We start from the raw sequence: 72,089 nt of genomic DNA, 5'->3' as shown, positions 1-72,089 counted from the left end.
AATGACTCCAAAATGACCCACGGACCTCCAAATTCACTTCCAATTGCGCTCCCAACAACAGAATCACTATACGGAGCTATTCCCAGACTCGGAATCCCAAACGAACATTGATAACACTAAAATGCACCTCAACCAAACTTATGGAACTCTTCCAAAAATGCTAACTTCCACAATAGGTGTCGAAACATTCCCGGGTCTTCCAAAACCCATTCCGGACATATGCCCAAGTTCGAAATCATCATACAGACCTTCTGGAACCTTCAAATCCCGATTCTGAGGTCGTTTACTCAAAAATCCAACCTTAGTCAATTTTTTCAACTTAAAAGCTTCCGAAATGAGAATTCTCTTTCCAAATCAACTCCGAACTTCCCGAAATTCAATTCCGACTGTGCGCACAAGTCATAATACCTGAAGTGAAGCTGCTCATGGCCTCAAACTGTTGAATGGCGTGCTAGAGCTCAAAACGACCGGTCGGATCGTTACATTCTCTCTCACTTAAACATACGTTCGTCCTCGAACGTGCTGAGAATTACGCTGGAGTTGTCCTAAATCACTGTTTAACACCTCGAGCACCTAACCGTGCTACCACAACTCATCTGGGCACCTTAGATTGATCAACCTGAAGATATCCTTTCACTTAAGCGAATAAGTCTTAGAGCCCAATTCCAACATCCGGAATTCTCTGCCAGGCCTGTTTCCAACATACGAACACCGTATCAATCATCACACGATGTACCAAAACATGACTGCATACCTTTGCTAAATTCACACCTTGCACCACTTTATTCACAGGACCACAATAACATCCTCTGATAACAATAGCCTGAATTTTCACAATTTTGTTGCTCCTATTGCACTTCATGACATACATAGGTCTTGCTCTAAATCTTACAATACCTCCACGACGGAAGAGACGTGTAGAAATTCATAACCAACTGCCGAATCAACAAATCATTAGGTCTATACAACTGACAAGAACCATCACCTCATTCCGGACCAAATAATGGTCTTTGCTCTTTAATATTCTTCATATAATCCGATCGCACCGATCCTAGATCCAATAATCCTGTCTCACCCAGTACGAACTGCTCAGGCAATAAGCCACCCCAGACATGATCAAAAGTCTCAGATGATGCCACAATGCCAATAGGCTACCAACTCGAACATAATACAAAAGGGAAACGAACTCTGGAAGGGACTACTCAACTCACGCACTAATATGAACTTTCCTCAGAAAATGGGAAACAAGACACACAAAAATAGGATATAAAAAGTTGTACTCAACATCACACTGTTGCGGCATGCAACCCGATCCAAATAACATACCCGTGGCGACGTGCCACGCGATCCGCTCATAAAATTCGCATAAGGAGATGCACATCGAGCTAAATTGCTCATTATAACAAAATACTAAATATCGGTCACAAGCACGCTAAGTGCATAATACCATCTCTGGGAAGACATATAGAGCCATAAGCTAATAAACTCAAGCACAACTGAGGTGCAATACATGTTCTGAAACTAAAGAGCCATCCTGCTCACATAACACCATCACTACGCGGGACCTCAACTCATAAGGAATTTATCGAGCCGTTCACAACTCACATGGCACAATATAGCATTACATGAAATGGCCGACAACGAAATAGCATCCAACATCCGAATACTCCTTCATAAGGAGTGGTATGCTGAAATGAACACATTTGGCCTGATATAGAGCCCATATTCATATTTAAATCCATTCACAGACCTCAAGCCGATTCTGATCGTACCGAACTAGGTCCATAATCTTTCCCGGGTCCATAATAACCCCCTTTTTCCCATAACACACAAGAACAACCATCATAACCGGAGCAGTCCTCCATAGTCCGCAACTCAATAAACCGAGTGCCCTCCAGGCATAAATTCTCAAATTAATGACAACACCACCATCTTCATATTTGGTTTAATTCTTCAATCAATATAGTGACTACATGCCACACTTATACAATCTTCCCGAGGGACACCCTCCCACGACCTTCCGCACCAGATAACAAGTCTGCACATCCTCACCACCAGCCATACCATGCTATAAAGCAAATCAAGAATCCGCAAATCAATACACGAAGCCTCTTGTACAAAGCACCGATCTCAGGTGACGCTGAAGACAATACCAACTTACTTTGAACTTCCAAAAACTCCTTTCCTGCTCATCCGAGCTCGCGACATCCTTGTCAACACCGAACCGCAACCTTGATCCTCACTTTCAAATTCCATACCACTCACCGCATCTACCACGCCAATATGCGATAGCACCAAAATTTCATCATAACTCATGGACCACTAATAGATTAATACTTCATCATATAAAAACTTTTCACTTAATTCATTTCAGGAGAACCATATTATCACGTGAGTGAATCCTCAAAACTATAGAACATGCAAATCCTCAAGTAGTGGTCTAAGCCATCATAGCTCTTCCGAGATCTGCCTACACATAACATGCCATATTAGATGAATACTTCCAAATATAATCAATTACGGCAGCCGTCGAGCCTCGCGCACACCGCCACCACTATGACAATTCAATCGTGGGTGGCCAATCTAACTTCCTCTAATTCATCCTTAACTTGCCTTAGAGATAATATTAGCTCCATTCCTTACATCACCAATCTAAATCTGCACTCATCTTGAGTGACCCCATTCCATGAGACCACATTGTCTCCAAACCCATGAACCACTTCATACCCTCCTTACACGCACATTCACATCTTCAATTGATGCGCCCATTTTGTTAATCCCTCTATGAATCTGAAGTCTTTTGGCCTTTTTCCTCCTGATGCTACACTGTAAGTCGAAAACATCATTGATCACTCTGAGCCTCTTATCATAATCTGCTACAAAATCTCAATTCTTAACCATACTACGAGCTTAAATCCTTAGGCACCACATTTTTAAATCCTTTAAATTCACTAGCACTGTTGTTGAGAGCCACCCGCTCTGACTTGGTCCTGAATATAAACTCCATGAATATTCTAGCACATGAACACCCTCTCGACGAAGCACCCAGCCGAATCACTTTCCTCGAAACTCGCATCTATACAAAACATTAATCCTGAACCTTCCCCCAAGTCTAAACATGGGTCAATAAGGCCAATCATAGCACACCTTTAACAATTCCTTTACTCAAATTTCCACCTATACTCTCTTCCCTTAGCTGAAATAGCCTACCAATATGCTAAAATCAAGAAATCTCACTAATAGACGACCATGCAATCCAATCGTAGGTGGTGGGACTCTCCCGCTTAGCTTGAAGCCACTATTACACAACTTCGGAACCTACCAAGATTCTTTATCTCTTATTGGCATGACTTTGCGCAATCAAACCGCCAGATTCCTTGAAATCCTTCCGTTAGCACTTCATGAACACTCTGAATCCCCATCAATAACCACATATTCGACCTCTTACCGGATGGTCAGTAAAATCCTTCGCAGAAGCTTCGCCAACCACGTGACCACTAACCTGCTTACAGGGGATAACCCACCTGTGGAAATTACCTACTACGACATGAATAACCCATCCTGAGCCCTTGCTCATTCACCAGCTGCACAAGTCCATTCACTCCTCGTGGACATCAATTAAATGTGCGACAATATCCTTCCATCCCAAGTAATGTTGTATCCTTCTTCATATCAAGCAACTCCCTTCGGTCATATCCAACCTTCCTCCGCATAATAGCCAATGCTTCAAATAAAATCCGTAGACCTAACCACTATCCACTAACATTCCCAAATCATTCCAAAATTTCCTCAAGGGTGCGTAGTCATCCTACCACAAAACCCACATGCAACTCCGCCACTCTCCCACTTTGGCAAAACTCACTCCTTTAATCAGCTACTCGACCTTCGCTTCTTATACCTGGCCTTCTAGAAATTTAACCACCGTCTGACGCTTCCTACATGTCCTTCCTCATTCTTTGCTGCTCGGTTGTTGCTCGAATTCAATCTCTAGCTCCGAAACATTTGAACCAACAAATTGTCACTAACTTGAACTTTTTGAAGATCGTCTTTCTTGAGTCGTCAACATTAGAAATACCGATTTAATCTTACACCGCCACACCCTGTGATCTCAGACAATCACTTCTCCAATACCATTTCACAATACCCTGCCCCAAGGGCGAATTGAATAGAACCATAACACCGGCGATCTTAACATATTCAATCGAGGATGACGATACCACGTCGCAGATGAAAATCCCATCACACTTGAAAACACCAAGTCTTGTTACTCCATCACTCCAAATCTGGACATTCATAGGCCAATTGTTTTTCCTCCACCGGAAATGAAATATCAGATCTCTGAATCGTGCACTGAGTAGACTTCCTTTCAAATTATTCACTACCTTAACACATACGCAAGTATCCTACCATCATGTCAATACCATGCGATAACTAATCATGAACAATCATAGCAATTTGTGCATAGCCTCAAAGCTCTCAGGAGTGCAGCTACCGAGCTAAAATGACAAAATATCCTTCTGCCAGGTGACGACAATAGCCCAATTACTATGCAGGGTGTATCATCCTGCACCACATCTATAGTATCATTACAATTCCTCAGTTCCCAATTGATAACAAGCGTTTACCGTCGCATAAGATTGAATAGGAAGGAAACAAGGGCATAAGCCTCAAAGGAATCAAATCACACGATGAGGAATCAATAAGGGAAGTACTCCTAACAGCCATGTAGCCTCTCGAAGATAAGTACAGACATCTCCGTACCGATCCGCAAGACTCTACTAGACTTTCTCATGACTCGTGAGACCTAAGGGAACCTAGTGCTCTGATACCATGTTGTCACGACCCAAAATCCACTAAGGGTTGTGATGGCACCGGACACCGCTGTCAGGCAAGCCAACAATAAATACTAAATTTAATTCCTGTTTTAATAATTTTGAAAACTATGATTTTTCCTTCAATTCAACTAGTAAACGATAATTTTTACAAAGTAAATAAAAGAATATTTAGAAGTAAATACAAAATTCCCCATAATCATCCAAGAACCCAGTGTCACAAGTGCATGAGCATTTACTAGGAAATGAAATAAAATACAATAACTGTCCGGAATACAATTGGACCGGAATGAAATAATACAGTACAATACTCTGAAGGAGACTCTGCTGGCTGCGAATCATCTCGCAAGATGCAACTCACCTGAGTCCCCGCATCGACCATGTCGCTATGCTACTAAGCCCCTAGCCACACTTGAACCAGTGCAACAAAAATGCACAGCAAGTGTAGTATGAGTACGAAAACAATGTATACCCAATGAGTATCTCATCTAATCTCGAAGAAGTAAAGACGAGAGGTCGACTTCGACACTTACTAGTGGTCCAATAATAATATACCAATAATATAGCAATCGAGGATTTTCATAAAGATGGTTGTAACTCAATAGCATGAAGCAAGTAAGCAATTCTTTTATTAACAGAAAATTTCCAAATTCATTTTCATCATTTATAAATTTATCTCAAGCCAGGGAGAACAAGTATCAACATCTATAAATCTCAAGGAAAGCAATACAAGCATGCACAAATCATACCGAGGTCGTACGACCCGATCCAACAAATATTTAAATTGTGCACTGCCAGAGGGTCGAATGGCGCAAACCATAGATGCATCTATTTAATCTACCGAGGTGTTTGGCCCATTCCAAAATATATAAACACATTCAAACGATCAATCAAGAACTCATCAAGGGGCAAATTATCCAAGAAAAGGCAATTTCTCTTTTAAAAGTCAAGAAACGGTGACTAGTGTTTTAGAAATCATTTACACGTTCGATATGTTTTAAGCATTTTTAAATTGACAACAAGATTTCAAATATTGCAAGTAAAGCATGCTTTTGGGTCCTAAACTGCCCGGACTTAAGCATAACAGTAGCTACGCACGGACTCTCATCACCTCGTACGTACGTAGCCCCTACACATAGAAGCACATATCCAATTAATTCACCTATAGAGACAATTCCCTCTTACAAGGTTAGAAAGGAGACGCACCTCACTCCGAAGATCCGTAACATGCATTCCACACCCTTCCGAAGACTCGAATCGATGCAAAAATCTCCAAAACTAGCCAATGATTATGCAAATCCATTAATATATGTTCAATTACTCATTACAATCCAATTTATAACAATTCCTAACCCCGATCGAAAAGTTGACAAAATTGCCCTCGGGCCCACGTGCCCGAATTCTGAATTTTTTCGAACATATAGTTTACCCATGAACTCACGAAGTCAAATATATGATTTTCTCCTAATTTCATACCCAAAATCGTGGTCAAAATCCAAGAATATCAATTTTCTATGTTTTTCCTCAACCCCAAGTTTCTACCAATTTTCATGCTCAAATCCGTAACAAAACCATGTATTTAACTCACAAGGGGTGAAATTAACTTACCTCATGTTTGATGATGAAATCTCTCTCTTGAAGCTCTCCAAAAATTGCCCAAACAAGAATAAAATGGTCAAGACCCCCGATTTTAAAGAACCTTACTGCTTCCAGCAATTCCGCACCTGCGGTCACACGACCACTTCTGCGATTCCGTAGCTGCGGCCCCTCTACCTCTCCTGCGGTTTCTCTCTGGGCTCCCCTTTTCCGCTTCTGCGCCTCGACTCCAGTAGGTGCGGTCCCTCTTCTGCGGCGAGATGACCGCATCTGCGCCTCGACTCCAGTAGGTGCGGTCCCGCTTCTGCGACGAGATGACCGCATCTACGGTCCTTACACTTCCAGCCCAAAATCGCATCTGCGGCTCTCCTGGCCACTTCTGCAGCTCTGCACCTGCGGTCCAAGCCTCGCAGGTGCGGTTATACTAGAAGACAGTTGTTGCACTTCCTCTTCCAATTTCCAGAATTGATCCGTTAACCATCCGGAATCCACCCGAGGCCCCCGGAACCCCAACCAATCATACCAACCAGTCCCAAAACACATTACAAACTTAATCGAGGCCTCAAATTATATTAAACAACGATAAAATCATGATCGACCCCCAATCCAAGCTTAAGGATCTTTAGAATTTCAAACTTCTACATTCAATGACGAAACCTATCAAATCACGTCCGATTGACCTGAAATTTTGCACACAAGTCATATTTGACATCACGGACCTACTCCAACTTCCGGAATTGGATTCCGACCCCGATATCAAAAAGTCCACTTCCGGTCAAACTTCTTAAAAACCTTCAAATTTCTATCTTTACCCAAATGATTCCAAAATGACCCACGGACCTCCGAATTCACTTCTGATCGCGCTCCCAACACCAGAATCACTATACGGAGCTATTCCTAGACTCGGAATCCCAAATGAACATTAATAACACTGAAATTCACCTCAACCCAAACTTATGGAATTCTTCTAAAAATGCTAACTTCCACAATAGGTGCCAAAACGTTCCCGGGTTTTCCAAAACCCAGTCCGGACATACGCCTAAGTCCAAAATCATCATACGAACCTACTAGAACCTTCAAATCCCGATTCCGAGGTCGGTTACTCGAAAATCCAACCTTAGTCAATTCTTTCAACTTAAAGCTTCCGAAATGAGAATTCTCTTTCCAAATCAACTCCGAACTTCCCGGAATTTAATTCCGACCGTGCGCTCAAGTCATAATACCTGAAGTGAAGCTGCTCATGGCCTCAAACTGTTGATCGATGCACTAGAGCTCAAAACGATCGGTTGGGTCGTTACACCGGATTTCAAAAAATATTTGTAAATAACTGCTACCCATAACCTCAAGAAAACAAATATATAATTTTTACTCTATTTCATAACCATTTTTGTGGTGTAATCCCATTTTTATCAAAACCTAGATTTTTCGACAAATTACTAAAATTTCTACAATTTCTATGTTATGGTCTACCCATAATCTAGGTATTAAACTCACATTATGTAGAATACACTTACCTCAAGATGCTAGGTGAAAATTCCTCTCTGAAAAACTCCAAAATCGGCCAACAAATGAGAGAATGAACAAAAAGGCCAAATCTCGATTTTTATTAATCACTGCCCAGGTCTACCTTCTTCACGATCGCGTACAAGCCCTCGCTATCTCGAAGGCAAAACTCACGAACCCATGAAAAGTATTCTTCGCTATCGCAAGATAACACTTGTGAACGCGGTGTGCTGAGCCGCCCTCTCATCGCGATCGCGTGCCTCCACTCGCGAACACGAAAGGAAACAGAGTTGCCCAGGCTCAGGTCTTCTACGCGAATACAACGAGTCAACCGTGAACGCAAAGTCCACTGGTCCAAAGCCTCCGCGAACTCGACACCTTCTTCGCGAACACGAAGAACAACAACACTCAGTCCCCAAATCCTTCAACGCGAACGCGAGGGTCCTTCGGCATTCGCGAAGAAGGAAACCAAAATAGAATACCGACAATTTTGGACTTAGTGATGGGTTGTCTAAAATGTACCCAAGCCCCCCGGGACCCCACCTAAATGCATTAATAAGTCTATAACCATAATAAAGACATGTTCAAACTCTCGGAACACGAAAAACAATGATGAAACTAAGAATCGCATCCCAAAACCAAATTGAATCAACTTATGACCTTCAAACTTCTCAACTAGCTCCGAACAAGCCGAATTATACTTAGACTACTCGGAATGACACCAAATTTTGCTAGCAAGTCATAAATCACCATACGGACCTATTCCTAGTCTCAAAATCCCAAACAAAGCTCGATAACACCAAAGTCTACTCCAAACCAAATTTGAAGAACTATAAAATCTTCAATAAACCAACTTTCAATATCAAGCGTCGAAACGCTCCCGCATCACCTGAAACTCTATTTGAACACATGCCCAACTGTAAAATCATCATGTGAACCTATTGGAACCATCAACTAGTCATTTACTCAAAATGTTGGCTACAATAAAACTTGACCATCATAGGCCACTATTAAGGAACTAAGTGTTCCGATTTCAACCAAAACCCTTCCAAACCTAAACAAACCATCCCAGCAAGTCATAAAATAGTAAAAGCACATAAGGGGAGTCTTAGTTGGGGGACTGGGGATCTAGAAAGCAAAACGACCATTCAGGTCGTTAAATTATCCACCTCTTAAACAAACGTTCATCCTCGAACGATCTAGAATCATACCTGAAGTGCTGAATAAATGCGGATATATGCTCTACATGTCCTCATCGGTCTCCCAAGTCACTTCCTCAACTAGTTGATCCCTCCAATAGACCTTTACCGCAAAAATCTTCTTGGACCTCAACTGGCTCCTGCTCATAATCAAAGCTCTCATCTTGATGAGTCATGTTGTAATCTAACACATGCGACTTGTCGGTATGGTACATCCAGAGCATAGACACATGAAAGAATGGATGAATTCCCGATATACTAGAAGGCAAAGCAAGTTCATAAGCAATATCCCCAACTCGACTCAACACGTCAAATGAGCCAATAAACCTTGGGCTCAGCTTCCCCTTCTTCCCGAACCTCATGATACCCTTCATCAGCGAGACTTTAAAGAGAACCTTCTTGCCCACCATAAATGATAAATCACGCGCCTTCTAACCCACGTAACTCTTCTATCTGGATTGTGTTGTGCGAAGCCTCTCCTATATCAACTTTACCTTCTCCAAGACATCCTTCACTATGCCGGTGCCATATAACCTAGAGTCACCACGCTCAACCATCCGTTCGGTGAACGACATAGCCGGCCATATAAAGCCTCAAATGGAGCCATCTCTATGTTGGACTGATAATTGTTGTTATAAGAAAACTCAGCCAAAGGTAGGAATTGGTCCCACTACCCTTCGAAGTCAATCATACACGCTCTGAGCATATCCTCCAGAATTTGAACTATTCGCTCTGACTGCCCGTCGATCTGCAGATGAAAGGATGTGCTAAGCTCTACTCGGGTACCCAAATCGCTCTGTACTGCTCTCTGGAAATGCAACGTGAACTGAGGGCCTCTATTGAAATGATGGAAACAGGTACACCATGCAACTGGACAAATTCCTAAATGTAAATCTGGGCCAATCTCCTTGAAGAGTACGTAGTTAGAACTAGAATAAAGTGTGCCAACTTGGTTAGCCTATCAACAATGACCTAAATGGAATCAAACTTCCTCAATGTCCGCGGTAATCCAACTACAAATTCATTCGCCGCCACCAATAATGCTGCTTTAGGTCGCGATACATCTTTGTAGCACCTGGATGAATAGAATACCGAGAAGTGTATGCCTCCTCTAGAATCTTCTCTCTCAAGCCATCAACATTAGGAACACATATGCGACCCTGGAGTCATAGAATACCATCCTTATCGATAGTAATTTCCTTGGATCCACCCCGTAGTATTGTATGTCTAAGAACCAGAAGGTGCGGATCATCGTACTAACGAGCCTTGATCCGCTCAAATAATGAAGATTGAGCCACAACACATGCAAGAACTTGACTATGCTATGAAATATCAGTCTCACAAGTCTGTTAGATAAGGACTGAATGTCTAAAGCCACTATCCTCTTCTATACTGAAATAAATGACAAACTACCCATACTTTCGGTCTTTCTGCTTAAGGCATTCACAACCACATTCGCCTTGCCCTGATAGTAACGGATGGTAATATCATAGTCCTTCAATAACTCAAGTCACCCGCACTGCCTCAAATTAAGATCCGTAGGCTTAAACAAATGTTGAAAGCTAAGATGATCGGTGTAAACTTCACAAGACACCCCATAAAGATAATGCCTCCAGATCTTGAGAGCATGAACTATCGCGGCCAACTCCAAATCATGTACGGGGTAATTCTTCTAGTGGGGCTTCAGCTGACGTGAAGCATAAGCAATAACTCACCCTCCTGCATCAATATACAACCGGGGCCATCGCGTGAAGCGTCGCAAAACACAGTATACATCTCTCAACCTAAAGGCAACAGTAGCACCGATGATGTAGTCAAAGTTGTTTTGAGCTTTTGAAAGCTCACATCGCAATCATCGGACCATCAAAATGGAGCACCCTTATGGGTCAATCTAGTTAAAAGTGTTGCAATATATGAGAAGCCCTCCATAAATCGACGATAATAACTTGCTAACCCCAACAAACTCCTGATCTCGGTGACTTTGGTAGGACAAGGCCAACTCTGGAACACCTTGATCTTCCTAGGATCCACCTTAATTCCCTCACCTGACACAATATTTCCCAAGAATGCCACAGAATCTAACCAAAACTCGTACTTGGAGAACTTAGCATATAGTTTTTGCTCCCGCAAGGTCTGAAGCACAACTAGCAAATGCTGCTCGTGCTCCTCTATACTGCATGAGTAGATCAATATGTCATTAATGAAGACAATGACAAATGAGTCAAAATAAGTCATGAACACTCAGTTAATAAAATCCATAAGCATCACCGGGGCGTTGGTCAAGCCGAAAGACATCACTAGAAACTCATAGTGGCCATATCTAGTATGGAAAGCCGTTTTCAGAAGAACAAATCTTCAGCTGATGATACCCAGATCTCAAGTCGATTTTATAGAACATCCTGGCATCTCCCAATTGCTCAAAAAAATCATCAATATATGGCAATAGGTACTTGTTCTTAATGGTAACTTTATTCAACTTGCGGTAATCAATGCACATCCTCATACTCCCATCTTTATTTTTCACAAATAACACCAGTGCAACCCAAGGCAACACACTCATCCTAATGAACCCCTTTGCTAGCACCTTCTCAAGCTTCTCCTTCAGGTTTTTCAACTCTTTTGGATCCATGCAGTACAGTGGAATAGAATTAGGCTGGGTACCTGGTTCCAAATTAATACTAAAATCGATATCACGATCAGGTGGCATGCCCAGAATATCAAAATGAAACACATCGGAGAAATATCACACCACGGGCACTGAACTAGGGTCGCACTAGTGCACCTCGAGAAGGCGGTAGTGCTGAATAAGTCGGCCTGCTGGACTAACTTCTCACAAACTGACCTCTGCCCCTAGGCGGGGCACCACTACTTCCTCTAGAATGACGAGGCATCTTCTCCCCCGTCATTTAGAATTGGCCCTGGTTGCGGATACCCTCAATCCACTAGCAATCTTCACAACCTACTCGTAAAAAGTCCCTATCTCCACCTCTCGGGCCATAGTAACCTGAATACCATAACGCAAGCACGCAATAAACCTCTGCACTCTCTCTGTATTAGTTGGGAGTATCATAAGTGCATGGCGGGACAACTAAGAGAACCTCACCTTATAATCGGTCACAGATATCTGACCATGTTAGAGCCGCTCGAACTAACCCCGTATATCTTCCCTTTGAGAGGGTGGAATATATCTCTCCAGAAAGTGATATGTGAACTGATCTTAAGTCAAGGGAGGCGAACCCACTGGTCTGCTAAGAAGGTAGGACTGCCACCATCTACAGTCCCTGTCCTCCAACTGAAATGTGGCGAAGTCCACCCCATTGGACTCCAATACTCTCATGTTGTGTTAGCCTATCTCTGCAACGATCAATAAAATCCTAGGGGTCCTCTTGTTGCTCACCGCCAAAGCTAAGAGGATATAGTCTGGTCCATCTATCCAACAACTTATACGGCTCGACAACCGCATCTTGTCTGGGCTCTGGTACAACCACTGCAACTAACTGGGTTCCACCCATAAGTAATGCACTTAGGGTTTGATAAACAGCAATAACATGCCCTGGAACCTAAGCAGTAGGGTTCTGTACTCCCCCTCCTGCTTGCGATGTGGCTAGGTCCACCAAAAAAAAAACCAGCATACATCATAGAATCATGAACCGCAACATATAGCCCATGACCTCCTGAAGTCCCAGCACGAACATGAAATCTGTCGGGGCCAGCTCAGCTGCGGGCACCTCACCCTGCTTCTCAATGATAGGATCCTCTACTAGATCTACTGGTGGCATGATAAGAGCAACTCTGGGATGCCCTTGTCCTCTAGCTGGAGCTGCAGCTCTCCCTCGGCCTCTACCTCGACCTTTATCAACATGGGGCCAACTCCTCAGCCACCAACATTTTCCATGCGGGTTCTCGCCATCTGTGAGAGAATAAGAGAAAGATACTTAGCACAACATCAACTTCATGATAGGAGATGAAGAAAGAGAAGTTTCCTAACACCATATAGCCTCTCAAAGATAAGTACGTACATCTCCGCACCAATTAGCAAGACTCTATTAGGACCACTCATAACTTGTGAAACCTATGTGAACCTAGAGCTCTAATACCAAGCTCTCATGATCCAATTTCCACTATTGATCGTGATAGTGCCCAACGTCGCTTCTAGGAAAACCAGCGGTGAACTACCCATTTAATTCTCATCTTAATATATTAAGGTCTTTGATTTTCATTTAATAAGAAAATAAATAGTAAGCGAGAGTAGTTGTGATGACTCGATAGGACATTTTGAGTTTTATCCTTCATTTTTATGTCTCGACACCTCGATTAGTTCTTTTTAGCATATCTCAATTCACGTACGCAGTCCGTATCTTATTCTGCAAAATTTTTAAGAAAATGTGAATTTTAATCTTAAAATGATTTGAGTTTACTACGGTCAATATTTTGTGTAAATGGACTGGATTAGTATTTTGATGGTCCTGGTAGGTCCTTATTGTGTTTTGAGACTTGGACGTATACCCGGAATTTAATTGGGAAGTCCCTAACTTGTTTTGACTTATTTTGCCAAAAGCTAGCATTTTTGAAAGTTGAAGAATTTCAAGGTTTGACCGAAAGTTGACTTCTTAGCTAAAGAGTTTAGATTTTGATGTTAAAACATAGAATAGTTCTGTGTTGCTATTTGAAACTTGTCTATAAAATTTGGTCCAATTCAGAATTGATTTGACATAATTCGAACACTTAAATGTGATTCTAGCGTTCTTGAGTTTCACTTTGAAATTCATTCATTTTAAGGATTGATTCATAGATTTATATGTTATTTTGGTGATTTGATAGCGTGAGCAAGTTTGTATGATGTTATTACACTTGTGTGCATGTTTGGTTTGGAGTCCGAGGGGCTCGGGTGAGTTTCGGACAGGCTACAAATTGATTTTGGACTTTCGATAATAGTTGATGCCTTCACTGTTGCCAGTGCTCTACTGCAGGTCTCGCATTTGCGAGCCTTGTTTTTGCGGACAAATGCTCGCAAAGCATTTGCGAGCATGGGCTGGAGGGGGGAGTCTTGTATTTACAAGGAGAAAGTTCTCATTTGCGAACGAGCAGGTGCCGTTTTTGTGAAGACAAAGTCACATTTGCGACTCAGTGTATTCTTGGGTAACCTTTGCATTTGTGAATGATTGATCCGCAATTGCGAAGGCTGGGGTTTCGCATCTGCAAACAAAAATATCGCATTTGCGATAAATTTTCTTCTAAGATAGAGTTCGCATTTGCGACCCCTTTATCGCATTTGCGGTGTTCGTAATTGAAAATAAGACATCGTGACATCCGCAACTGGGTAAAAGAGGGGAAAGCGGGACTAAGCTAATTTCTCACATTTTTTCAACCCTAAACACCCTAGATCCATATTTCCAAGAGATTTTCTTCCTAAATTTATTGGTAAGTGACTTTAATCTATTTCTTTTCAATTACTCATTACATTTCATGAGATTTCAACATCAAATTTAGGAATTTCATGAAAAAAAATTAGGGATTTGGGTAGAATTAGGATTTTTTATAAAATTGGGATTTAGACATCGAATTGAAGTCGGATTTCAAAATAAACTACAAAATCGGGCTAGGGTGTGAATGGGTAATCGGGTTTTGGTCCGAATCTCGATTTTGGCCAAGCAGGCCCAAAGTTAACTTTTGTTGACTTTTTCAAAAATGATCTAAATTGAACCTCTTTCATTTGTGGGTAGTTTCTAAACCTTATTTGAAATCATTTGGTCAATAATTTGTTAGATTTGGTTGGTTTGGAGGTTTGTTCAAAAGACTAGGTCATTGTTGATTGATTGCTTGAGTTGCTGAGTGAGGTAAGTATTGGATCTAACCTTGATTTGAGGAAATTAGGGACCATTGAACTACATGTAGTGTGAATTATGTGTGAAATGGCATATATGCGAGGCGACGAATGTATATGCGCCGTTACATCACTTGCTTACCTATTTTTGTTGCTTCATATTATATCTCGTTTCATGCCTTAGTTGCTATATGCTTATTTGACTTATATGCCATATTTGCTACTTGCCATTTAGTGTCCTTATATTAAATTGTCCATTACTTCCATGATTCCATGCTTATTTGCTAACTGTCTCTATTTGCTTTTCTTGCATATCTAGATCGTCTTATGCCTTGGTTGTCTTATAATTTTGTATCAATTGTGGCCTTTAATAGTGAAGTTTCATTTGTATGAGTTGTTAACTAGTACATAACGTTGAGTTAGTAAAGTTGAACATCCGAGTTGTTCGAGATTCTTTGATTATCATGTTATTCTCCATTGCTCGTACATTTGTTCTCTTGATGTAGAACTTCTTGTAAATCTTGGTTGTTGAATTGCTATTGATGATTGAAGCTGTTTGGGTAGCAGGTTGCACACCGCAACGTAAATTGAAAGGTAATGAATTAAAATGGCGGGATAAGGATGGATTATTGTATTAACAGCTGATGATATAGTGGGATCAGGTTGCACGTCGCAACAGATTGTTTAAAGTTAATATTGTAGGATCGGGTTGCACGCCACAATAGATTGATTTAAATTACATTTGTTCGTGACTATTGGATTGGCCTCAATAATTTAGAAGAGCTTATATGACTGGTTGTTATGGACTCTCCGTTAGGTTGATTTGAGTTCATTGTTATGAATTAACTGCTTTACTTCAATTCATGTCTTTTCTATTATTATTATTATTATTGTGTACAGGTTAATGTAAGTGACCCGCCTTAGCCTCGTCACTATTTCGTCGAGGTTAGGCTCGACACTTATAGAGTACATGAGGTCGGTTGTACTTCATACTACACTCTGTACTTCTTGTGCAGATACCGAAGTTGGTCCCAATGACATTTCGTAGACTTGCTTGGATTCAGCTATTCAGAGGAGACTTGACGTACAGCTACACAACGTCCGCATCTCTGAAGCCCCCTTCTACTTCCTTTACTGTTTATTTTACTTCAATCAATTATGTTTATTTCAGACCATTATTTATAGTATATTAGATGCTTATGTATTCCTGACACCAATTCTAGGGTTTGTATTTGGATTTTGTCACTTATTGGCTTATTTATTTATTGCAGACTATTCAGTTTCATTCTTGTCATTTAATTTGGAAAAATTATTAAAAATGGTTAAGAGATATAACTAACATTGGCTTGCCTAGAAAGTGAAATATTAGTCGTCATCACGTTCCCAAGGGTGGGAATTCCGGGTCATGGCAAGTTGGTATCAAAGTACTAGGTTGCCTAGGTCTCACGAGTCATGAGCAAGCTTAATAGAGTCTGGAGGATCGGTACAGAGACATCTATATTTATCTTACAGGGGCTATGGAGTTTAGGAAAAAATTCACTTCTTTCTTTCTCTATCGTGCGATTTCATTCTATAATTGATGATTGAACCATTCTATTCTTACTCTCTTGCAGATGGAGAGAATACGCACATCATCAGCAGTTGGGCAGGAGCTAGAGCCCCCTGTGACAGCTACTATCAGGGGCAGAGGTCAAGGCCGAGGCAGAGCTCAGCCTAAAGCTCGAGCAGCAGCACCCATAGTGGAGCCTCATATTGATCATAAGGAGAAGGTCCCAGCTCAAAATGTGTGTGTTAGACCAGCTCAGGTCCCGGAAGGGTTCATACCCACTCTAGTGCTTAAAGATGCTCTAGTTTGCTTGGTGGGCCTTATGGAGAGTGTGGCCCAGATCGATGCATTTTCGATGGCACCAACCATCTCTCAGGCTGGGGGAGGGGAACAGACTCCAATACTCACACTCTGGAGTAGGTGGCTCCCCTATATCATACTCCAGTAGCCCAGCCATTTGGGGTGGTTCAGCCGGTTATTTGCGACACAGAACGGTGACAGGCCCACTATGTCTTATGAGGCCTTGTTGAGGATGGATTAGTTTACCAATCTCTTTCATATTCATTTCAATGGTGCATCTTTTGAGGGCCCACAAGATTACTTGGATCGTTGCCACGAGATGTTGCGCAACATGGGTATAGTTGAAACCAATGGGGTTGACTTTGCAGTGTTTGAGATGACCGATTCTGCCAAGAGATGGTGGAGGGATTAAATGTTGACTAGACCAGCTAGTTCGCCTGTACTGACCTGGGATCAGTTTTCACAACTATTTCTAGAGACATTCATTCCTTTCACTTTGAGAGGGAATTACCAGAGGCAGTTTGAGCGTCTTTAGCAGGGCATCATAACCGTCACCCAGTATGAGACTTGATTCATGGACCTAGCTCGCCATGCCATTGTTTTACTTGCTACTAAGAGGGAGAGAGAGGAGATTTATTGATGTACTCGCCTTCAGTATTAGCAAACAAATGGCCAAAGATACTAGGGATGATATTTCTTTTTAAAGGGTCGTAGATATTCCTAGATGGATAATATGGTTTGTGGTTAGGAGAGGGGGTCGGTGTTTGATAAGAGGCCTCGTAATATTTGTGGTTTCTATGGCGCCTCATATGGGGGCAGGGGTTCTTTTGGTAGAGGAAATCCTCCTAGGCCAATCCAGTTAGCTCTTTAGGTAGTCCATAGTGTTTTGGGCGGTTGTGGTTCTTATGGGTCTCGTCCTGAGCAATCAACATTCGGCGCACATTCAGCTCGTATCAGTGCACTACCGCTTCAGATACTACAACTGTTATTCAGACTGTCAGGGTCAATCTTCGTTCCACCAGCCTCAGCAGCCGAGAAAGTGCTTGGAGTATGGGGGCATATGTCACATCAGAAGGTATTTCCCTAGATTGTCAAGCAGCAGATCTCAGCAAGGTTCTCGTGCCATTATACCGGCATCGACTGCTACACAGCCCGCACATCCATCTAGAGGCGGGGGTCAGATCGTTGGAGGTTGAGGTCAGGCCACTAGAAGTGGAGGCCAGCCAGCTAGGGGTCACCTAAGGGGCGGAGGTTAGAGTGGTAGGGCCCAGCCCCGTTTCTATGTATTCCCAGCTAGATCCGATGAAGAGTCATCTAATGCCATCATAATAGGTATTGTTCAAGTTTCCATAGAGATGTTTCAGTTCTATTTGATCCGGGATCTACTTATTCCTACGTGTTATCTGATTTGGCTACATATCTGATTGTGCCTCGTGATTCTTTGAGTGCTCCTATATATGTGTCCATGCCTGTGGGAGATTCTATCATTGTAGATCGTGTGTATCGCTCATGTGTGGTTTCTATTGGGAGTCTTGAGACTAGTGTAGATCTCCTACTTCTTGATATGGTGGATTTTGATGTTATTTTGGGTATGCATTAGCTGTCACCTTATCATGCTATATTGGACTATCAGTCCAAGATGGTGACCTTAGCCATGTTGGGATTGCTCCGATTAGAGTGGAGTGGGGGAATCTCTGCCATTCTTTTAGCAAGGGTATCTCATATATGAAGGCTCGACATATGGTCCAGAAAGGGTGTCTACCATATTTGGCCTATGTTCGTGATTTTTGTGTGGAGGTTCCTTCCATGGATTTAGTACCTGTTGTGCGTGAGTTTCCAAAAGTGTTTCCCACAGATCTGTCAGGGATACCACCTGACAGGGATATTGACTTCTGTATTGGTTTGGCTCCAGGCAATCAGCCCATTTCTATCCCATTATAGTGTATAGTGCCATTTGAGTTGAAAATAATGAAGGAGTAGTTGCAGGATTTACTTGATAAGGGATTCATTAGGCCTAGTGTCTCGCCTTGGGCTGCACCCATATTGTTCGTGAAGAAGAAGAATGGCTCGATGAGGATGTGTATAGGCTATCATCAATTGTACAAAGTCACTATCAAAAACAAGTATCCATTGCCGAGGATTGATGACTTATTTGTTCAACTTCAGGGTGCCAAGGTGTTTTCAAAAATTTATTTGAGGTATGGCTACCATCAGTTAAAGATTAGGGCATCAGATGTCCCTAAGACAGATTTTCGGACTCGATATGGGCATTATGTGTTCCTAGTGATGTCATTTCGGTTGACAAATGCCCAGCAACATTCTTGGATTTGATGAATCGGTTACTCAATCCCTACTTCAATTATTTCGTGATCGTATTCATTGACGATATCTTGATCTACTCCCGCAGTCGAGAGGAGTATGAGCAGTGTCTTAGAGAGGTACTTCAGACTCTGAGAGATAGTTATATGCCAAGTTTTCAAAGTGTGAGTTTTGTTTGGACTTAGTCACCTTTTTGGGGCATGTTGTATATGCAGAGGACATTAAGGTGGATCCTAAGAAGATTAAGGCAATTTAGAATTGGCCTAGACCTACTTTAGCTATAGAGATTCGGAGCTTCCTGGGTTTGGCAGGATATTATCGCCGGTTCGTGGAGGGGTTTTCATCCATAGCAGCTTCATTGACTAGATTTACCCAGAAGGGTGCTCTATTCAGGTGGTCGAATGAGTGTGAGTTGAGTTTTTAGAAGATCAAGACTGCCTTGACTACAACTTCGGTGTTGGTATTGCCCACAGGTGCAGGATCTTACATGGTGTATTGTGATGCATCTCGTATTGGGCTTGGTGTAGTATTGATACATGATGATAGGGTGATTGTATATGCATCACGACAGTTGAAGGTTCATGAGAAGAATTACCTTGTTCATGACCTAGATTTGGCATCCATTGTTCATGTGTTGAGGATATGGAGGCATTACCTCTACGACGTGTTGTGTGAGGTATTCACGGATCATCGGAGTCAATAATATTTTTTTCAAGCAAAAAGATCTCAACTTGAGGCAGAGGGGATGGTTAGAGCTATTGAAGGATTATGATATCACTATTTTTTATCATTCCGGGAAGGCTAATGTCAAGACCCAAATCGGAGGGTCATGATTGGCACCCGATGCCTACTCAACCGAGTGCCATGTACCTTATCTTGTTTAATATAAGACTCATCACGGGCCATGATAGGCCACATCTATATATATAAGTAACAACATTAGAACTTAACTCACATAATTAATTCAAACAGATTTATATAGATACATAGGGGACGACAAGGCCGTTGATATGTCATACCTAAAACTATACACAAGACACTGTCTGTAAAACCTCTAAAAAAGCATGACCATAATATATAAGTAGGGACAGAGTTCTCGACATCCTCATAAAATAAAATAACATATATAGAATGTGACTCGACAATACTCTAGGAAGAAGTGTAGCTCACCAACCAAAAGCTGATATCTGGAGGTAGCCTACAGTGGAGGGTCCTAACCTCACCTATCTACACCTGTGTGGCATGAAACACAACACCCCAGGAAAAGGAACGTCAATACGAAGAATGTACCAAGTATGTAAGGCAGAAATAAAGCATAATAATAAGATACTATCTCGGGGATGGATAAGATCAACTTATAACCTCTAATCGCTAAGGGCCATAACATATAGAATAAGACTCATCTCGTATATATAAATAAAACTACAATATAATAGTTCTAATTACATCATTCACGTGACGCTAACTGCCCAACTGATCAGTGGTAACTGCCCGGTTGGTCGTAGCGCGGTGGTAAATGCATGACTGCCCGATCGACTATAGCTTGATGGTAAATGCATGACTGCCCTACCGGCCGTAACTCGGTGGTAAATGTGTAACTTCTCAACCAACCGTAGCTCGGTGGTAAATGCATGACTGCCCGACCGGCCATAGCTCGGTGGTAAATGATGATGCATATAATACCATTACGAACATTAACATCTTTATTGAATGCCTTAATAGATAGTTAGGAGCATACTTAGGAATGCTTTGAATATCATTTTACATGAATGAACAACGTAGACCTTCTTAGTTACGAAGAGTAGAACCATTTATGAAATAACATTACGTTTACGTATCGTTACTTGGATCATGCCAAAAGAAAGAAGAAATAGACTTAACATACCTGAGCCAGTTCTCTTGACAATCCCTCTAACACACTACAAAACACATGATGGCAAGATCAACGTAGGAAAAAATTCGTATGATATTCTTGAGAAAGATTGCACCGTACTCCCTTAGAATTGCAATTCTCATGTTGATAAGTAGTCTTGTATGAATTTTGTTCAAGAAAATCACGTTGCTATCATATGATCTTATATGAATTGCTGAAGCTTTCCATTATATGGTAGAGATATAGAGTGAATTAGAAAGGTTTTTTATTTTGGATGTGGCCCCCACTTAAGAGATGACTTAGCCACAAATATCTTCTAATTATGCCACCTTTCACATGAATTAAGAATCACATTACCTAAGGTCCTTGGCTGCCACGTGGAGGCTCATTAATCTTATCCAAATATTTTAATTACTTGGTTAATCTCCCACTAAAAATCAATAATTATCCAATTATTTACATAATTAAGAATTATCTCAAATTATCTAAAATACTAATCACTTTTAACACACCTTATACATCTTACTATTATGGTCATGTTGTACCTTGTATGACACTAGTCCATAAATACCGGGTTTTATAGCTCGAACTGTATTTTATCCCAAATTGACAACCTTCAACAAAACTCATTTTCTTTGATTCGTTTACCCTTTAACTTTCACGGCATTTACTTATCGCTTGTTATAAATGGCACAAATGCATATTACCTCAACAATAATCTCATTTCCGAGTCTATATCAATTAACTTACGATGAAACTTTAACGTACGAAAATGCAAAATGTAAAAGCGAAAATGCAAAATGTAACTCACAATGCCTATACTCTATTACTACCATAGTACCGTAGTGAGATTCAACTAAATTCTTCACAAGCTTATGCAACACAACCATATAATACCGCAAATCCTCTGCTAAGCTCACATTCATCCTCGTGACGATCAGGTCAACTTTCTTAACCAACCCAAACTTAAATTGAAACACCTATAACCCACTGGTAGAAAGAAACTCTCCACACAACATCATAAGGATCACCCATTCGTAACGCAGGAGATAACCCACCTACTTAGACTCAATTGGCTTCCCTGTATACCCCTTTATAGCCATGACCACTATGCCATCACTACATTCCCTCGAGTCTGAACTCATTAACAAGACATGAGAATCTACTTCGTTCCACAATTAAATAACATGAAAGATCCTCAACACACTCATAACTCGAGATTGTACGTTACATCAAGACAGAAATCAAGCACTAAATAGATCTTTTTACATCTTAAGAAAACTCTTCTCGTCACATTCAAACCATTTGAACACATCTCTCACTCACAACATACTCATCATTTAGCAATCCAACTACTTACCGAGCCATAAATCTTACTCATAGGGACACTACTTGACATATAAGTCCAAATCACATGCTCAAACAATTGAAACTACCGAGCCTATGCTATGATCTAAACATGGCCTAAAGCCCTCTAGACTAGCCCATCACCAAATGCAGAAAATATATCTCGCACCTCATCCACCAAATCACAAGACGTCAATGTACAACTAATACCGAGCACTCACGTGTGCATATGAGTGAGTGGAAGGAATTCAAAGAGATACGCTTCAAGCTGAATCAATACCACAAGACAACGAGAGAAGGATGGGAAGTTTATCCTAAATGCCTTGTAGCATCTCAAAGATAGGTATGGACGTCATCATACCAATCCGCAAGACTCTACTAGACACTTGCCCATGACTTGTAGAACATATGAACCTAGAATTTTGATACCAACTTGTCACGATCCAAAATTCAACTAGTCGTGATGGCACCTAACCTTAACCCGCTAGGTAAGACAATTAACATTAATCTGATTCAATGAGATTTACTGAGAAATATAATTATACTATAACTGAACTTCTATATAAAGAATTCCCAAGAACTGGTAGTACAAATTATCAGCTTCAATTTAGAGTTTACAAAGCTAGAATGAAATAAATACATCATATATTAGAAATATACATGAACAGATTAATAATTTTAAAGCTACCAAGAACAAGAGGCAGCTATGATCGAAACACGGGTACATCTTCAATGCCAGCTCCCGCCATACACAGCAATAACAACATCCAAAATCTACACGCAAGGTGAAGAAGTGTAGTATGAGTACAACCGATCTCATGTACTCGATAAGAAACAAACCTAACCTTAGGTTGAAAGTAGTGATGAGCTTGGACAAGGTCAGGGTCTAACACCAACATCCAGGAACGACTCATAACAATATAACTAAAATAATACAAGTAATAACTCAAAGATAAATGCTCAGCTCGTTCATAGTTTCGGAAAATAGGCATGCTTTTCAAGTATAACAGTAAAACCCAAATCTTTCACCAAAATTACCAAGATATGAGTAAATTTGAAAACTGTGATTTTTTCCAAAAAAATTCAACAACAGATAAAATATTTCCATCTCAAATTGCATGAGAAAAGTACATCTCTATGCCTACATGTCAATGTGTATGTGAAGTCATAAATGTCATAATACTGTGTAGCATGAGGAAATACATCTCTAAGCATGTATGTCAAGTATACATGTCAATGCAGTGCATCACAATGATGAACTCATGTACTCACACTCTTAGAGTACTCAATCTCACTGTCTCGCACTCCCACTCATCATACTCAATCCCTTAACATACCCAGTAACTCAGCACTGTACGGTACCTGCTGTAACTCGCAACACATCCCATCAATAGTAATAAAGCCTATAAGGCCTAATGCAGTGTGAAACCTGATTCACTATAGACATAAGGCTTATTGCGGCATGCAACCCCATCCATATATAGCCATAAGGCCTATTGCGGCGTGCAATCCGATCCATATATAAGTCACTAATACCCGTTATGACGTGCAACCCGATCCCATCAAGAATCAATAAACATGTTGCGGTGTGCAGCCCGATCCCATCAATACCACTCAAAATCTGGCCCTTAGGCCCTAACTCAGTCATTAATCTCTCCAGACTCTACGGCTCACAAATCTCATGCCAATCAGCACAAACAATGATAACACGATGTGAGAACAAATGATAATAGAGGCTGAAATATGATCTGCATATGAATGACTATGACTGAGTATGTAACTACAAATTTTAAGTAAAAAAGCTCAATAGCAGAAATGACCTCAGCGGGTCTCAACAGAATTAGAATATCGCCTAAACATGATTTCTAACATGGATCACAGCTCAATTATTCTAGCACGTAGGAATTTCATGTTAGAAACAAGTTAGAATACTACACGGTACCACATAATCATCCGAGTCATAATTCACACGGTCACGCCCACACACTCGTCACCTAGCATGTGCGTCACCTCAACCCCAAACACATAACACGTATATTCAGGGGTTCATACTCTCAGCATCAAGTTTAGAAGTGTTACTTACCTCGAACAAGCCATTACTGAGAAAGCCTCAATACTATAGAAACACATTCCCGTGCGTACCAACCTCCTAACGGCTCAAAACTAGCCAAAAGCAACTCAAATACATCAAATAATGCCTAAGAAAACGATTCCAAATGATAAAGGTCGAATCTTTAATCAAAAGCCCAAAGTCAACCAAAAGGTCAAACCTGGGCCTCCACCTCGGAACCCGACAAAACTCAAAATATCTGACAATCCATTCAACTACGAATCCAACCATATTAGTTTCACTCGAATCCGACTCTGAATCGATGCTCAAAACTCGAAAATTCACTTTATGAAATCTTAGACAAAAACCCCCAATTTCTCTTTTGAAATCATCAACCAAATACCAAAAAACGAGGAAAGATTCATGAAATATAATCAAAACTGAGTAGAGAACACTTACCCCAATCCATATGGTAAAAATCGCTCCAAAAATCGTCTCAACCCGAGCTCCATAACTCCAAATATACTAAAGTGGCTCAAATCTACAAAATAGAGTACTTTATAAGCACTGCCCGGGCGAACACTTCGCGAACGCGGAAAAACTATTGCGTTCGCAATGAACAAAATAAACTGCCACCAAAAATACTCTACGCATTCACGGCACTGCCCTCGCGAATGCAATGCACAGCAGCTCCAACCTTACGAGATCGCATCAGCTACATCGCTAACGCGAAGACATTCTCCCCAGTCCCCAGCTTCTCATCTCAACTCGATGTAAACGCGGGCTGACCAATGCGAATGCGATGCTCAAGCCTCCAAAGGTACGCGAATACGGTATAACAGTCGCGATCGCGAAGAAGAAATACTTAGCTCCAGATTTTTCCTCTACGCGATTGCACCTCCAACTTCGTGATCGCGAAGAACACTTGGTGCACCAGAAATCAGCATAAACCAGCAATGCAATTATGAAGAAAAAAAGGCCCGAAATCGATTTGAATCACGCCCGATCCCCCGGGACCCCGTCCAAATATTCCAACAAGTCACATAACCTAACACGGACCTACTCTAGGCCTCAAATCACACATAACAATATCGAAACGACGAATCGTACCTAAAATCAAACATAATGAACTTTGAATCTTTCAACTTTCTAAATTCGTGCCGAAACATATCAAATCATCCTGGAATTAGCTCAATTTTTTCTCACAAGTCCCAAATGACATACGAAGCTATTCCAATTCTTGGAACCACAATCTGAACCCGATATCATCAAAGTCAACTCTCGGTCAAACTTATGAACATTCCAAACCTTCAAATTTCCAACTTTTGTCAATTAGTGCTGAAACCTTCTAGAAATATCCAAATGCAAATCCGGGCATACACCTAAGTCAAAAATCATCATCTGGGCCTAACGAAACCATCAAAACTCCAAACTGAGGTCAAATACTCAAAAGTCAACTTGGCCAACTCTTCCATTTTAAAGCGTCAAACATGAAATTCATTCTTCCAAACAAATTCTGAAACACCTGAAAATCAAAACTGATGATACTCATAAGTCATAATACATCATACGGAGCTACTCATGCCCTCAAACTACCGAGCGAAATGCAAATTCTCAAAACGACTGGTCGGGTCGTTACGATGACTTTGAAAATTTAAAAAATTCAAGCAACAAAATAAAATAAAATATCTATATTATAGAAGTAATATGAGTATTTTAATAATACTAAAAAATATTATTGAAAATTTTAAATAATACCTTAATATAAAATTACAGTGAATAAATTAAATTTTCAGTAGTAGAAAAATCTGTATTATACTTTTTAATAGCAAGGATATTTCATCAAATAGTAAGCTAATAAAACATTATATAAAAATATAAAAATACTAAATAATGAATAATGCAACAATGAGTTGGCCAATTTTTCCCTGGACGAAGAAATTCAACTTTTTGAGGTTAATTATTCTTCTTCTCAAGCAATAATTTTATAGTGAAAATTCGATAAAATTTATTTATTTATTTTCTGGTTTAACTCTTTTAAATGTGGTCGCTAAATTTAGTACATAATATACATCTATTTTAATTAATTCTCTCCGCTCTTTTTTATATTAAAACAATTCATGCACTGTGTGAGTATGTATACTAGTAAAATATAAAAGTAGTGTGATAAATGAAATGTAGTATCTCGCGTATAAAGCCACTTGTTAATTTACATTTTTCGATGTGCACCAGTATTTTATTTATTATTAATAATAAATTACCAAAGAAATTACCTTCAATTTAAACAAACATATGCAAATCAACTATCAAAGAAATGCAAAAGAGGAGGAAAGATACATGATCAACGATGGAAAATGACAAATAAATTAATTATAGTAAAGAAAAAATTAGTCGTGGTAGAAAGATGATAAAGTGAGAATATGAGATAGTAGATAGTGAATTAGTTATGCTGTTTAATAATATTAGAAAAAACATCAAATACCAATTACCATCCATATTTACAAAAGTAAAAGTATACAAATTCAAATATAAGGACAAAAAAACTGCAGCAACATATCTCAACCTAATGAGTTAAAAAGGTGATCGTTCAAACAAACACCTCAATATCTGTTAAATGGCGTCTCATTTATGAATTTTCTGCATTAAAATAATCTTTGCAAGAAGAAGAGATGATAGGGAAAAAATCGAAAACACAAAAAAGGTTTTACCTCCCCAAAGGTCAACTCTAGACAGTCGTGGAATATGAGTAATCGATTTTTCTTTATCTCTCTATATATTTAGGTTGCTAAGACGAATGCGTATATTCTTCTATGCTAAGTCTACTATCTCTTCACTCATCGAATGCAACACCAATCCAATAATATTCTTCTAGGAGGAATAATTAAATACTTATAGCATGAAGAGTAGTAATTAAATTGGAAAATGAATGAGAGAAGGAAGCATAAAAAAAATAATGTAAACGAACGATGTCTTCAAATTTGTGTAAGCACTTCTGTCAAACGATCTAGAAAAACGAAAGGTGTAAATACAAGAAATAAAAAGTAACTTATGCAAAGAGTGAAAAAATAAAAATAAAGCTAAAGTGAGAAGAATGAAGAGGAAATTACAACCCAAAAGAGAAAGTTAAAAGAAAAAAACCTTCAAAAATGTAATAGAACGTCTCTTCAAATTTGTGTAAGTATTTCTCTTAGAAAACGATTACGGTAAACAAAATGGTGTAATTAACCGAATTTAAATGGTGACTTCTGAATATTTGTAGCACAGCACATAAATGAAACTAAAATGAGAATGAAGAGAAAGAACTTCGTTGACTCTCTAGCAATGAAAAGAATAAATAGTTTCTCTGCAACTTTTGAATTAAAATAGAATAAAATAATTATGTGGAAGGTTAAATAGTGGTAATACTGTTTAACCAGAAAATAGGAATTTCAGTCAAAGCTTAATTTTAGAAGAACTCGGGTTACTGATAATCAAATATGGAACAAATATGAAGAGTTTATTTAAACGATAGTTGAGTAAATAAAAGAAAGCAAAGTAAATCAATGTAATCCTATAATATTCTATGTCCTTACAAATGTTTATTCTCTCCTTTTATAGCTATTTCTAAGTAATACATTTTTTTCCTCTCACAACAGAGCCATTATGAACAATTAATGGCATTAATGTAACGTTATAATTAGCAATCGTAACTGTTTCGTGAAGATTCTGTAACATTTTCCATCATTGATGCTCATTAATTACGGATAATACGTATTTGTACTTTTTGCTATCTAGGTTCATTCCTCCGATATCTCTTCAAATAACCAAGAGGTCCGAGTAACCGTTCCTTCCTATTTTCTTGAATCTATGCATGTACCTATTAAGGCTCGTGTCTCTTCGAATACTCTTTGCCTGTTGTCACTCTTTCATTGATCCACGTGTCTTGACATGTCAGCACATTATTAATTCTATATGTTAACTTGATTTTTTCCAATACAGATAGTCCCCCCATTTGCCATTTATTCATCAATTGAATATTTGGGAAATGAATCTCATTAAAGAGGGAATTTTTGCCGCCATTCTACATATCATTATACCTTCTCCAGAACTAACGCTTCACATGTCACTTCCATTTAATGCATATGACACGTGGTGACGTTTGATTGGTTCTGCAACCCTTCAGCGCCTTTTAAGGCTTTTTTATGGCTTACATCAATCACGAAGTGACAGTTTTCATCATGGCGTTCCCATCATTATCTTTTTGTTTGACGGTTGCTTCTGAGTATAAATATAACCTTTGTCTTTTCTTTCTCATAAAAGTTTTCCACCTTTGAATATTCATTCTTGTTTTCTTCCTCGTACAACTATGTCTTCTTCGAACCCTAATCCCCAAAAAGTTCCTATTATTGATGAACTTCCCCTTGCTCCTACTAGAAGCAGAAGAGGGGAAAATTACGCAGTTTAGGATCATCATCTATTCAAGGTGCTTTTTTGCCTCCACCTAGTTCTACTCCTCCTTCTTCTTCTAGAACTAGGGGTTCTCTTCCACATATATCTTCTGCAAGAAGTAGGAACTCTAATGAACCAGTTCGTGAACCCATAGTAGACAAAATTATCCCCTCTGAACTTTCTTTTTATACCGATAGAAAGTCGATTAGGAATCAGGTTTCTTCTATGTCCTCTCTTGATCGTGCTGATGTTTACCCTTCTCAGATTACTGAAGGTTTGATCTCTGTTGTTCGTAGAGATTGGCATTGGAAATTTGATTTCCCAATCATAATTCCTAATACAAATCAAAGGATCACGTCCTTTAAGGTTGGCTTTTATTTCGTGTATACGTATCCCTTTACACTAAATTTTAGACCCCCTATTGATCATGTTATTATCGAGTTCTGTCATTTTTTTTAATGTTTGTTTAGGACAAATTGGCCCCATTGTGTGGAGGGTTGTTGTTTGTCTAAGGTACTTGGCTTAACTTGGCTCAATTGTCTTTTACCTTTTTTCATCTGATCCACCTCTACTCCCCTAAGTTGTTTCGACATGGGATCTTTACTTTGGTGGCGAGGAGTAAGAGGGTTTTAGTTAGCCCTAAGGATGACAAAGACCGTGACTGGTACGCCAGATTTGTTGCTGGTCCTACTGTAAGGTTAGTAGGTGAAAAAAATATACCATTCTCTGAAAAGAGGAATTTTGCACGTAAGTTTTCTTTACAACTTTCTTTTTTCTCTTCCCCCCCTTACTTTTAAAGAAAGGGTTTGTTTTTCCCGTGACCGTTTCACCTCTCTTTTTTCAGCGACCATGGGAACTGTTGAAGAGATTCCCAATTTCCATGATTGGGTAGAGAAATTGTTGACCATCGCTCCGATGGAGGTTAGATCTTGGAAATACCTGTGAGCACCTAATTTTTGCCCTACATGAAAATAACTCCTAAAAAATGGACCAAAAATGATTTTAATTGATTTTTAGTAGTTTTTCTTTTTTTAGTTGCATTTCATGCATTTTTAATATTTTAAAAAAAAAAAGCATAAAAAAATTATTACATTTTAATTTCATGTCATCTTAGGTTTAATTTGCATTTAAGAATTAATTACATTGCTAAGTGCATCATTTAAATAAAAAATAAATAAATTGCATTCTTAAGTTAATTAATTAATTAGTTGTATTAATCCATCATTAGGCAAAATAAATGAATAGGCTAGCCATATAAAAATTAGATTAAATTAAATTAGAGTTTAAAATGGGTAACATTGCGAAAAGAAAGAAAGGGTTTTGATTTGGTCTTGTTTTGAATTTGGGCTAGAATCATTTCTGATGCCCAATTCCCCCAAAATAGCCTAGAACCCCCATCCCAATCCCTCAAATTAACACTACCCTTATAGCTTTCTTGAATAAAAATCCAATCTTGACCCAAGATTTTAGACCAAATTGATGCACTTGATCTTGCCCCTCGTTTGCTTGGCAAGTTCCTTAGGAGAGATGATGTGGTTCTTCAAATAACTGAGGTGAAAGCTTATAGGCCAAATGATTCAGCTTGTCATGGTCGATTTGGCAAGACAGCTAGGACTGCTCGTTCTTGGTCCTGGTGGTCAGCTACAAGCCCAAATAAAAAAAGGATTCAAAACCCAACTCAGAATTTCAAGAAAACCTCCCAATCCCTAACATAAAAGGAGAACCCCCCCCCCCCCCCCAAAAGAAGAGACCGTCGCTGCCCCCTCCACCTTGATTTTCCAGGAACAGACCCTCCCTTTTTTCAGAAAATTATCAGCGCCATTTCCTTCTCCCTCCTTACTTTCTCATCCGCGTACATGCTCACTCACCCCACTCCCCTGTCCTCACAGAATACATACCTATACCCATAGACACATTTTCTGGACCTGAAGTTCATTGTCGAGATCTGGAATCTTAGGCGACGAGGAATACACAAGAGTAGCAGTTAAAAATACTCCAAATAGCCTAAAAATGTTAGTATAGATCAGTAGTTTCAAGAAGCTGTTTGGTTTTCTGTTGATTTGCTCGGAAATTTTTTCTGGTTTTCTAAGAGTGATTAAACTCTCAAATCATGGTTGGTTGCTGCTGATTCACTTCCCTTTTGAGCTCCAGATTTATCTTTTATCACTGTTTCTCTCTATTCTGTTTCCACATCAAGGTACTCTTCTCAATTTTGATCATGTAACTTGATTTGGATGACTCATGTTCTATGAAAATAATTTCGTTAAGCTACATATTCTTCTCTGTTAAGCGAGTGAATCTGAGGTGTTTATTATTATTATCAAATGGTTGTGAATCTGATGTAAAATGGCTAGGTTTTGCTTTTGTTTTCTTCTATAAATCTGTTAAATGCGGGCTGATGTACATGGGTTTAATTTTGATGTAATGGTGTTAAGTTCCTGTTCGTATAATAAGGGATTTTCCATAGTAGATCACTTTATGTTTAGGAGATCTAGGTTTGTTTAGCAAACAATGAAATGACCATTACTGGATGTATTCATTTTAGCAATTATTGTTATTGAACCATTGTTCCCTTGCCAGGATTCTTCTTATAATTTCATTTATTTCCTTGCCATATTATTTGTGATTGTTGTTTGGGTGAGGAAGAGCGTTAAAACACGAAGGGTGATGCCGTATATTGTTTTGGTGAGAGAGTGATAAAGCACGAAGGGTGATGTCGTGTATGATTTTGTGAGGAAGAGTGTAAAGCACGAAGGGTGATACCGTGCCGCACGATGTACCATTATGTGCCGATTATACTGATTTTATAGTGAGGACGAGAGTAAAAGCACGAAGGGTTATGCCGTGCAATTTATATTGATTCTTTTGGTGAGGACGAGAGTAAAAGCACGAAGGGTGATGTCGTGCACTGGTTTGATTCCTGATTTTTGCTGATATTTGAGATATGATGTTTCTTTTATTTACTCCCGGTCTTTCTATTCTTAATTGATGTTTCTCCGCAGCATGTTTCCCCTTCTCATACTTGACTGTATATTACTTTTCTTCTTTTCCGTTGTATATGATTTAATTGCACAGATTTATTTGGTAGTTTGGTCCTAGCCTCGTCACTACTTCGTCGAGGTTAGGCTAGGCACTTACCAGCACATGGGGTCGGTTGTGCTGATACTACACTTTGCACTATGTGCAGATCCCGGAGCAACAGCTTTTGGACCTTAGCTTGGGTGGCGGCCTTCAGTCCATACGGAGATCCAAAGTAGTCCTGCAAGCGTTCGCAGGTCCTGGCGTCCCTCTTCTGTGAAGTTATGACTCCAGTTTTGGGTAGTCTTTTTCAAACAGTTGTATTGGATATACTCAGTATTTTTATTATTTTTCTTCCACTTGTTATAATTTCCGCTGTCTTTAAATTATTGTTCAAAATTGTTAAAGGATTAAAATGGGAAATAGGTAAATTGTTCAAAAGTCGACTTGCCTAACTCACATTAGTAAGCGTCACACAACTCCCGAGGGCGGGAAATCCGGGTCGTGACATAGAAAAAAGCAAATGTACCTTAGAGCAGCAGTTGAGAGTCATGTCATCGGAATTGGCAGTTGAAAAAGCTTCTTCCAACCAGGCGGGCAAGGACAAGAATCTCTTTGAGTCTTCTTTTGCTGAACAACTCTCCAAACTACTGAAGAGATCAGAGGCCTTAAAGCTTTGCTAAATGAGAAAGAAGTTATGCTGGTGAGCTTGTTCAAACACTCATGCAGTCCCAAGAAGATCTCCGAGTGTCTACTGACAAGGTTAAGTTTTTGGAGAGTTCATTTACCCCTTTACAGTTTTCTTACGATGCTGTTTTAGCTGAGAGGGAGGAGCTCAAGAGTGAAATTGACCATTGGAAAGAGACTTCAAGGCTCTTGAGGACAAGGCTGCTGTTGAAGTTATTTGGGCTATTTTGAACATGCGCCATGATACGCTTATGGAGGTAAGTCAGGAAGGTTTTAACTTGGATGCTGAGTTAGCCAAGATTCAGGAAACAATTGAAAAAACTCAGCAAAGCCAAAGCTTTTCTTCACCTATGGATGATACTCTTGAAAATGTTGAAGCTGATCCTAGTGCGGTGGATGTCCCAGCTCCTTCAAACCAAATCGAGCCTTCTGTTGTTGATGATTCCCTGAACTCTTCTTCTGAACCTGCTCCACAGTGAAAGTTTATTTATGAAGTTTGACTCCTTTTTTTTCTTTTTGGTGGAATGTGTGATGGTATTACCCCTGGTCCTATTTGGGGGTTATGTTTTTGGTAACAGTATGTCCCCAGGTCTTTTCGGAGCTTTTAGAATGAGAATCAATTTATGACTAAGTTCATACTTAGCTTAAACTTAATATTACAAAGTTTTCATTTTAACTTAATTCTGTCGAGTTTCTGCTATACTCTTTTAGTAATTCGCCTTGCTTTTTCTTATAAGTCCAAGGTCTTGCTTTTTAATACGTGGGTTTTTGCTTTACCCTTTTGACTTTTTGCACTTTTAGGAATGCTTAATTAACTTCATGGATTTTTGAATCAAACATGAATTATAAAAGATGACCCTTTTATATACGACACTTAATGAAGAAGACGTCTCAACTTCATAATGGTGTAAACATACGAAAGGAAAAATAGGAACAAACATGTATCTTAAAATTACTTTGATAAAGTTTTCATTCGAACTTTGTCAAATTTAGATAACATATTACATGTATTTAAATATCTTCTATTACTCTTCCGTAACTATTTTCTTTACCACAGATTTGCTAAAAAGAAAATCCAAGAGTTTCTTTATGACCCATAGCTAAATATTGCCTTTAAACCTAAACATTCGTAAGATTTTGCAATCTGTATCAACGAGTGTATTCTTCACAGGTTTTGGATTAGGCTTGGGTTTTAGGCTCGTGACTTTGCTCTAAACTTGATATTTATTGAGTAGACTTTAGGTTTGACTTGAAATTTATTTGTTTCAGCCTTCCTTGACTTCCTTATACATATGATATATATATATATATATATATATATATATATATATATATATATATATATATATATATATATATATATATATATATATATTATTAGTCCCCCAAGTGTTTGAGCTTTGAAGTGTGAAATCTCGAGCACTTGATTATTCCTTCCATGCGGTCCTTTTTCTGAAAAGGAAAAAACATACGGGACTCGGAGATATGATTTTAGATGAAGACTGCGTAACCCATTTAAATTTTCATCAGAATAGTTGTAACCCTAGACCCGGAATTATGTTCTTTCCACGTGTCTTTCAGGTCGTAATTCATCATTTAGTACAGGCTAGCTTTCTGCCTATCATCTAAAATCATTAGTAAAATTTTAATAATTCAAAAATAAAAATTGTGAGTGGGGATACCTGCCCGTTGGTATTCCTTTTCTGAGAAGTAGTATCTCTTCAGATGAACAACATTTCAATTTGAAGGTAGAATCTTGCCATCCAATGTTTCAAGCTCGTATGCTCCTTTTCCTGCGATACCATGAATCTTGTAAGGCCCTTCCCAATTTGGACTTAACTTTCCTGTGTTGGCTGCCCTAGTGGATTGAAAAACTTTCTTGAGTACGTAGTTCCTAATCTTGAAGTATCTAAGATGGGCTTTCCGATTGTAATACCGCTCAATAATTTATTTTTGCGCTGACATCCTTATTAATGTAGTTTCCCTCCTTTCTTCAAGTAAATCAAGGTTTATCCGCATCTCTTCTTTGTTCGATTCTTCAGTAGCTTGAGTATATCTTGTACTTGGTTCCCCTATCTCGACTGTAATTAAGGCTCCAGCCCCGTATACAAGTGAAAATGGTATTTCTCCCGTACTTATTTTTGCTGTTGTTCGGTAAGCCCACAAGACTCTATGTAGTACCTCTGGCCAATTGCCTTCAAATTCTTCCAGTTTTTTCTTCAAGTTGCTGATAATGACTATATTTGTTGATTCAGCTTTGTCCATTACCCACCGGATGGTAAGGCATTGAGGTAATCCTTTTAATTCGCCAACTTTGGAAAAATTCAGTGATTTGTGCACCTTGCCTTTGGCTTGTGGTAGTGGACCTACGATATCCACCCCCACTTCAAAGGTCATGGTGCAACGATCGGATGCAATAATTCAGCTGGTCGATGCATGTTGTAACTATATCTTTGGCACTTGTCATATTTTGCCACAAAATTTTCCGCATTTTCCTCCATTTTTGGCCAATAATAGCCGACTCTAATCATGGTTTTTACCAAAGATCTTCCTCCAGCATGATTTTCACATTGTTCCTCGTGTATTTCTCTCATCACATACTCCGTTTGAGAAGGCCCGAGGCATCTTGCAAGAGGACCACCGAACATTTTTCGATAAAGATTGCCCTGATTTAGACAGTAACGAGCGGTTTTTTGCAAAGTGCTTGAGTCTTTTTCTTATCTTCAAGTAATATTCCATACTGTAAAAAATTGACAATCTCGTTCATCCAATCCCAAGTTAGATTATTGTAATTTACCTCGTTTTCGTCTTGATCAAGTACTGGATGAAACAAATGAATCACGGAAGCATTTTCTTCATTTGTTACTTCTACAGCAGATGCAAGATTAGCTAGAGCGTCTGCCTCGACATTTCCTTCCCTTGGTATCTGCATGACTTTCCAAGTTTGAAATTGTCTGACCAAATCTCGTGCCTTTTCTAGGTATTGCTGCATCCTTGCCTTTCTGGCTGTATAAGTCCCCTGCATCTGGTTAACTACAAGCTGTGAGTCGCTTTTGATTACGACCTGCTCTATTCCGAGCTCTCGTTCCAATTTCAAACCTGCAATCACAGCTTCATATTCTGTCTCATTATTAGTGATTGGATGACACTTTATTACTTGTCTTATGGTTTCACCCGTAGGTGGTACCAGGACAATGCCTAGACCTACTCCTTTTACATTTGATGAACTGTCAGTAAATAAGGTCCATGTACCTGGATTAGATCCGTTAAATATCTGTAGTTCCTTTTCTACTTCCGACTGTATCCCTTGGCTAAAATCTGCCACGAAATCTGCTAAAACTTGTGACTTTATTGCAGTTCTATAATGTCATACTCACTTAGTTCTATAGCCCACTTGGCTAATCTACCCGATAGCTCTTGTTTATGCAATATATTACGTAAGGGGTAGGCGATTATCACAGAAATAGGATGACATTGGAAATAAGGTCTTAATTTTCTAGAAGCCATAATCAAAGCTAATGCAAGTTTCTCTAAATGAGGATATCGAGCCTCAGCATCTAGCAAAAATTTGCTAACATAATAAATCGGTGATTGTCTACCTTGGTCTTCTCGAACTAATATGGCACGTACCGCCACTTCTGAAACTGCAAGGTAGACAAACAATTTCTCCCCGTCTTTTGGTTTGGCTAGCAATGGCGGATTTGACAGGTATGCCTTTAAATTTTTAAGCACTTGTTGACATTCTTCAGACCATTCAAATTGGTTTTGCTTTTTTAAAGCCGAAAAGAATTTGAAGTACTTTTCTGATGAATTGGAAATAAACCTGCCCAAGGCTGTTATTCTTCATGTCAGCCTTTATACTTCTTTTTTGCTCGTGAGTATACTGAAATTTCTTCAATAGCTTTAATCTGCACAGGATTTACTTCAATGCCACGGTTAGAAACAAGAAATCCCAAGAACTTACCTGATGAGACGCCAAATGCACACTTCTCAGGATTTAACTTCATGTTAAATTTGCGAAGAATCTGAAATGTATCAGTCAAGTGCTGAATATGGTCCCCTATTTGTTGTGATTTGACCAACATATCATCTATGTACACTTTTATGGTTTTTCCTAAGTGTTCTTGGAACATTTTGGTCACTAGCCTTTGGTATATGGCCCGAACATTCTTTAAACCGAATGGCATGACTTTGTAACAGTAAGTCCCCCTATTGGTTATGAAGGAAGTTTTTTCTTCATCTAGAGGATCCATTTTAATCTGATTATATCCTAAATAGACATCTAAAAAACTTAACAATTCATGCCCTGCAGTAGCATCAATTAGTTGATCTATGTGCGCCAATGGAAAAGAATCTTTAGGGCAAGCTTTATTCCGATCAGTATAATCTACATAAACTCACCATTTACCATTCTTTTTAGGTACTACAACAGTATTAGTCAACCAATCCAGATACTTTACCTCGCGGATAGATCCAATTTTTAAAAGTTTTTGCACCTCATCTTGAATCACCTAGTTTTTGAAGGAGCCTTGCTTCCTTTTCTTTTGTTTGACAGGTGGGTACGATGGATCTTCATTTTATTTGTGGGTTATTACCTCCGGTGGTATACCTATCATATCTGAATGGGACCAAGAAAAACAATCTGCGTTAGCCTTTAAAAATTCAATCAACTTACGTTTCATTTTTGGGCTAAGGTTAGTTCCAATGTAGACTTTTCTATCTGACTAATGTGCAAATAGCACCACAGCTTCCAGTTCTTCGATCATTGTTTTGATATTTTCATTTTCTTCTGGTTCCTGAATAGTATCGGGCCTCGAATCTATATCTGTTTGCCCATCTTTGGTTGAGGTTCGTGTTGATGCGTCCTCAACTACATTCTGTGATTGCTATTTTTCGTCACTTTTTGTGTTAATCTACCACGGAATTAATGCTTCGTGAAGCTTGTTGGTCACCACGGATTTGCCTTATCCCCCATTCTGATGGGAACTTGATAACTTGATGTAAGGTAGACGAAACAACGTCCATTTTATGAATCCATGGTCTGCCGAGAATCATATTGTAAGCCATATCCATTTCTACCACCTGAAATTTCGTATCTTTGACTACTCCTTCTGCGAATGTGGTGAGTATTATCTCCCCTTTTGTTACGACGCTCTAGTTGTCAAAACCAGACAAGGTGTGTGACTTGGGTATCGGCTTATCATCAGCTTGCATCTCGATTACCACTCTTAACAGAATGATATTCACGGAACTACTTTGATCAATCAAAACTCATTTTACATTAGTGTCATGTACAAGTAAAGATATTACCAGTGCATCATTATGCGGGGTTAGCACGCCATCTGCATTTACATCATCAAATGTAATACTATCTTCTTCCAAAACCTATCGAACTCGCTTCCCGTATGTAACTGTAATTTTTGACACTTTCTTTGCTGTTGTATATGTTACGTCATTGATCTCTTCTCCTCCACTTATGACATTAACCGTCGTTTTTGGGGAAGGAGGTTTTGGGGGCTCCTGCCTGTTCTTCATATATGCTTGCTTTCCCTTTTCACTAAACAATTCGGTTAAATATTATTGTTTTAATAAATGTTCAACTTCACCTTGTAACAATCTACAATCTGCCGTTTTGTGACCCTGATCGTTGTGAAATTCGCACCAAAAATCAGGATTTCGCTTGTGCGGGTTTGATCTCATTTCCTTTGGCCACCGTACCTTGTTTCTCATGCTCTTTAAATCAGCCACCAACTCGAATGTGCTAACATTAAAACTCTAACCGCCGATCTTTGCCTTCGAGCTTCTGTCATCATCTCGCGTCTCTCGCATGTTTCGTTCTTTTCCGAACCTTGATGATGAACCTGATTCTCTATCTCTTGATCTATGATCGTACCTTGGGTTTTCCTGTTTTGAACGCGAGTCTCTTCCTGCTGGTCCCATGTAAGACTCATACCTATTTTTACCAGACTGTTTTTCAGTTTCAACTCGTCTTGAACTTACCCTTTCATCTTTTCGAGACTGAATGATGATATCTTCTTCTATCCGTAGCTTCGTGCTGTATCTATTGTAAACATCATTCCAAGTTGTTGCTGGAAATTTTGGTAAACTTTCCTTGAGTCTCCTCGCGGCTTCTAAAATTATTTTATTTAGATTACTGGCAAATGCCATAGCCGCCCAATTATCAGGTATACGTGGCAACATCATTCTCTTACGCTGGAATCTATTTACGAATTCCCTTAGTAGCTCCGTATCTCCTTGTTTTATTTCGAAAATGTCCTCCATTCTTTTTTCAACTTTTTGAGCTCTCGAGTGTGCTTTGATAAATGAATCTGCAAGCTCAGCAAAAGAATCTATAGAATTTTCGGATAAAAGAGAGAACCATGTTAGTGCTCCCTTAGTGAGTGTTTCTCCGAATATTTTGACCAATACTGATTCAATTTCTTGCTTGGTCAAGTCGTTGCCTTTTATGCCGATTGTGAATGCAGTTATGTGATCCCGCGGGTCAGTTGTTCCATCGTATTTCAGAATATCGGGCATCTTGAATTTCTTCGGAATTGGTAGAGGCACTTGGCTTCCAAGGTTGTTGTAAGTATTTGTCTATGTCTATTCCCTTGATTACGGGCGGCACTCCAGATATTTGCTCTATGCGGTCACTCTGCTCCTTGAGCTGTTTCTGCAGGGTCAGTACTAAATTTTGTAAATCAGAATTGACTGGGTTACCTGAGCCTCCATCATGAGATTCACTAGGAGTTCCTCCACTACCTGAGTTAGCGAGTCCTGAGCGAGAATTTTTTACGGTGTTGTTGTTTAGAATAGGTGTTGGTGGTGTAGTACTTGGCAACTGGTTAACAAAAGTTTGAAGAGCATTACTGACCTGTTGGGCGATTAATTTTTTCAAAGCTTCATCAGTAGCTTGGTTATTTTCAAACTAATCATTCGTATTCGATTCAGATCCGTCAAGAGTCCCCTCTCGGGATTGTCGAGGAGAGTTTCATGGCGATGTGACTAGAGTTCTATCACCTTGTTGATTCTCCTGTCGTTGTTGATTTTCTTGGTGTTATAAATCTTGTTGGTTGTTGTCGTTGACATTCGACATGATTATTTTGACAAGAGAGTTGATTTGGAAAGTAAAAGATTATCAGATTCCCGGTAACGGAACCAATTTGTTTAACCAGAAAATAAGAATTTCGGTCAAAGCTTAAATTTAGAAGAAATCGGGTTACTGATAATCAAATATGGAAAAAATAAGAAGAATTAATTTAAACGATAACTGAGTAAATAAAAGAAAGCAAAGTAAATCAGTGTATTCCCATAATATTTCGTGTCTTTACAAATATTTATTCCTTTCCTTTTATAGCTATTTCTAAGTAATACGTTTTTTTCCTCTCACAATAGAGCCATTATGAGCAATTAATGGCATTAATGTAACGTTATAATTAACAATCGTAACTGTTTCGTGAAGATTCTGTAACGTTTTCCATCATTGATGCTCATTAATTACGGATAATACGTATCTATACTTTTTGCTATCTAGGTTCATTCCTCCGATATTTCTTCGAATACTCTTTGCCAATTGTCACTCTTTCATTGATCCACGTGTTTTGACATGTCAGCACATTATTAATTCAATATGTTAATTTGATTTTTCCCAATACAAATACTTAATTCAAAATTGTAATACGTAATTATGCTACATTGAATTTCAATTGAATTGGAAAGTTGTAATACGTAAATATAGGAAAAGTTGCAACTATTGAACAGTTTATTAAATAATAACGTAAATGGAAAAAATAAAGACAAATTAGCTTCGTGGTCATAGAATATGCCATGTCACTTTCAGAAAAATCATGGGGTGTACTGCGTTCTCATGGCACCAGGAAAGTAAAACGAAAAGAGGTCACTTTTTCAATGGCCACTATACATTAACGTGCCATACTCATCATTCCTTTGCCCATTTTGCACCGACTCATTATGACTTCTTTCCATTTGGGCCAGTTCAGCAAGGTGTCAACCAGCAACCATATTAAGAACTTCAATTTATTAGCCAAACAAGGGAGTTAATGGAAGATTTTCTTTTGAAGAAAATGTGCCAGCATTTCAAAGTAGCAAGTATTATATATATTTTTTTCATAATTTTCAGCAGTATTAATTTAGAAAGAAATAAAAATTATTTACCTTTAAAGTAGATAATTAAGTTATCATCTGTCGAGCCATTTAAAGATTGAATTGTAATCGACGAAAAATTTTATTTTGTATCTCATACAACTAGTGACATACAACTGACATTAATTATATGAGGTATTCTTTTTGTCTCACAGTTTTGTGGAATCACATTTTTTGTGGACCCAAAAATATAAAATTGGGGTCCACAAATTTGTGAGACGAAAAAGAGTCTCACACAACTAATATAAGTTGCGTGAAACACACGGTAAAACTTCTCGTAACCAACTCACACAATGTAGTGACTAAAGGGTAGGGTCCACCAGCATTGATAGCTACTCAAATAGTACTAAGAGACTGCCTGTTTTTTAAATTATAATTATACTCCCTCCAATTATAATTATACTCACTCCGTTTCAAATTATATGAGTTATTTTTCTTTTTAATCTGTTCCAAAATAAATAAGATATTTTTAAGTTTAAAAATAATTCAACGTTAAACTCCTTATTTTATCCATTTCATTTTTAATGAGATGCTTTTATAATCACACAAATATTATGATCCCACAAAGCTTTTACCACTTACGAGTCAAACTAATCTAAATTGAAAAGGAGGGAGTAATATTTTGCTCGTCCCTAGTTTGGTAAGTGCGTGCAATGGGGTCCTCAAACCACCTACCTTTCTATTTCTTCCGCATTACTTCTTTTTCTAGTTCATCCACTTCTCTTCTTCATAATTGACATTTCTCCCATTTCTTTGTTGTCTTTGGTAATGGCGGTAGTGTCATTTTACTTTCTTTTGGTAATCCATTATCCTAGTGGGAAAAGAATCTTAAAATAATTCTATTTTTTCAATAAAATTACTCTATCTTATTGGAATCATTTTTGGAGTTTGTTTTTCATGCATTTTTCTTTAATCATATGGTTTTAACATTGCTATCATTGTGACCAATTCCCCAGGTATATTATACCAACTATATCAAGAATTAAACTATGTATGGAGGAGCTATCAAGGAATTAAATAATTGAAAAGGAACTTTTTGCATCTTGGAAATCTTGGAAATGATATATAAGTGTATATGGTCAAAATCGGACTTGTCCTTTTTATGCGATTGATCGAGGTTGGAGCATGATAAGTCAAAGATTGGCTTCGATTTATATTAAACTATGGTGCAGAGTAAGTTGTCAAGCTCGAGACCCTGAGACCGACTAAGATCGAGACCGGCCAAGATCGAGACCGAATAAGTTGGAGTTCGAGGGAAACTTACTGGGTCGAATAACGGAAATACGAAATATTCGTAATCGGGCGAAGATCACAGTGCAAATCCGGGTACGTATCAAGAATAGGCCGATTAATTAGCCAATCATGTGATTTTTTATTGTATTTAGAATTGTACCAAGAGTAGGACTCCTCTACTATTTAAAGGGGATCATCATTTGTAAAAGAGATGATATTCACGTTACATAAAGCATATACACTGTTTTCCTTTTAAGCTCTCAATATTCTGTCACTTTGTTCTTGTATCAACTGAATCCTCACTTGGTTCTAAGGTGATCGAATTCGAGGGCCAAGACTGCTTAATTCATTTGGTTTGCTTTAATTTATATTTACTGTCAATTTCAATATCAATTTATGTTTTCTCTTAATTTGTGCCAAGTAAAATCACGTGTCCTTAAAACCGCAGTATAAATTTAATTGTTATCCGTTTTTAGGGTAAACAATAAGTTTGTTTCATATTTTAGAAAATTTATAGATAGATACGATGTATCTAACGTTTGCTAGTAGTCTCCTTCATATCATGCATGTCTCTATATCTACTTCGGCATCTAAAAGTTAATTACTGTTTCCCGTCAATGCAACTCTTTGCCTTTCCCGTTTAAGAAAGTCAGGAAAGTAAGCCTAAAATTTTATTTTTCAATCTCTCATTTATATATTATTGTCAGTGTAGTGACATCTATGGTGAGAAAAAACATATCCGAACCGATGCATCTAATAATAGAGTTTTGGTCACTAAATTATGTAAAATTATGGAGTAAAGTAACTTTTTGTTCATTTGTAATAAGAAAGTCATTCAACTATTTTTGCTGCACTCTAATAATCACTCAATCAAATTTATTGAATTTTCAGTAGAAAATGCTGACTTACCAGTCTGTGTAAACTTTCAAACCATATAAAATAATTAACACATGAATAAAGTATATAAACTCACTCATACACCCAATCCAACTCAATCCAACTCCTTTATAAAGATAATAATCCAACCAAAAGTCTTACCACGTTCTTCTTATATAAACAAGTCAGATCGGGGCGGATTGCTATATTGGGTAAATTTTTATGTTTTGTTTGGGTGTTAATTATTTTATGTGATCCAAAAGTACATGTGGACTTCCAAGTCAGTATTGTTTATCGAAAAAAATCAATAAATTTGGTTGAGTGAACATCAAAGTGCAATAGGAATAATTGAGTGACTCTTTTGTTACAAATGAAAGAAAAATGACATTGCTCCATAATTTTAAATAGTTTAGTGACTATTTGAGTAATAGACTCTCTCACAATATATTGTGTACGTGAGTTGGTTTTTTCCACTGTAGAGCAACTCATTTTTTGCCCCCCTGCCGAATATTGTAATCATTAATATATAGCATTTTGGAATATTGCTGCAGCCTTGCAATTCCATACGATAAGACATACAAATAATGCACATGAAATAACAATAGTTACAAACAAAAAGAAAAGCATGGAAGACTGACTGGTTTAGGGTCCCTAATGATTTGTGATCTTATCCTCCACAGCCTTTTTACTTTAGTAATGGACCTTGGACTTACATTTTAGACCTTGGACTCACATTAGTGCCTTTTTCATTCTGTTTCTTACTCCTTAACAACCACACAGATGGGATACTTTTTCCTAAGTGGATTTTTTCTATATTCTCCTTAATAACACACAAACGGGATCTGGTGACTTGATATTATTATGGTTAAAGTTCTCCTTCCCTAGCCCCACCATTTATACGAATATTTCATGTTACCTACTGTGCTAAACATCAATGTCAAACATAGACCCTATATTTCATGTGAAATTGGTCCAACAGTACTTAATGATGATTCTAGAATTTTAAATAACTGTATGTTGAGGTGAGACTAGATCGTGATGCGGTGGGAAAATGCAAATAATTTAGGTATTTAATTAGAATCGTTATTTTAAGAGAATGGAATATCAGATGAAGATGTTATTTATAAGATTAAAATCGGATGGTTGAAATGGAGAAGTGATATATTTAATTTAGACAAGAGGGGTTGCTCTGATGGTAAGCAATCTCCACTTTCAACCAAGAGGTTGTGAGTCGAGTCATCCCAAGAGCAAGGTAGGGAGTTTTTGGAGGGAAGGATGTCGAGGGTCTATTTGGAAACAGTCTCTCTACCCCAGGGTTGGGGTAAAGTCTGCGTACACACTACCCTCCCTAGACCCACTAGTGGGATTATACTAGGATGTTGTTGTTGTTATATATTTGATAGAAAGATATGTACCAAAGTAAAAGGTAAGTTCATTATAAGGCCGGCAATGTTATATAGTACTGAATGTTAGGCTGCTAAAATCCAACATACGACCCACAGATACATATGCTAAGATATAGATATATATATACGGTCATACAAGAATGAACAAGATTAAATTTGGCCACATTCTCCAAAATGTGTAAGTAACACACATTGAGGAAAAGATAAAAGAATATCGCTTGAGGTGATTTGGTCATGTTCTGCGTCGACCTACGCATGCGTATGCCAATATGTATGAAACTATGTTAAATAAAATGAAGGTATTACAAAGGGACGAGGCAGACATAAAATAGATTGAGATTTTAATTAAATGTATCTTAATTCAAGTGGTGAAGGCTTTCCAATTCAACTAAATATGAGATTTTCCAGTACCAAAATATTGTAGCATGTCAAATTTAATTTAGTGAAGATGGCCTCCAAGAGAATCCCAGAATTTCTCTTGAACTAAATCCAACAGTGAGTATGTTAAAATAAAAGAATCTTATTTTTTGTTTAAAATAAGTATATAATGATTATATCAAATTTCGACATTCACCTTCAACCGAAGCAAAAAATGGCAAAAACGAGCGTCAAATTCTTGAATATAAGCAAACCGCAAAAGCTTTTTCTAGATCATAGATGCGATTTTTTACTCAATAAATTACTAAAGTTGAATTTGTTACGTGGTTTATAGATACGTAAATCAATAAAATAAAATAATAAAGAGCAAAACGAGTGAAATAAAGATAATTGAGAAAAGAACAAGTCTGAACTCCAAATCGATCCCTCCAGGATCAAGAATTATTGGAAAACCTCAACACACTTGTATAAAGCTTAAAAGAATAAAATAAAGAATATTAGTCTTTTACTATCAGTATTCTTGATGTCTTAAGGTAGAATGAAAGCGTATGTTTATACTAGAGATATGGGGTGCATGATTACACATCAAGCCTCCTTAATTATCAATATTAATGCTATAATAAAAGGCAATTAAAAGGTGATAAAGAATAATAAAGGCTAGAGTAATCTTGGATGTCTTCTATAATATTTTTGTAATGGTCATATCTTGAATTGAATCTTATCCGGCCACAGGTTTGTATATGGTTTCACCATGGTTGACCCACTATTGACTGGTCATTCATGACATATGTCGCCTCCTAATTCACCTAACTCTCGAGACCAGTTTTTATCATATACAAATAGTTTCCCCACTTTCCGATTACTCACTGTGATGTGGCCGGTATGTGGAAGATGTTATCCTTTCCACCCTCACCTCTGCCTCGTTAAAAATCTTGCTAGAAAAATCCAATAGGGACAAAAACCCAGCGAAGAAAAAAGAGAGCAGAATTTAGGAATCCAGATGATAACTCTGCCACTTATTTTTCTTTCATTAATGATCAATGCTGCTGAAAAAATATCACCACCACAGAATGCTTGGCTTTTAGTGTTTATCCAAAACTTTTAATCTTTGAGTTTTGACTCTTGAGTTTTTATATGTACCCGAAACTTTTATAACCATATAGCTTTTAAAGACCTGGATGTTAATGATCGAGAATTTTGTACTTTTGATTTTGATAAAGTCCTAGAGTTTAATGCATCCGGTTAACTTTACGACCAGGAAACATGAGCATTCGACTTTTAGCCATTTGATTGGATAGCTTTATAAGAGAGGTCCCTTATGTTTGTGGTACTTATGGGGACGTCTCCTGTTCATTAGGGCACAATTTTTCGGATTTGCAATCCTTATTTGCTTATAAGTATGAGGAAATTTAAGAATAATTTTGTTCATCCAGATATATACGAGAATATTTTAGAAGGTGCAAGTTTTGCTTCATTCCATTTCTAGAACGTACACAAGTGTTTATAACTTTGTATATACAACAGTTTATAGGAAATGATAAAAAATACATTGCAAGAGAATAGTGATTGGGCTGATATTTATTAGGTCTAGCCAGTTCATGATTCTTATTCCTTCTATTGTTTTCTCGGGGTGATCTGGCATGGCAGCCCCGGTCCTTTTCTATATTTCGGAGCCAGTTTGGTCTATCTTCGGTATCCTGTACGGACATGATGTCTTTGAGCATAGTTCTTTTTTTTTTGTCACATTTCCAAAGCTATCTTCATATGCTTCTGGTAGTTATTTTTGCAGTTTCCGCTATTTTGATGCAACAATCCTCCCCATCATCCTTAGATATTAATATCTTTCATTAAAATTATTTTTTGGAAACTCTCTATGGGAACGCTCCTACCTCTTGTCAATCCGTTATCCTAATGGGTACAAAATCGATGTTTGGAATACCTTTGATCAAAGTTCAATTGACCTTGATTTCGGGGAAGATGTCGATATAATTACCTAATCATTTTCTACGTGAATCTTTGACTCATACATGTTATGAACATCTGCACATGTTGTTGCTTAAAATTCCAACGAACTCTTCTTCAACTTCCTTGAGGCATCAGAGCTTACGAGATTGAGACCATTGGTAAATGCTTCTGCTGCCATTCATCCGGTACTGCCGGCAACGACATTCTCTCCTTTTGAAACCTGATCAGGAACTCTCACAACACCTCTGAGTCTCCTTGAGCGATTATGAAAATATCTACTTTCCTCGCTCCAGCGTGAGCTTTAATGAAGGAATCTGAAAGAATTTGAAAAGAATCAATTGAGTGTTCAGGCAAAAGTGAGTAACAAGTTAAAGCCTCTTTCATTAGGGTTTTACCAAATTTCTTTAACAAGACTGATTAGATATCATGTGGAGCCAAATCGTTTCCTTTCACAGTTGTAGTATAAGTTGTAATGTGTTCTTGGAAATCTGATGTTCCATCATATTTTGAAATATTCGACATCTTGAATTTCTTTGTGATTAACTCTGGAGCCACACTAGGTTTGAACAACAATTAAATATACTTCTTTGAGTATTAATTCATGCCTAATTCGCTAAAAAGAAATGTATAACAACATTATTTCTCACAATTAAATAGTAAATGAATGTGCCATGCCATATACTACTGTCGTAATTATGTGCCAATTTGCGAACTGATTTGCTGACAGAATACCACAAAGACAAGTTGTGAGTCACAACTTCTGGCCTAGTTGTCAATTGGTTCCCATCGTCAATGGAATACTCCTTATGCGGTTTCTGTGATCTGCAGAAAATACTGTATTAATTTAGTGGCATAATGATGTAAATAAATAATTTTTTATATTCAGGTTTGGACGTGTCCCCGAGATCTGATCCATCCAAGCATAGAATTTCTTAGTAATTTGATCCATTCGAGCATTTATTTTTCTGGTGAATCTGATGAGCTCAGTCTTGAAAGGATCATATGTGTTATTTTCATTTTCAGATTCAATTCCTTCCCCATCCTGCTTGGTTATTGATAGATCTATACTCCTCCCTTAAAGCGATGTTGCTGGTTCTTGGAATTTTCCGATTTATAGGCACTCTATGAGGGGCTCGAACTCCACCATTGAAATTATTTGAAGACATCGATATTGCTTATTGGAGTTCAGTCATTATCAGGTCTTGTCTTGAGAGAAGATTAACGATTTCCCTTTGTTGTGCACACAAAACTTTCACAGTATCAATAACGAGATCATCATCCATATTATCAGGGGTAGGACTTATAATAACCTGATCGGTCATTTTGAGTATTTTATCCTCATTTTCCCTAATTGATGCTTTACGTATATGTATTTATGATTTTGTGATTTGCCGGGGCAATTGGCCGGGTTTTTGGAGAGTTTTGGATTAATTTGGGACACTTAGTCCCTTGATTCGAGGCTTTAGTTGTAAGAGTTGACCATAATTTGACTTTTGTGTAGACGACTGCGAAATGGTATTTTGATGGCTCTAAAAGCTTCATATGGTGATCTTGGACTTAGGCGTATGCCCGAATTTGAATTTGGAGGTTCGTAGGTTGATTTGATACTTTTTGGCAAAAATTAAAAAGTCAAAGTTTTGGAAGGTTGATAAGTTTCACCTAGAGTTGAAATTGTTGATATAGAACTTGAATTGTGGTTCCGAGAGTTGGTATAGATTCGTTGTGTCATTTGGGTATTGCATGAAAAATTCGAGGCCATTCTGAGGTTTTTAGACATGATCTCGTAAGTTGTGAATTTGTAAAGTTCATTAGTTCATTAGGCTTGAATTGAGATGTGATTCGTAATTTTGATGTGATTTGGTGTGATTTGAGGCCTCGAGTAGGTACATGTTATGTTTTGGTTTTCGTTGGTATGTTTGAATGGGCTTCGGGTGTGTTTCGGTTGAGCTATAGGCCATTATCCCTTGTTTTGGATTGTTGTCAACTGATATCTAGTTTTTTTTCATTGGGATCACGTCAAAGGAGTCACGTTCGCGTAGAGTAATTTTGGTGGCAGGCATTTTGTTCTTCGCGATTAGGAAGTGAGGACCGCAATCGCAAATCTTGGGAGACTATTGCTTTCATGTTCGCGAGCTAGGTTCCGCGATTACATCGAAGGAAATGCGTGAAAGGGCATTAGTCATTTGTCCTTCGCGTTCTCGAGTAAGGCGTTGCATTTGCATAGGGACATCGTAGTTGGTCACCGCGTTCGTGACTAGTATGTCTCATTCACGAAGAACGATTTGGTATGGTTAAGTTTGGCCTTCGCGATCAAGAGGGCTTTACCGCGATCACGATGAGTATACCTGGATAGACTATTTAATACTCTATTTCGAAGGTTTGGTTATTTCTTCATATTTTGAGTTAGAGAGCTCGGTTTTGGTCGATTTTGGAGGAAATTTTCACGATTTGGGTTGAGAAAAATATTTTTTACTCAGATTTATTTATATTTCATGATTCCAACCTTGATTTTAGTATTTGATTGATGATTTGAATTGGAGAAATTGTAAATTTTAGTAAAAACTTTTTTTAAAACATAAATTGATTATTTGAAGGCCCATTTGAGATCAGAATTGGTTTGGTTGGACTCGAATCGGAATGGGTATCAGAATATGTGTGTGTTGTCGGGTTTTGAAATGTGGGCCGGGGTTAACCTTTTGGGTTGACTTTATAATTTTAGTTAAATATCGAATCTTTATTATCCAAAATTAATTAGTTAAAGATCGAATCTTTATTATCCGAAATTAATTTCTATGGCTTTTATTTATGTTATTAAGTTATTTTTGCTAGATTCGAGCCGTCCAGGGTTGATTTGCGCGGGAAGGGCTTATTAGTTGACTGATTTAGCTTGTTTGACGTAAGTATCTTGGCTAACCTTGTGTGGGAGAACACTCCTTAGGTTCTAGCCCTATTTTGTTGACTTTTATGATGTGAAAAGTAACGTGTGCATGAGGTGACGAGCGTGTATGTGGGTACTATGCGTGGCTTCGACCGTATTAGACCGTAGGTTATTAATATGCCTTTATATGTTAGTGAACTTTATATGAAACATATTAAAATCACTTTATGACTACTTGATTATACTCATTGCATTGATTTAGCCATAATTATTTTTGATTTAGTTGAACACCTCTCCGTTGTTATAATTATTTTCTATGTCCTTGTACACTATTGTTAGAAGTTGTGAGATTATATGTCGATGTGACTTAGTATCATATTGTGATATTAGGGTACTTGGTATTGTTTTTTTGTGGTATCGTAGCACTTGTGGACATGTTGAGCGGATTGATTAGGGGTGTCAACACGAGGTTTTGCCTTGCGATTGTATCTATTGTTGTGCATGTGGGGCGAATTAAGAGTGGCGCTATCTTGGGTTGTCTACGTGGCATTATAAGGGTAGCTATATGCGCATGTGGCGAAATAAGGGTGGCGTATCATATTTATGTGAACATGAGGCGTAATAAGGGTGACATTTTGATGATGTTATGTGATATTTCGTGGTGTCATTATTGTTGTTGTGATTGTGTTGAGACGGAGTTGTTATTCTTATTTCATAACTATTTCTGAAAAACTTATGTTTGGCACTTACCTGATTCAAGGCTGTATTTGACAATCATCACATGCCTTACCTCTATTTGTTGTTTTGTAATAAAAAATGGGTTTAGTACATTGAGTTGTTATTATATGTTCTGAAGGGGTTGTGATTACTGTTTTTAGTATATTCAATTATCAGTTTTTCTTCGATATATTTATTGCATAGGTTATTTATCTCGTGAGTATCAAACGACTTGAAACTCTTCACTACTCCATCGAGGTTAGACTTGATACTTACTGGGTACCGATTGTTGTGTATTTCTATTACGCTTCTGCATATTTTGTGCAAATCCAGGTACTTCAGACCAGAATGATCGGCAATAAGGTATTGCACACACCGGAGACTTCAAGGTATCTTAGTATGACCCGACCGAAGGCCTCAGAGTCACCCTCTTTCTTTATTTATACTATTTACGGGTTTCATACAATATTGTATTTTGAAATTGATCTCATGTATTCAATTAGAGCTTGTGACTCTGTAGTACCTAGTTCTGGGATATTATTTTGAGCATTGCTGTTTTGTCCTGTATTACTCTTGTTTCCGCATTTATGTTAAACTCTATGTTTGTTATTTCATGCTTTAATTGTTCTAAATAATGTTGAGTGACCAACTTCCTAGTTTAGAGACTATATGCCATCACGACTCCTAAGGAGGGATTTTAGGTCGTGACAAGTTGGTATTAGAGCTCTAGATTTATAGGTTCTATGAGTCACGAGCAAGTTCATTAGAGTCTTGCAGATCCGTACAGAGACGTCTGTACGTCTCTTCAAAAGGCGATAGAACTATTTAGAAATTTCACTTCTTTCATTTCTTTTCGTGCGAATTTATTGATTTTCGAGCTTGAAATTTTTTTCTTTATATTCTCTCACAGATGGTGAGGACATACTAGATCAGATGAGCAGGCACTTTTGCCCTATGCTAGAGCTGCAAGAGGGAGGTAGAGGCCGAGGAGGGGCATGTGCTACAGCTAGAGCACCTGGTAGAGCAGTGACCGAGGAGCTACTAGTAACTCTGGTTGAGGAGCAGGCACCTGAGATACCTGCTACTACCCTTGGACTCCAGGAGACTTTGGCATAGTTCCTGAGGAAAGTGGTGCACAAAGTTCGAGCAGTTGTGCCAGGGAACTATGATCATGCCTAAGTATGCTATGAGGTTCAGTGTGTTGTTTCGTCATGCATCTGCTTTGGTTTCCACTCTAGAGAGAGAGTTTGCAGATTTATCGAGGGGCTCAATTCTAGTCTCAGATTCAGGATGGCACGGGAGCTGGATATTGTTACCCTATTCCAGCAGGTTGTGGAGATTTTTAAGAGGTTAGAGCATATTCGTGGTTAAGAGAGGGAGGATAGGAAGGCCAAGAGGCCTCATAGTTCTGGAGGATTTGGGGGGGGGGGTCCTATTATAGGAGCAAGATCCGTCGTGGCAGAGGTTTTATCATTCGACCAGTTAAGTCTGCACTTTAGGGCACTCGTGGCGCCCCAGCTATTTAGCGACCTCAAAGTACTCATTTGGCAAAACCATCTTCCAGTGCACCTCCTATATAGGTTTCTTACAGCGGTCATTCTAGCCGATTAGGTCAGACTCAGGTTCAGCAGCCATGCCCGCAGAGAGGTTGTTTAGAGTGTAACGATATTAGTCACGTTATGAGGGATTGTCCTAGACTTCGGAGCAGTGGACCTCCACAGGGTGCACATTCTATGGTTGCTTCTCCAGTTGCTACTCTACCTGCACAACCAACCAAGGGTGAAGGACAGGCGGGTAGAAATCGTCTAAGAAGGAGAGGCCATGCCCGTTGTTATACTTTTCGGGTAGGACTGAGGCTGCTGCATCAAATGTTATCGTCACAACTACTATTCTGGTCTTTTATAGGGATACATCTATTTTATTTGATCTGTGTTCCATGTAATCATATGTATCATCTTACTTTGCTCATACTTGGATACATCTTGTGATTCTTTGGATACCTTTGTTTATGTTTTTACGACTATAGGAGATTCTATTGTGGTAAACCATGTCTATCAGTCGTGTTTGGTCACTATCGGGGGTTACAAGATCGGGGTTGACCTTCTACTACTCAATATGGTGGTTTTGATGTGATTTTGGGCATGGATTGGTTGTCGCCCTATCATGCTATTCGGGATTGTCATGCTAAGACCATGACATTGGCTATGTCGCGGTTGGAGTGGAAAGGTACTTTGGATTATGTTCCTAATAGGGTAGTATCTTTTCTGAAGGCATATTAGATGGTTGAGAAGGGGTGCTTAGAATATCTAGCCTTTGTAAGGGATGTCAATGCTGATACTCCTACTGTTGAATCAGCTCCAGTAGTGAGAGTTTTTCCAGATTTGTTTCCAGCAGATCTACCGGGTATGCCACTCGATAGGGATATCAATTTTGGTATGGAGTTGTTGTTAGGCACTCAGCTCTTCTCTATTCCACCATATCACATGGCAAAAGTGAAGTTGAAGGAATTAAAGAAATAGCTTCAGGAGTTACTTGATAAAGGTTTCATCCGACCAAGTGTCTCACCTTGGGGTGCTCTAGTTTTATTTGTGAAGAAGAATGATGGTTCTTTGAGGATGTGTATTGATTATAGGCAGCTAAACAAGGTTACAATCAAGAACAAGTACCCACTACCGCATATTAATGATTTGTTCGATCATCTTAAAGATGCTTGGGTATTCTCGAAGATTAATTTGACATCGGGGTACCATCAGTTGAAGATCCGAGATTCATATATTATGTAGTCGGTCTTCAGAACTCTCTATGGCACTATGAGTTTTTGGTGATGTCATTTGGACTGATAAATGCCCTAGCATCCTTTATGCACTTGATGAACAATTTATTCCAGCCATATCTTGGTTCCTTCATCGTCGTGTTCATTGACAACATATTGAGTATTCTCACAGCTAGGAGGATCATGAGCAACACTTGAGGATTATGCTCTAGACCTTGAGGAAAAAGAAGCTATATGCTAAATTCTATAAGTGTGAGTTTTGGCTTGATTCAGTGGAATATTTGGGCCACGTAGAGTCTAGTGAGAGGATTAAGGTGGATCCGAAAAAGGTAAAGGCAGTTTAGAGTTGGCGAGATTGTCTTCTGCTATTGAGATCCAAATTTTTCTAGGCTTTACTGGGTATTATCATTGTTTTATATAGGAGTTTTCATCCATTGCAGCTCCTTTGACCAGATTGACTCAGAAGGGTGCCCATTCAGGTGGTCTGACGAGTGTGAGGAGTGCTTTCAGAAGCTCAAGACTGCCTTGACCACATCTCCTATTTTGGTTCTACCTTCGGCATCAGGTTCTTATAAAATTTATTATGATGCTTCACGGATTGACATTGGTTGTGTATTGATGCATGAGGGTTGAGTGATTGCTTATGCTTCACGTTAGTTGAAACCCCATGAGAAGAACTACCTAGTACATGACTTAGAGTTGGCGGCCATTATTCACGCGCTGAAGATTTGGAGGCATTATCTCTATGGCATGTCTTGTGAGGCATTCACAGACCGTAGTAGTCTACAACACTTGTTTAAGCAAAAAGGATATGAACATGAGGAAATAGAGGTGGTTAGAGCTACTAAGGGACTATGATATAACCATTCTTTATCATCCCGGGAAAGCCAATGTGGTGGCCAATGCTTTGAGTAGGAAAGCTGAGAGCATGGATATTCTTGCTTTTATCCCAGTTGGGGAGAGACCTTTAGCATTGGATGTTTAGCCAGGTTCTAGCTTGCGTGATTTCATGGTCTTCCTTATATGAGCGCATCAAGGTGCGTCGATATAATGATCGCCACTTGTTTGTCCTGAAGGACACGGTTTAGCACAATGATGCCAAGGATATTACTATTTGAGATGATGGGGTATGCAGGTGCAGGGCTGAATTTGTGTGCCCAACGTAGATAGGTTGCATGAGCTGATTCTTGAGAGTCCTATAGCGCGCGGTATTCCATTCATTCGGGTGCCGCGAAGATTTATCAGGATTTGAAGCAGTACTACTGGTGGAGGAGAATAAAGAAAGATATTATAGGGTATGTGGCTTGTTGTTTGACTATTAGTAGGTGAAGTACGAGCATCAGAGACCCAGTGGGTTACTTCAGAGGCTTGATATCTTAAAGTGGAAATGGAAGCATATCATTGTGGATTTTGTAGTTGGACTTCCACGGTCCTTGAAGAAATTCGATGCAGCGTAGGTCATTGTGGACATACTAACCAAGTCTGAACACTTCATTCTAGTTATGACTACCTACTCTTCAGAGCAGCTGGTTCAGATATATATATATTCAGGAGATGGTTCGACTTCATGGTGTGTCGATATCTATTATCTCTTATCGCGGCACACAGTTCACAATGAATTTTGGAGGGCTATTTAACATGATTTGGGTACACCGATCGAGCTGACTATGGCATTCCATCGCTGGACAAACGGACAGTCCGAGCGCACTATTCAGATATTGGAGGACATGTTATGTGCCTACGTTATTGATTTTGAGGCTTCACGTGATTGGCTTCTACTGCTCGCAGAGTGCACCTACAACAATATTTATCAGTCGAGCATCCAGATGGATCCTTACGAGGCTGTTGTTCTCAGGTTATATAGTTTGAGCCTGGGGAGGCTAGGTTCTTGGGCACTGATTTTGTTCAGGAGCTTTGGAGAAGGTGAATTTGATTAAGGACCAACTTTGTACATCACAGTACATGAAAAAAAGTTATCCTGATCAGAGGGCTCGTGATGTGGCATTCATGCTGGGTGAGAGGGTTTTGCTCAGATTTTTGCCTTTGAAGGTGTGATGAAGTTCAGGAAGAAGGGCAAGTTGAGCCCTCAGTACATTGGTCTTTTTGAGATTCTTGAGAAAGTGGGTGAGGTGGCCTATAGACTTGCATTGCCACCTAGCTTATCGGGAGTTCACATGGTGTTTTACGTTTCCATGCTCCGGAAGTATTATGGTGATTCATCACATGTGTTAGATTTCAGCTTAGTGCAATTGGACAAGGATTTGACTTATGTTGAGGAGCCAATGGCTCTCTTGGACAGGCATGTTCTAAAGTTGAGGTCGAAGAACATTGCTTTAATGAAGGTTCAATGGAGAGGTCAACTAGTCGAGGAGGCGACTTGGGAGACCGAGCATGATATGTGCAGCTGTTATCCTCACCTTTTTGGCATTTCTAATATGTCTCTATACTCGTTCGAGGACAAATGTTTGTTTAAGAGGAGGAAAATATAATGACTCGGACGATCATTTTCAGTATTTTAGCCCTGTTTTCCCCAATTGATGCTTTACATATGTGTACTTACGATTTTGTCTATTGTTGGGGTAATTGATCTGGTTTCCGGAGAGTTCTGGGTTGATTTGGGACACTTAGTCTCTTGATTGGAGGCTTTAGTTGTAAGAGTTTACTAGAGATTGATTTTGTGTAGACGACTCCGTAATTATGTTTTGATGGCTCCAATAACTTTGTATGGTAATTTTTGAATTTGGCGTATGCCCGGATTTGGATTTGGATGTCCTTAGGTGTATTTGGTACTTTTTGGTGAAAATTAGAAAGTCAAAGGTTTGGAAGGTTGATAGGTCTAATCGAGAGTTGACCTTATGGATATCGGGCTCGGATTGTGGTTTTAGGAGGTGGTATATGTCCATTGTATTATTTGAGACTTGTATGAAAAATTCGAGGCATTCCGAGATGTTTAGACATGTTTGGCACAAGTTTTGAATTTGGAAAGTTCATTCATTCATTAGGTTTGAACTGAGATGTGATTCGTAGTTTTGATGTTATTTGGTATGATTTGAGGCCTTGAGTAGGTTCGTGTTATATTTTGGGATTTATTGGTGTGTTTGGAGGGGGACCTCGTCCTCGAGTGTGCATCAGATTGGTTACGGGCAATTTCCCGTTGTTTTGGATTGTCATCAACTGATATCTGGTTTTCTTCATCGCGATCGCGACTAAGGAGTCATGTTTGCGTAGAGTAAATTTTGTGGTAGGCATTTTGTACTTCGCAGTCACGAAGTGAGGACCGCGTTCCCGAAGCTTGGGTGATTTTTGCATTTGCGTTCGCGAGCTAGGTGCTGCAATCATGTAGGAGGAAAGGCGGGAAGGAGCATCATGCATTTGTCCTTCGCATTCCCGAGTAAGGCATTGCATCCGCGTAGGGACTGTGTATTTGGTCACCGAATTCGTGACTAGTATGCCGCATTCGCGAAGAACCATTAGGCAGCTTGGTAAGTTTGGTCTTCGCGATTGCGATGAGAATATTTGGGCAAACTATTTAATACTCTATTTCGAGGATTTTTGTTATTTCTTCATGTTTTGAGTTAGACAGCTCGATTTTGAGTGATTTGGAGGAAATTTTTATAATTTGGATTAGGGTAAGTATTTTTTTACTCGGATTTGTTTATATTTTATGATTCCAACTTTGATTTTAGTGTTTGATTGATGATTTGAATAGGAGAAGTTGGGGATTTTAATATAAACTTTTCTAAAACATAAATTGATGATTTGAAGGCCGATTTTAGGTTGGAATTGGATGATTTTGGTATGGTTGGACTCGTATTGGAATAGGTGTTCGGAATTTATGAGTTTTGTTGGTTTTAGAGGTGCGGATCCAGGGTTGACTTTTTTATTTTAGTTAAAGATCAAATCTTTATTATCTGGAATTATTTCTTATGGCTTTTATTTATGCTATTTACTTATTTTTGGCTAGATTCAAGCCGTCCGGAGGTTGATTTGCGCGGGAAGGGCTTATTAGTAGACTGATTTTTCTTGTTTGAGGTAAGTATCTTGCCTAACGTTGTATGGGGAATACTCCTTAGGTTCTAGCCCTATTTTGTTGACTTCTATAATGTGAAAAATAACGTGTACATGAGGTGACGAATATGTATGGATTAGACCGTAGGGTATTAATATGTCTTTATATGATAGTGAACTTTATATGAAACATGTTGAAATCACTTTATGACTACTTGATCATACTCATTATATTGATTGAGCCATAATCATATTTTATTTAATTGAACACCCCTCCGTTGTTATGATTCTTTGTTAGTCCTTGTGTACTACTGTCAGAAATTGCGAGATTATATCTCGGTATGACTTGGTATCATTGTTGTAATATTATGGCACTTTGTATTGTTGTTTTGTGCTATCATTGCACTTGTGGACAAGTTGAGCGGATTGATTAGAGGTGTCAGCACAAGGTTTTCATATGCGATTGTGTCTATTGTTGTGCGGGTAGGGAGAAATAAGGGAAACGTTATCCCCGGCTACCCATGTGGCAAAATAAGGGTGACTATATGCGAATGTGGCAAAATAAGGATGTCATATCATATCTATGTGCACATGCAATGTAATAAGGGTAGCATTTTGATTATGTTAAGTTATATTTCGAGTGTCCTCATTGTTATTGTTATTGTATTGAGACAGGGTTGTTATTCTTATTTCATAATTATTTATGAAAAACTTATGTTTGGCACTGACCTAAGTTAATGGCTGCATTTGACATTTCATCACATGCCTTACCTCTATGTGATGTTTTGTGATAAAAAATAAATTTTCTACATTGAGTTGTTATTACATGTTCTAAAGGGGTTGTGATTATTATTTTCAGTATATTTCAATTATCAATTTTTCTTCTATATATATATATATTCATTGCACAGGTTATTTGCCTAGTGGGTATCAAATGATTTGAACCTCGTCATTACTCCACCAAGGTTAGTCTTGATACTTACTGGGTACCAATTGTGGTGTACTCATACTATGCTTATGCATATTTTGAGTAGATCCAGGTACTTCGATCTGGACTGATCGGCAGTGAGGCATTGCATACATCGGAGACTTCAAGGTATCCCTGCATGATCCAACCGTAGGCCTCAGAGTCACCCTTTTGTTTCATTTCTACTATTTATGTATTCCAGACAATATTGTAATATGAGATTGATCCCGTACATTTAGTTAGAGCTTGTGACTCTATACCACCTAGTTCTAGGATATTATTTTGAGTATTGCCGTTTTGGAATGTATTGCTCTTGTTTCATTATTTAAGTTAAACTCTGTTTTCGTTATTTCATGCTTTAATTGTTCTAAATAATGTTGAGTGACCAGCTTATCTAGTCTGGAGACTAGGTGCCATCACGATTCCTAAGGAGGAATTTTGTAACGATCCGACCGGTCATTTTAAGAATTTACGCCCCGATCCCCAATTAACTACTTTCCCCATGTTCATTTGTGCTATTTTGTTTTGCCGGGATGTTCGGTTTTGAGTTTCGGAGAGTTTTGGGACACTTAGTCCCTAAATGAGAGCTTAAGAGTTGGAAAGTTGGCCATAGTCGGAATAGTATAAAGACGGTCTCGGAATGGAAATCCAATGGTTTCGTTAGCTCCGTTAGGTGATTTTGGGCTTAGGAGCATGATCGGATTGTGTTTTGGAGGTCCATAGCTGATTTAGGCTTAAAATGCCGCAAGTCAAATTTTTGAAGTTTTCGGTCCGATAGTGAAATTTTGATCCGAGGGTCGGAAGGGAATTCTAAAAGTTGGAGTAGCTTTGTAGGGTTGAATGTGACGTGTGTGAAAAATTTCAGGTCATTCGGACGAGGTTTGATAAACTTTTTGATCGAAAGTGTATTTTTTAGAGTTTTTGAAGTTCTTAGGCTTGAATCCGATGCTAAATTGGTGTTTTGATGTTGTTTTGAGCGTTCCAAAGGTTGGGACAAGTTTGAATGAAGGTATGGAATATTTTGGTAGGTTTGGTTGAGGTCCCGGGGGCCTCAGGTGTGTTTCGGATGCTCAAACGGGCACTTTTGGCCTTTGGGAGATTGCAAGTTTGCTGGTATTTCTACAGCAGTGATTTGTTCATTGCGATCGCGTGAGATTACCTGCGATCACATAGAGTAAGTTGAGACCAGACACTTTGTTGTGAATTGCGATCACAGAGGAAGGAGTGCGATCGCATATGGTGAGTTTGTTGGTCATTGTGTTCTCATGAGGACCATTGCGTTCGCGTAGAAGGATTTAGTGTGGCAGTGGGTGATGGAATTTGCTCTATGTGATCGCATAGAGCTGGTCGCGATCGTGTTGCTTTGAGGGAGTTGTCTTATGCGATTGATCGCTTCAAACTCCACATTATTAAAAAGTAGGACAAGAGGGTCGCAATAGCTTTTACCTGATATGAGGGTCGGGATCGATTTCCACAGGGAGCTAGGAATGGAGTCGAGTATCTATCTAGACTAGAAGTGTGTATTTGTTCCAAATGTCACTTCCATACATTTTTGGGTTTTTAGATTATAAACTACTATTACCAAGCTATTAATTGAAACTAGATTATGCTACGAGATAATTGTTAAGTTGTATCTAATGGGAAGAAGGGCACTAGGGTCGTGACATTACCTAGGTGGCTAATTGACGAATAGAAGTTACTAAAGTTCGATTGACATAATTGGGGCTTATGCTATAACCGTTGCACAATTTTACCCACTCTCACACCTTTCGGTAAAGAGAGTGATTTTGCCCAATTGACTCTCTCGAGACCAAATGGGTAGGCAAATTAGCTCAAGCAACTAGGGTTCAAGTGGGGTAATTACTCTCTCGAGGTTTAAACCTTTAATTGGGCCTATCAATTCTCTTGAGTCCATCCCAATTCCTTGTTGGGTCAATTTTGGAGACTTGGGCTCTCTTTCTTAAGAAGAGCCAAGTCAACTTAGTACAAACTAGTGTTTGCAACCACCAATTCATAGATTAAACCATAAAATTGACCCAAATAACAAACACCCATAGTCAATCTAACAATAGATGGCAACATCCATCAATTACCCACACTAGGGATGAGCCACAACCCTAGCTAGTGGGTTTAGCTGCTTATGCTTGAAGAAGAAAATAGAAAAATAGATGAAGAACAAGGCATATTAATTAAATGCTAAATGAAAATACAAGAATCCATCGTTAACTTGAAGCTAAGATGCCAAAGATGGCTACAGATGAAGTTCCCACGAGCGCAGCTAAGTTCTGGATATATCTCATGACCTGAAAATGATAAATTGTTCTATTTATACTAGGTTGAAAAAACTGGACAAAAATACCCCTGTGGGGTCAGCGCGACCGTGGCCGCGCTAGGCTCTTGGACTTTAATTCTGGGTTCTCTGACTTGGGCTCCGTGGATCGCGTAAAATGGACTGCGGTCGCGGAGGCAGCTGTCGTGGTCCGCACAACAATGACCGCGGACCGCGTTAGCATTTTCCATCTCTCTGAATATCTCTTCCGCGGACTGCACAAGAAGGCATTGCAGCCGCGGTCCATTTTACGCGGCCCGCGCACTGTGGATTGCGGCCGTGTTGCCTGAGGCCTTGTTTTTGTCATCTATCTGAATACCTCTACCGCGGACCGCACAAAAAGGCAGTGCGGCCGCGGAATTTGCACTGCGGGCCTCGCAGTGTGGACTGCGGCCACGTTGCTTGAAGTCTGATCTTGCCATCTCTCTGAATCACCTAGTGCTGCCGCATTCCATTTTGTGCGGTCCGGACTAGGCTTGTTTGCCCTCAGTTTACTTTGTCTTTTGAGTAGGTTTCACTCCGTTTGAGCCGATATTTGATATTTCGTCACTTTGTCGATCAAACCTGCAATCAAGCACAACTTATGATCCTTTTGGGACTATTTTTTAACGATTTATAATCAAAGCATAAGCAAGAAGGAGCATAAAACTCGTTAAAATCTCTACTTATCAACTCCCCCAAACTTAAGCCTTTGCTTGTCCTCAAGCAAACAAAATAAGACCCACCCCTTAAAGGAAAATCCAAGTATTTCCAACTATCCTAAAATAACCTCAACAAGCATCAATTGGGACTAACAACTGCCCTCAATACGAATGAATCATTAACAACATTTAAACTTTGAAAAACTATGGATTAATTATGACACAAGAGCATCAAGAGTTGACTCATTACATCAAAGAACTCTCTCCATTCACTTTGGCCATTGTGGAACCCAAAGTCACACATTCTCAACTCTCCCTAAATAAACCTCATATTTTAGAGTATTAGCACACAAACCGAGGTTAATGGGAATTCACTAATCTCTCTCAAGAAAAAGTCACAAGTCCGGCTCTAAGTACCATATGCTTGCCCCTCATGTAAGTATCCATAATGTAAGCGTCCTTCAATTCAAGATCATATAGGGTTTTTGAGGAGTCAATGTGAAGGCTTTTGGTTTAGGGTAGGAAAAGTTTGGTCTAAATGGGTTCCATCTTCCCTTAAGCACTTCTTTTGATTCATTTGGCACAATTCTCTTGACTCTTTGAGTATCTCACTTCTTTTTAAGGGGTTAGAGAGGTGTAATGTCACTCTTTTTATTGCACTTCAAAGCGTTTCTCCTTTTTCAACTTTTTCCACACCTTTTTCTCTTTTGTTTTTTTCTTGAATCCCTTTTTATTCTTTTTTCACATTGGGCTTTCTTTTTGTCTTTTTCTTTTCTTTTCTTTTTCATTGCCTTCCTTTTCTTCGCTTTAGTACCTTTTACCACTTGTTCCTTCTCTCGTCTCTACCCCCTAAACTTAGACTTTTGCCATTGCTCAAGGGAAGATCGGGTGCCGAAAGAGGGTATATTTTAGAATGGATATAGTCTGATAGTATTGGTTCTTGAAAGAAAAAGGTTTAAGGCTCAAAAGGGTTAACTAGGGAGTATATCATTGGTGGGCTATGGAATTGTTCAACTACCATTTGGATCAAGGAGAGCCTATAATCACTTCTCAAGCCAAATTTCACTTAAAATTTTGCCTCAACAGACATTCAGGACAAGTTCTAGACCATTGGCTCGGAACTTGGACTCACAATACAATTTCTCACCACATAAGCTCAAGGATTGTTTAAGACATAGAGTCGGGGACCCACAACAAACTTAGAAACAATTTGAGCACACAATGGTCCCGAGAGACCACATGATGATTGTTTGGTCAACACAAGAGTCTAAAGGTCACGACTTTCACCATCCTAAACACAACGACTTGTCTTTGACCATAGGATCAAAGGCAACTGTGTTAGGCCCAAGTGAAGCTTTTCTTGAGGAAACCTTAACTACAAGCTACCAAAAATAGAAACAAAAATGGATTCAAACCCTTAAGAAGGTTGTCACGCCATCCATCATCGGGAAGAGCCACCCGGTTCACACAATACTCCACCTTTGGAAAGAACCATGGCATTAAGAAAATAAAAGGCTTATTAAAAGAGCCAAAAACAAAACAAAAAGCTACGAGCCTATCTAAGGAACTAAAAATGATTTTTTTTTTACGAAAATAGAAAATAGAATGAATGTGTACAATAGGGGATTTGAATATACAATGAGGATGAATATATACAATAATGTAACTTTATATACAGACCAAATGAAAGATAAAAAGTACGATAAAAGTAACTAAACGTAAAATTATATACAGACCAAAGATAAAAATCAAAATGGCAGAAAATGTAACAACATATAGAGTCATCCAAAAATGTAGGGCGCACCCCCTTAAATAAAAGCTGGCATTGTTCCCAATGCCAACTAAACAAATAAGCACCAAAAAGTATAAGGAAAGGATATGGGAACTCCCTAAGCTGTGTCCGTCTGCATGGGATCATCAGTGGTCCCTGGGTCCTCTGTATGTGCGGGAACCTCATACTGGTTCCCGGTCTCCTGCTGCTCAGCTGCTGGGACTAGGGCCTGGACTTGGATGGGCTGAATATCAGGAACATCCTGTGGCTGACTGGAGGGAGCCTCCGGTGGGTCCGTCAACTAGATGATCTCCTCATCTGCACTAGGGAGCTTCCTCTTCTTCTTTGGAAGCCTCAGTGTCTGCTCCTGCTGTGGCTCTGCTGCTGGAGCTAGATCCTCAAATAGCAAGTCTAAAGGCAGCTGGTCTGCCTTTAGTTTGTCCACATCCGCTCTAAGCTCTTCACAGACTCCTTGGAAGCCCGTGTTTTGTGCAGCTTCTTGTGCTCCCTGGAAATCTCCTTCAGGGCCTTGCCATGTGAATCTACTGAATTAGCCAAGGCACCTTGAGTACTGATGATCTTTTCCTGGTTCTCCAGGATCTTCTTCAATGTATCCTCAATGGCTTGTGGAAGCTGTGCTGGCTGCGGTGACGACTGAGCCGCAATGGTAGAAGTCAAGGTGGACAACTTGGATAACGCAACTGACATCCAGTTGTTCAAGCTATGAAGTGTTTGGCTCAGCTGGTGGGCAGTAATAGGATGGGCCCGGGAAGATGGAATCCCGGGACAGCTGAAGTAGAGGGACCAACAGTAGTGGAAAGTCCGGGAGGCATGTCAATAAATATGGAAGCAGGCTTAGTGGAGGGCTCTACCACAACCGGCTCTTTAGACTGGCCGGTTGGGGCAGAAGCAGGCGGCTTGTAATTTTTGTCCTTAGGGTGGTCTGAACCCTTGAGACTGTACCATGAAAACGTAGCCACAGGTTTATCTTGATGTCAAAAGGTCTCTTCTCCACCTCCAGGTCCCTGAAATACATAGTGATGGTGCTGGGAAAAGGGTAGTTCCGATCATGCTCAACCCCCACTGCAGAAATGACGCGGGACATCACATTGCCCACGTTAATAGGGTATCCCGCCATAATAGATGCAACAAGAATAGCACGGGCAAACGGAATAGTCTGATCATGGGTAGTGGGGTTGAGCCGACTGCACACAAAAGTCAACCATCCCCTAGCCTCGAAGTTAAAAGTCTTCCGAAGTATTTTGACCCCTACTTGCAACAAATGTGGAATCGTACTCGGGACTGCCAGGTATGAGGCTAACCATGGACGAACCTCCTCGCCCATTGCCAATTTTTCATTGTAAATGGACTCATCTTCTTCGTTGAACCCCAGGTATTCATTTAGTTCCTTCCCGGTAAATACCACATTTTTGTTTCGCACTTTGGTCACTTTAGTACCCTTCAAGATGTTGGCCACACTGCTATAAAATTCCTTGACCCTGTGCTCATTCGCCTTCACACAATTATCTTTGAAGTGCTCCCAACCCATTCGAGCTTGAAACTGTCTATGTACATTGGGGTGTAGGGGTAGAAGGTCTCTGTCAATGAAGTGCCTCTCAAGAATCAACTTTTGTGCCGACCACCATTCCCTAAACTTGTGGAACACCACCTGGCTGACGAATCTATCTTCCCAAACAGCGGGATTTCTAGTCTGGTCAACACCCCCAACCTGAGGCACACCACCCCCAGGTAACTCCTCATCTCCCTCATCACCTCTAGCACCCTCTCCAGATATTGACGCTGTGGGAGAGGTAGAGTATTCATCCCCACTACCTTCCGCTGAGCCCTCAAACGACCCAGAAGAAATGTTGATTGAAGCTCGAGCATCGGGGGAAGAGGGATGAGTGTCTCTATGTATGACGTTCTCCGGGTACAGGATGTATAGTGGGACTAAATCTAAAGAGATCTATCGGGATGGCTCGTACTCACTCCCTGAGTTGTCAATGGCTCTGTCAGCCACTTTGATTGCTTTCCTCATGTCTTTTATGTTTTTTCTAGCCTGGGGACTGAGTTTTACCATCCTTTGCTTCCCTCCCCGGGAGGAATTACCTCGGCCGGGTTGTTTCGAGCCTTTGCCTCTTTGTTTGACCATTGCCTGCAAGCATAAACATCTACCTTTGTTAATATCAACACAGACAGTGGAAGAGATATGGAAAATGAATTGCAGAACAGAAGCCATAAGCTACAGAACATGTTGCAGAAACAGTGCACCGCGACCTGCACAAAAAGGAGTGCGGCCGCACTTGGGGCACCGCGGACCACATAAAGGCGACCGTGGTCCGCACTGAGGCAAGGTCTATAACACCACCTCTCTGAATCCCACCATAGCGACCCGCAAAAAGTAGCATCGCGGCCGCGGTGGGCCAGCACAGACCGCATAGAATGCAATGCGGACACGCTAGGCGAGAGCTCAATTCCTGAAAAATACTCACCGCATTCTGCACAAAATGGTACCACGGACCGCATCGAAGCACCGCGGACCGCATAAAAACCACTGCGGTCCGCGGTGGGTGCTTGGTCAAGGCACTGAGTTAGGTTTCTTGGTCTTGCATTTTTGTTCAAATTTTCGCCTAACTTTGTCCCTACTCAATTTACCCAGTTAATAATACTCCTCAGGCACACAAAACTTAACATTTAAACAAAACTAACATCAAAATTGAAGAATTACGGGGAAAGAAGCCTACACAGTTGATAGAAAATGACATAAAATGAAATTAACTAATTAAAATAACAAGAAGTGGTTGAATTGTTACCAGATATTGAGAAGAAGTGAAGAAACACAATGCAAACAAGCTAGTATAAAGAAGAGGGAAGATGAACAGTGATTTTTAAGTCTCTGAGAATCAATTTTTCGAAAAGGGTAACCGGTAACCTCAGTGGTCTATTTATAGAAAAAGATGTGGGACCCAGCCTCACCTACCAGCGCGGCCGCACAAAACGGACCGCAGACCGCACTGGGTTTGTTCAGAAGAAGCTAGAGAAGGCAACCTCTGCGGTCCGTACAAAATTGATCGCGGCCGCGGAAGTCCACTGCGGTCCGCACTAAATGGAATGCGGTCGCGGTGGCAATCATCAGAGAGCACCTCACTTGTCCTTCACCAGTGCGGACCGCACAAAGTGCAATGCGGCCGCACTAGCAACTTTTGAGACTGTTCAATTTTCCCCAAATTATTTTGCACTGTATCAACACAGTCCCTACAACATCTCACAACCAATTAGCTCAAAAATCAATCCTACACTACAAAGAAAATGAAAGAAAACAAGAAGAAAAAGACATGGGTTGCCTCCCAAGAAGCGCCTGATTTAACGTCACGACACGACGAGTGTTACCATCACATCACTTTAGAAAAAGAAGTTCCACCACATGGCTGTCATCAAATTTTCCAAGATAATGCTTAACCCGGTGCCCATTAACTCTGAAAACTTCACCATTTTTGTTCCTTAGATCAAGAGCACCAAATGGGGTCACAAACACAACTTCAAATGGCCCACTCCACTTTGACTTGAGCTTACCCGGAAACAGACGTAACCGGGAATTGAACAAGAGAACCATATCTCCAACCTTGAACTCCTTACCCCGAGCATATTTGTCGTGAAGGTACTTCATTTTGTCCTTATACAAGGATGAACTTGAGTAGGCATGGAATCTAAACTCATCGAGCTCATTGAGTTGTTCAACACGAAGATTTGCCGCAACATCCCATTCCAAATTCAACTTCCTCAAAGCCCACATGGCCTTGTGCTCTAACTCAATCGGAATATGACAAGCTTTTCCAAAAACCAACCGATACAGATACATACCAATCAGAGTTTTGTAAGCCGCCCGATAAGCCCATAGAGCGTCATCCAACTTTTTCGACCAATCAGTCCTATTAGCATTGATAGTTTTTGACAATATGCTCTTGATTTCTCTGTTGGAGACTTCCACTTGACCACTAGCTTGAGGATGATAGGGGGTAGAAACCTTATGATTGACACCGTACTTGGAAAGCAACATGTCGAAAGCCTTGTTGCAAAAGTGAGACCCCTATCACTAATAATCGCACGAGGAGTGCCAAACCTTGTGAAGATGCTCTTTTTAAGAAACACAACAACACTTCGGGCTTCATTATTAGGCAAAGCCACGGCTTCAACCTATTTTGAGACATAATCAACCGCCACAAGAATGTAAGTATTCCCACAAGAGCTAACAAATGGACCCATAAAATCGATGCCCCAAACATCAAAGATATCCACTTCAAGAATCATATTGAGAGGTATCTCATCCCTTTTTGAAATCCCGCTCGCTCTTTGGCACTCATCACATCTCTTCACCAAATCGCCCGCATCTTTGAACAAGGTGGGCCAATAGAATCCACAACTAAGAACTTTCGAAGCGGTCCTCACCCCACCATGATGGCCACCATAGGGTGAAGAATGGTAAGCCTCTAAGATACTCAATTGTTCTTCCTCCGAGACACATCTACGAATCACACCATCCGTGAAAATCTTGAACAACTATGGTTCATCCCAATAGAAATCCAAACTATCCCGCTTGAGCTTCTTCCTTTGGTTAGAAAAGAGCTCACACGGGATTATTCCGGTCATAAGGTAATTGGCAACATCGGTAAACCATGACATATCTATCATTGACACCGCAAGGAGTTGTTCATCGGGAAATGAATCATTGATCTCAAGGCCGTCACAAGGCCTCCCCTCCTCCCCGGCAATGGCGCCAAAAAGTGATCGCTTCAAACTCCACACTACTAAAAAGTAAGAAGAGAGGGTCACAATAGCTTTTATCCGATATGAGGGTCGGGATCGATTTCCACAAGGAGCTAGGAATGGAGTTGAGTATCTATCTAGAGTAGAAGTATGTATTTGTTCCAAATGTCACTTCCATACATTTTTGGGTTTTTAGATTATAAACTACTATTACCAAGCTATTAATTGAAACTAGATTATGCTACGAGATAATTGTTAAGTTGTATCTAATGGGAAGAAGGGCACTAGGATCGTGACATTACCTAGGTGACTAATTAACGGGTTGAAGTTACTAAAGTTCGATTGACATAATTGGGGCTTATGCTATAACCGTTGCACAATTTTACCCACTCTCACACCTCTCGGTAGAGAGAGTGATTTTGCCTAATTGACTCTCTCGAGACCAAACGGGTAGGCAAATTAGCTCAGGCAACTAGGGTTCAAGTGAGGTAATTACCCTCTCGAGGTTTAACACTTTAATTGGGACTATCAGTTTTTTTGAGTCCATCCCAATTCCTTGTTGGGTCAATTTTGGAGACTTGGGCTCTCTTTCTGAAGAAGAGCCAAGTCAACTTAGCACAAACCAGTGTTTGCAACCACCAATTCATAGATTAAACCATAAAATTGACCCAAATAACAAATACCCATAGTCAATCTAACAATAGATGGCAACACCCATCAATTACCCACACTAGGGATGAGCCACAACCCTGGCTAGTCGGTTTAGCTGCTCATGCTTGAAGAAGAAAATAGAGAAATAGATGAAGAACAAGGCATATTAATTAAATACTAAATGAAAATACAAGAATCTATCGTTAACTTGAAGCTAAGATGCCAAAGATGGCTACAGATGAAGTTCCCACAAGCGTAGCTAAGTTCTGGATATATCTCATGACCTCAAAATGATAAATTGTTCTATCTATACTAGGCTGGAAAAACTGGACAAAAATACCCTTGCGGGGTCAGCGCGGGCCGCGTAAAATGGACCGCGGCCGCGCTAGTCTTTTGGACTTTAATTCTGGGTTCTTTGACTTGGGCTCCGCGGATCGCGTAAAATGGACCGCGGTCGTGGAGGCAGTTGTCGCGATCCGCACAACAATGACCGCAGACCACGTTAGCATTTTCCATCTATCTGAATATCTCTTTCGCGGACCGCACAAGAAGGCATTGCAGCCACGGTCCATTTTACGCGGCCCGCGCACTGTGGACTGCGGCCGTGTTGCCTGAGGCCTTGTTTTTGTCATCTATCTGAATACCTATACTGCGGACCGCACAAAAAGGCAGTACGGCCGCTGAACTTTCACCGCGGGCCGCACAGTGTGGACTGCGGCCGCGTTGCTTGAAGCCTGATTTTGCCATCTCTATGAATCACCTAGTGCAACCGCATTCCATTTTGTGCGGTCCGCACTAGGCTTGTTTGCCCTCAGTTTACTTTGTCTTTTGAGTAAGTTTCACTCCGTTTGAGCCGATCTTTGACATTTTGTCACTTTGTCGATCAAACCTGCAATCAAGCACAACTTATGAGCATTTTGGAACTATTTTGTAACGATTTATAATCAAAGCATATGCAAGAAGGATCATAAAACTCGTTAAAATCTCTACTTATCAGCGATCGCGTAGGGAGTTCTGCGATCGCGATTAAGGATTATCTGGGCAGACTATAAAATTTCAAAGACGAGGGTTTGGCCATTTTTATCAAAATATAAGCTTGGGAGCTCGAATTTGAGCGAGGTTTTGAGGGATTTTTAGAGATATCGATTGAGTAACGATTTTTAACTCCTTTTTGCTTGTAACCCATTAATCTAAACATGAATTCATCATTTAATTTCGAAATTTGTATGAAAATTGGAGGAAAAGTTCTTAGACCAAAAATTCGAGTTTTGATTAGGGATTTGACATTGGATTTGGATAATTTTAGTATGGTCAGACTTGTGAGAGTGTGAGAATTCTGGAAATATAAATTTTACCCAATTCCGAGACGTGGGCCTAAGGGGCATAATTTTACCTAATTTTGTGTATTAACTTAGAATTTAATTGTAGAATCAATTACTTGAAGTGTTATTTATGTTATGAAATTGAATTGAATAGATTTGGGCCATTTGGAGTGGAGTACTTGTGGCAAGAGCGTGGTTCCGGGTTGGATTGAGTTGGTTCGAGGTAAGTGGCTTGCCTAATCTTGTATGGGGGACCTCCCCTTAGGATTTGATATTGTTGATAACTGAAATGCCTTGTAAGTGAGGTGACGAGTGCGTACTTGTGCTAATTGTTGGAAATCCTGTTTTTCATTAAGTAATTACTAGTATGTTTTCTTTCCTGTTCTTTTTACTTGCACTATTAAGCATGTTGTTAGCTTAGGAAAGCATGTCTAAGTGATTTAATTACCTTATTTGCTCAACCTTCTTTACTTGAATTCTGTGCAGCATGCTGGGCTAGACTTGTTTGCCTTAATATGGAATTTGACATTCCTGTGTATTTACATTGGGACTACGAATGTGGTATACCGGTAGCTCCCCCTTGTATGTTTATATTTGGACTACGGATGTGGGATTTCAGTAGATCTCCCTACACAGTTATATGGAACTATGGGAATGTACCCAATAGATTCACCCAATACCGGGTATTTATATTTGGGACTACGGAACGGGATTCTGGTAGATCCCCGCACACTATGAGTTGGACTACGAGACATGATCCCGGGAGATCCTTTGGATATGTATATTTGGGACTACAGGACGGTATCCTGGGAGATCCCCAATTGTTACTTGGTGCTGGACCTTATTTCTTTTCTGTGTTTACCTTGTCTCTATAATAGTTGTTTTTGCCCTTTTATTTCTCGTGTTACTTTTCTTGCTGCACTTATTTATACTATTCTGTTCTATACTGTTGAACTTTATATTTTATTTAACCTCAGTAGGGCCCTGACCTTTCTCGTCACTACTCGATCTAGGTTAGGCTTGGCACTTACTGAGTACCGCTGTGGTATACTCATGCCCTTTTTGCGCATGTTTTTTATATGTAGATCCAGGTACATCGACTCAGTCCTACCAACCGTGAGGCGAGGCAACTGCTCTAGAGATTTCGAGGTACATTTGCTGAATCCGTAGACCGAGAAGTCCCTTTCTGTTCTAGCTTTTAAACATTTACCCTTCTATATTTCTTCTTCTTTGTTAGATATTCTGGAGTTAGACACTGTTATATATTCAAAGGCTTATGGTTCCGTGAGTTTCCGGGTTTTGGGATAGTGTATTAGATTCTGAGAAATTGTGTTGTATATGCCGAGCGGCATTTTAAATATTGTTTCATTCGATTATTTTTGGCTTTTGATTATTTCTTCCACAAGTTTCGTTTATTTTCTACATTTGTTAGGCTTACCTAGTCGTAGAGACTAGGTGCCGTCACGACAGTTTACGTAGGGCGAACTGGGATCGTGATAAGTTAGTATCAGAGCTCTAGGTTTATAGGAGTCATAGATCACAAGCAAGTTTATTAGAGTCTCGCTGATCGGTACGGAGACGTCTATACTTATCTGCGAGAGGCTATGTAACTGTTAGGAAAATTCCGCTTCATTTGATTTCCTTGTCGCGCGAGATTTTGATATCACAATTCTAAATTTCTGTCTTTTATTCTCTCACAGATAGTGAGGACACGTGCTACCCGAGATGATCAGGCATAGACACCACCTACTGCAGCCGTCAAAGGCCGGGGTAGAGGCCGAGGACACACACATGGTGCAGCCAGAGCACCTGCGCGAGCTGCCACCGAGGTACCACCAGCAGTTCCAGCTAGAGTTCATGCACTTTATACGCCTACTGTTACTGCTACTCTAGCACTTCAGGACACTCTAGCACAGTTCATGAGCATGTACACCACTTTGGCTCAGGCAGGGTTGTTTCCCCTTGCTGCAGCAACATCTCAGGCCGGGGTAGGAGCACAGACTCCTGCTGCCCGCACTCTTGAGCAGCGAGTGCATGTTGATCAGATCCCGGAGGTTATTCTTGTACCGCCTACAGTGCCAGTTCAGCCCGAGGATAGGGCAGCAACTTCAAAGGATGAGTAGCAAAGACTTAAGAGGTTCAAGAAGTATGATCCTCCCGTATTCAGTGGGTTAGCATCAAATGATGCCTTAGGATTTATGGAGGAGTAGTACCATATTCTCCGTACCATGGGTATATCAGGATCGAGCAGGTTTCCTTCACTACTTTCCAGCTTTGAGGAGCCGCCTATGAGTGGTGGCGCACCTATGAGTTAGACAGTCTGGACGAGGCTGCTTCGTTGACTTGGACCCAGTTTTTAGATCTATTTCTGAGAGAGTTTATTCCTCAGAGTCTTAGAGATGCATGGCGTGCTGAGTTTGAGCATTTGCGCCAGGGTGCTATGACTGTCTCAGCGTATGCTGTCTGTTACACTGGCTTGGCTAGACATGCACCAACCTTGGTTTCTACTGTTCACGAGAGGGTTCGCCGGTTTATTGAGGGGTTTATTCCCAGCATCAGGTCTAGCATGGCTCGTGAGTTGGAGATGGATATTCCTTATCAGCAAGTGGTGAGCATTGCTAGGATCGAGGGAATGCATGCTAGGGAAAGAGAGGAGAGGGAGGACAAGAGGTTTCGAGAGTCGGGCCATTATTCTGGTACCTGCGCCACGGCTGCAGGTCATCAT

The 72,089-nt window shown here is 39.6% G+C and overlaps 2 protein-coding genes and 2 long non-coding RNA genes across 4 annotated transcripts; 3 read left to right on the top strand and 1 right to left on the bottom strand.

Annotated features, from left to right (window-relative positions):
• Nucleotides 1-30,560: 30,560 nt before the first annotated feature.
• LOC104239845 (uncharacterized) lies at nt 30,561-33,203 on the top strand. The gene is made up of 2 exons (XR_714246.2): nt 30,561-31,014; nt 32,005-33,203. It is a non-coding gene; the product is annotated as an uncharacterized lncRNA (long non-coding RNA).
• A 5,094-nt stretch (nt 33,204-38,297) lies between these two features.
• LOC138883242 (uncharacterized) lies at nt 38,298-39,059 on the bottom strand. Its single transcript, XM_070163915.1, has one exon. The coding sequence runs from the start codon at nt 39,057-39,059 to the stop codon at nt 38,298-38,300; it is 762 nt and encodes a 253-aa protein (XP_070020016.1).
• Nucleotides 39,060-41,430: 2,371 nt separating this feature from the next.
• Nucleotides 41,431-42,174, top strand: LOC104239846 (uncharacterized). Its single transcript, XR_714247.2, has 2 exons — nt 41,431-41,483; nt 41,642-42,174. It is a non-coding gene; the product is annotated as an uncharacterized lncRNA (long non-coding RNA).
• A 12,404-nt stretch (nt 42,175-54,578) lies between these two features.
• On the top strand, nt 54,579-62,936 carry LOC138883241 (uncharacterized). The gene is made up of 3 exons (XM_070163914.1): nt 54,579-54,834; nt 54,961-55,253; nt 62,778-62,936. Exons 1-3 carry the CDS (start codon nt 54,579-54,581, stop codon nt 62,934-62,936), a joined length of 708 nt encoding a protein of 235 aa, XP_070020015.1.
• The last annotated feature ends 9,153 nt before the right edge of the window (nt 62,937-72,089 follow it).

Source organism: Nicotiana sylvestris, chromosome 12 (genome assembly GCF_000393655.2).
Source record: "Nicotiana sylvestris chromosome 12, ASM39365v2, whole genome shotgun sequence".
Classification (NCBI taxonomy): domain Eukaryota; kingdom Viridiplantae; phylum Streptophyta; class Magnoliopsida; order Solanales; family Solanaceae; genus Nicotiana; species Nicotiana sylvestris.
Note: the sequence above shows the minus strand (reverse complement) of the source record. Positions and strands in the feature narration are given on the sequence as shown.

What these genes read in the sequence shown, in the direction of transcription:
- LOC138883242 (XM_070163915.1), bottom strand. Translation starts at nt 39,059, where the DNA reads ATGCCCGATATTCTGAAATACGATGGAACAACTGACCCGCGGGATCAC.
- LOC138883241 (XM_070163914.1), top strand. Translation starts at nt 54,579, where the DNA reads ATGGCATTCCATCGCTGGACAAACGGACAGTCCGAGCGCACTATTCAG. An exon ending in GTTCAGGAGCTTTGGAGAAG is followed by an intron (nt 54,835 to 54,960) that starts GTGAATTTGATT and finishes TTGCCTTTGAAG; the next exon opens with GTGTGATGAAGTTCAGGAAG. An exon ending in AGAACATTGCTTTAATGAAG is followed by an intron (nt 55,254 to 62,777) that starts GTTCAATGGAGA and finishes TGGGATCATCAG; the next exon opens with TGGTCCCTGGGTCCTCTGTA.